The sequence below is a fragment of the Myotis nattereri genome (genome assembly GCF_964212035.1).
Source record: "Myotis nattereri genome assembly, chromosome: 9".
Lineage (NCBI taxonomy): Eukaryota > Metazoa > Chordata > Mammalia > Chiroptera > Vespertilionidae > Myotis > Myotis nattereri.
The window spans coordinates 72,824,516-72,896,604 of NC_138084.1; positions in this window are offsets into that span (position 1 = coordinate 72,824,516).

Sequence of the window (72,089 nt, forward strand, 5' to 3'; positions counted from 1 at the left end):
ACCTAGGATGGCTGCTGCCCAGGCACCTAGGGCAGGCCCAAGGCGCAGGCAAGCCTCAGATGGTGGCTTCCCAGCTGCCCTGGGCCAGCCCAAGGCTTAGGTAACCAGAGCTGGCTGAGGCTTGCACTGACGGTAATGAAAGCAGCAGAGGTGTAATGGGGCATCACCTTCCCTTGATCGCCGGGTCTCCTCCTGCCCCTGAAGGCTCCCGGGCTGTGAGAGGGGGCGGCTGAGCTGAGGGACCCCTGCTTCCAGTGCATGAATTTTCATGCACTGGGCCTCTAGTTATTAATAAATTACAGACCTTTCACTATATAATTCATACTCATAAATAAATATCAGAGAACCTTTTTAAAAAATATTTTTTATGTATTTCAGAGAGTAAGGAAAAGGGAGAGATAGAAACACCAATGATGAGATAAGTTGCTTCTAGCACACCCCCCACTGGGGATCAAACGCACAACCCAGGCATATGCCCTGACCAGGAATCAAAGCGTGACCTCCTCCTGCTTCATGGGTCAAGTCTCAACCACTGAGTCACATCCTGTGGGCCAGAAAACCCTTTTTTTTTTTTTTTTTTTTTTTTTTTTTGCTGGGCAATCTACTAGGCATTTGCTTCCATTATTTTCTTCAATAATTATAATAATCCTACAAGATAGGGTTACAACATCAATTTTACCCAAGAAGAAGTTGAAGCTCAGACACTGCCAACACTCACACCGTTGTCATGTCACAGAGCAAGGATCACATCAAAGTTGGCCTGAATCCAAATTCCATGGTCTTTCTTCTATACTGTAATAGAATTTGCTAGATTTATTGCTGCACTCTTTAAAGCTCTGTTTTCTCCTATTTTATTCACTCAAAAAATATTGATTGCCTCCAATGTTCCAAGCACTGTTCTGGATGCTAAAGATAAAAAACACAGGTGAATAAAACAGGTACAGTCCCTGATCTGATGGAGAGTTCAGATGAATGAGAACATGTGGTGCACAAATTATCACAGGAATCAATATCTATATAATAAAAGCCTAATATGCAAATCAACCAAATGGTGGAACGACCAGTGGTATGACTGGTCTCTGTAATGCACACTGACCACCAGAGGGAAAATACTCAACGCAGAAGCTGCTCCCAGCCCGCAGCCCCCAGGCTAGCAAAGGCGGTTGCCAGCGGGGGACCCCCATTCACCCAGCTGTTGCTCCACAGATCAGCTCTGATGGCCAGCCAGGCCTAGGGACCCTACCCGTACACAAATTTCATGCCCCGGGCCTCTAGTTTTATATAAAAACTAGTGGCCCGGTGCACAGAATTCGTGCTCGGGGGGGGGGGGTGTTCCTCAGCCCAGCCTGCACCCTCTCCACTCTGCCCCTAACCACTCTGCCTGCCAGCCTGCTCGTCGCCAACTGTCCCCCCCACCCCCCGCTGGCCTGCTCACCCACAGTTTCCCTCCCCACTGGCCTACTCACCCCTAACTGCCCCCCTGCTGGCCTGCTCACTCCAAATTGCCCCCCCCACTGTCCTGCTCACCCCAACTGGCCCCCCTGCTGGTTTGCTTACCCCCAACGGCCACGCCCCCCATCAGCCTCATCACCCACAACTGCTGTCCCCTCTTGGCCTCTAACTGCCTCTACCTCGGCCCGGCACCATGGCTTTGTCCAGAAGAATGTCTGGAAGGTCTCCTGGAAGGTCTCCCTGTCTAATTAGCGTATTACCCTTTTATTAGTATAGATCAGGGGTGGGCAAACTTTTTGACTCGAGGGCCACAATGGGTTCTTAAACTGGACCAGAGGGCCGGAACAAAAGCATGGATGGAGTGTTTGTGTGAACTAATATAAATTCAAAGTAAACATCATTACATAAAAGGGTACGGTCTTTTTTTTTTTTTTTTTTTTAGTTTTTTTCATTTCAACGGGCCAGATCCGGCCCACAGGCCGTAGTTTGCCCACGGCTGGTATAGATAGATGCCTGGTGACAGGTAGGGGCCGGTTGGTTTGCCCTGAAGGGTGTCCTGGATCTGGGTGGCGGTCCCACTGGGGTGCCTGGCCTGCCTGGGTGAGGGGCTGATGGTTGTTTGCAGGCTGGGAAAGCCCCCCAGGAGGGACCCTCACCCCATGGGGGTGTGGCCAGCCTGCGTGAGGGGCTGAGGGCTGTTTTCAGGCTGGCCAAACCTCCTATAGGTTGGAGGTCCCCACTAAGGTGCCTGGGCAGCCTGGGAGAGGGGTTGATGGCCATTTTCAGACTGGCCACAACCCCTGGCAACCCAAGCTCCCAGCCTTTCCTTTTTTTCTTCCTTTTCATTTCAGCATCTCCTTGAGCAGAGGCCGGGGGCGGGGCGGGCTGGAAGCAGATATCTGGTATTTATTTATCATCTGCAATTGAAACTTTGTAGCCTTGAGCAGAGTAGAGGGCTGGCCAGGGTAGGCGGGAAGTTTGGCTTCCTCCATCACTGGGGGCAACCCAAGCCTCCTGCTTGCTCCAGCTCTGTGGCCGCCACCATCTTAGTTGGGTTAATTTGCATACTCGCTCCTGATTGGCAGGTGGGTGTAGCGGAGTGGCATAGTGACGGAGTGATGGTTAATTTGCATGTTTCTCTTTTATTAGTGTAAAAAGCCTACATGGCATTGTGTGATGCCCTTGCATGATATTGTCAGAAGATGGCCACCACGACATCATCACAAGATGGCCAGCAGGGGAGGGCATTTGGAGGGAAACAGGCCAGCAGGGGAGGGCAGTTGTGGGTAATCAGGCCGGTACGGGAGCAGTTAGGTGTCAATCAGGCTGGTAGGGAAGTGGTTAGGGGGCAATCAGGCTGGCAGGCAGAAGCAGTTAGGGGCAACCAGGCAGGCACACAGGTGAGTGGTTAGGAGCCAGCAGTCCTGGATTGTGAGAGGGATGTCTGACTTCCCTCGGACATCCCCCAAGGGGTCCCAGATTGAGAGGGTGCAGGCCAGGCTGAGGGACATCCCCCCTCGCTTCCCATGCATGAATTTCATGCACTGGGCCTCTAGTATAATTAGAATATGCACTATGTGCAATTAAGGGAAAAAAGGCCTATAGTTACAATGTAACAAATGACCTTTGTTTAAATTTTGGAACTGATACTCTCAAGGAAATTCTTTATTGAGGAACTAACATTAAAGATATGCACCACCAGATGACTAGTGGGAAGAGCATTCCAGGGATTGGGATCAGCATGTTAGCAGGCTCTACTTGAGGTTGTAGCTGGACCTGAATCAGCAAGAGAATAACAGAAGCCATGCAATGTAGAATCATGTGGGTTTTAAGAACTATAACTTCTTTTTCTCTTCAGTTGTTCACCAAAATTCTACCTGTCCTTCTGGGCCCTGATAAAATGCACCCTACTTGATGAAACATTGATGCCCACCCATGCCTATGCTGATCTTGTTTTTTCCTTTGATTGCTTGCTCATATATCATAATGTTCTACCAGGCAAACTGTTCGCATCTGTGAAACTATAGGTCCCTGAAAGCAGAAACAAGGTCATGTAAGCCTCATCATATAGAATAAATGAGTGAACGCCCTCTGAATTTAAATATAAATTAATTTTGGGATAGACGCTCCCATGATGGGGAAATTGGAAACAATTAATAGTCTTACACCAAAGATGATTTATCTGAAATCAGTGGCTGCCTTCATTAGCATATCTGAATACCTGAAGTAGTAATAGGTAGAATAAATAACATTGAAATGCTATGTAAATGTGAAATATTACATTAAGAATGAAACTAAAGATATATTATTATGGGGTTTTGAGAATTATCAAACACCTGAGCATCATATTCTTTTGAAGTTAGTGTGTAAATATGACATAATTCAATGAAATCAAATTCATGCTGCAAAGTCCTAGAAATACATAGCATTTTACATCTTCCCTTATATTTGAATACTTCTCAAAAGAGCAAAGACACAAACATGTAACTTGTGCCAAAACTAAAAGGTTTGTCTTCACAAAAATGAGTTCCAATACTGACAGCAGATCAAGGTTATAGAAGCTTCTCACAAATGGGGAAACGGTAAAAGATACACTTGTTGGATCCTTCCGTTTTTATGCCAGAGTTTGTTAGATGGCAGGTAAGATGACAAAGAAAAAGCCTCCCAAATTGTATTTTATAATGAAAATATCCATGGAAATTTCAGTAGTGTTTTATTCTTACAAATTATTCTAGCTACTTCATATTTCTTAGTTCCCTTGACAACCAGCTCACGGGTGACAGTTTGAAAATAACTTATCTTTTGCTCATATCTAAGAATCACTGAGCAAGAACTTCCCTTTAGCTCTTTTTCTAAGGAAGCAGGCATCGGATGATGGCTACAGGTTTATAAAAGCTATTTAACAATTTTAAAATTACACTTACTGACAATTAAAGCAGTCACTATAATTCTGCGCTATGATATATTCTGTTTTACTTTATAAATATATAAGTGTATAATAAAAATATTAAGATGAAAGGTAAAATGTATGACCAATTAGAAGACTCTATCAAATTGGATGTACTAACTTGGCACCCCATTCTTTCTCTCCCTAAGTAATACTGCAGAATAATTCAACAGTGAACCACTAAGAATAGAGAAACTATAGGATTCTAACTAATATTAATGCAATTTCTACCCCAATGAAATTAGTTCTCATAGTTGCTCTGACTTACTGACTCTCTATGGCAGAACCTAATAAATGCTCCTTATTTTCAGTGTGCCAGTGGCTCGGGGTTCCCCTCGCCTCCTGCTCCCAACGAAGTGATTAACCTGCAGTTCCCCTCTTTTGCATTCGCTCCTCAGTTCCCTCCTCCCCATTACTGGGCAGGTGCCTTATTTTCTTAGTGAGAAAACAAACCTGATACATGATTGATAAACAATAATGACAGAGTGATAGGGCTGAGTGTGATAGCTCCAACTAGGAAGATACTTGGAAAAATATATCTTTCGAAGGTGTGAAACCCAAGTTCTACTATGTAGGTGATTCTCTTTATCACACATGTTATTGGTTCCCCTGAGAGATTAACCGTAAACATCATTGAAATAATTTGATCATCTTCCTCTGTCATATCTTCCAAATAAGACATTTTTGACAAATCTTTCTGTTTCAATGATTTTCACAATTCTCATTGAGAGGACATCACTGCCACCTGAAAAATAAACAAGTCTAAAGCCTATTAGAAGCTACTCTTTAATGCAGCAGAAACGTCCTCAAGGGGTGCATTCTAGGTTGTATTCAGTTGTTTTGAATATCTGTGAAGATCACTTGAGTCAGTGGATTCTAATATTGGCTCAGCTACTGACACTTTGCTCAGATCCTTTGTCAAAATATGCCAGATAATGTCTAAGGTGCTGGGATAGAGAGAGATGGATATGTACCAGTCCTGTCCTGGGGGAATTTCCAGTCTAGTGAAGGGAACTGATATATAAACAAATACTTTTATCATAATGTGAAAGATACACTGACTGAGACCAGTGCAGGGTGCAGTGGGAGTTTAGGATGGAAAAGTAACAATGTTTTTCTATTGTAAGTACTAGGAGACACTTAAATTAGATGGCAGCATACAAAATTACCCTGAACTCTATGGACAAGAAAAGTCCTATAGAAATCCAAGGCATTATTAAGCATCATCATCCATCGTGTATATCCTTTGGTTTATATGAAAGGTAAGGCACATGATATAGGTTATTCAAATTATGCAACAGTTAGCCTCATTTTCTTCACTTATTATAGAGGGTCTTCTGAATTAAAAGTCATCATTTAAATTTTTTTTCTTCTTTTTGATACTCAGTTTTGGACTACAGTAAATGCTATATTCCTAACTTCTGCAAAAACCTAAAAAATGGAGAAAGCCACTGCGGATTAAAAAGTACAAATTGGCAGTTACAGAATAGCCATGGGCATGTAAAGTGCAGCATAGGAAATATTGTCAATAATATTCTAATAGCTATGTATTGTGTCAGGTGGGTATGAGATTTCTTGGGATAATCACTTAGTAAGTTACCTAAAGTCTAATCACTGGGGTAGACACCTGAAACTAAAATAATGTTGTATGTCAACTTTAATTACAAATAAACAAGTATTAGAATAATAAAAATACATTAGATTTATTATTTGGCTATTAGAAGTGGTTTTTTTTTTAATGATAAACATCATTTCCAAAAAGCTGAAAAGTGGTCAAAATTCCTCTTCATCAGGTTCTACAATCAATCACCTCTCCACAAACCAGGCTCCATTAAACCCCAGCCTCTGCTAAAACCTTATTTCATACCTTGTTTTAATGGTAAAATATATTTCCAGTCTTCTGAGTTCTCATTTACAAGATGCATTCATTTCAGTGCTCATTCCCACCTGGCCTGGTACATTGTTCCTAGTAATATCAGATTTCTATCAAACTTGATTAAATGTGTTTGACCTTCACTCAAACGTTTATTGAGCACCTTCCATACATAAGGCAGTGCACTAATCATTGTAGATAGACCATGACTCCTGCCAGCATAAACCTTATGACTTATTGGGAGACAGAGACACGTATTCATGCCCACAGGACAGGGGCAGGTGCTATGGGAGAGAAAGCTGAATGGGGCAATGAGGGCAGAGAAAGGGACATTTAAATTAGACGGAGATAGCTGGGAACACTTCTTAGAAGAGACGCTTAAGCTTTATCTTGTCTAAACCAGGTAATTGGACTGGATGAGGGCATGATGGCGGTTTTCCACTTGAAATAATACAAGGTTTTCTCCCTTATTAGGATAGCCAATTAAGAGCTGATGATGGATTGAATGCATTTTGAATATACTTTAATGTATGTGTAAAAACATCTCTTTATAACTTATTCCACTGCGCATTTTAAATTCTTGAGCCTAAATGAATTTGTCATATGAGACCACGTGACCAGCATCTGGGACTGGAGTGGCACTGAAGCTGAGCCTTTCAATGTTGTATCAGAGTCTATTTTACTCTCAATTAGGGGATTGGCAAGCGAAGTGAATTTATATGGACCTAGGGAGATAAGGATGGAAGTGCAATAAATTGTTCTTATCTTTCCTGACCATATCCATTGTTCTTCTCTAGGTCTTGGTCTTTTTCTATAGGCTTTTCTTGGAGGTGAGCTTGAAAGATTAATTGACTGTTGGAAGTAGAGAGGCATCGGAGAGATAAAAGGCAAATGCCACTTAAAGACAGGATTAAACAGCTATAAAGAACTCACTTATCATCTTGCTCCACTGAATACCAACACCATGCACTTACTTACACAGTTACTATATTTACTTCTCTCACTCTTATGGGGCATCTACAATGTGGCCAAACCCTCCATTTGGATTCACATGTGAATCAGACATGGTCTGTGCCCCCCTGGGACTCACAGGATAGCCGGATACCTATATTCCAATAAACGGACACAATAGCATGTAATTGGCCCACTGGTTAATGTACGGATGGGGTTTGAGCAAGAGCAAGAAAAGAAGATCAGGAAAGGCTTCTGGCAGGAGGTGATGCCTGAACTGCTCTTGGACAGCTGGAAGGTGAGTAGATTTGCAACAGGCCGATGAGGGCATATCAGGTGGAGGCAAAGTGTGAGCAAAGGCCCAGAGGTGAGCAGCAGCCTTGGTCATGGGGTGTGTAGAAGAGTTGGGAGGGAGGTGGGGAGAGAAGTCTATAAAGGACAGCGGAGACTGAACACCACACTGAGAGGAGAGCTTTGGCTTACTATAGAGCAGTGGTTCTCAACCCTCCTAATGCCGCGACCCTTTAATACCGTTCCTCATGTTGTGGTGACCCCCAACCATAAAATTATTTTCGTTGCTACTTCATAACTGTAATTTCACTACTGTTATGAATCGTAATGTAAATATCTGATATGCAGGATGTATTTTCATTGTTACAAATTGAACATAATTAAAGCATAGTGATTAATCACAAAACCAATATGTAACTATATATGTGTTTTCCGATGGTCTCAGGCGACCCCTGTGAAAGGGCCGTTCGACCCCCAAAGGAGTCGCGACCCACAGGTTGAGAACCGCTGCTATAGAGGAAAAAAGTGGGCATTAAAATTGTAACAGTTTTTTTTATATAGAAACTTGTACACAAATGTTCACAAGAAACAGAAGGTGAAAACAAAGCAAATGCCCCCCCCCATTGATTAATGGATAAACAAAATGTGACCCATCCATCAGGGAATATTATGCAGCCACACAAACCTGGATGCAGAATGGAGGCACTAGGCTGGCTGAGAGAAGCCGGACACAAAGGCCAGGGACGGCATGACTTCATTTACCGGAACCATCCGGATCCACAAATGCAGAGAGACAGGAAACAGCTTGGGTAGAAGGATTGGGAATTGGGTAGGGGGTTGCTTTTTTGAGGATGATAATGATCTGGGACTAGGCAGCAGTGTGATTGCACAAAATTGTGAATGTACTAAATGTCACTGAAGTATTCATTTTCAAATGGGAAAAATAGTAAATTTTATTGACTGTATTGTAACACAATTAAAGAAAGTAAATTTAAAAATTTAGCTTAAAACTAAAGCTAAATAGTGATACCAAGAACAATCAATTTGCATGCCTCATACAGTTACCTGGGCAAGGATCCTGGGAAGAGGCCTACAGTACAAAGCAGATCAGCCACTCACTCCTAACGGGCCTTCTGCCTGGACACATAGGTCATCTGTGTGCCCTTTGCATTCATTGTCCTTTGCTAGGGCAGCCACTGAGATACCCCTTTGTGGGACGTATGCCTAATATACATAGTAGGCGTTCAAGAAACTGACCCCAGGGTTATGCCAAGACAGGGTTCTTGTGTTTAGTGTTTCTTTAAGTCAATACACTGTAAATCTAAACTTTTTATAGGCCTATTTATTTAATTCTCATTCTCTTGAGAGGGCATTTTTCATTTTGTAGTTAAAGAAGGTTTATTTTTCTTCTCACAGTATTAAGCCTTAGGTTGTTTCACAGTTTGCTTTTTCTTCAAGGACAATAATTTGATAGCAATTTCTCTATTGTCAGTGTTCTATTTCAACTATGGAAGAATTTATAAGTCCCCGTTGGGCCAATGATAACCTAACGTGATCAGTATACAGGATGCGGCAAAGTAGGTTTACAGGTGGTAGTATATGAAATACAGTTGTATTATTATTTATTAACTAGAGGCCCAGTGCACAAAAATTTGTGCACTGGGGGGGGGGGGGCATCCCTCAGCCCAGGCTGTGCCTTCTCACAGTCTGGGACCCCTTGGGGGATAACCATCTGCTGGCTGAGGAATGCTCCCCAGGGAATTCAGCCTAAGCTGGCAATCAGACATTCCTCTGGCAGCCTGCAGCCCTCAGAGGATGTCCACTTGCCAGTGGGGAGCAGACCTAAGCTGCAGTTGGACATCCTTAGCGCTGCTGAGGAGGCAGGAGAGGCTCCCACCACCACTGCTGTACTGGTAGCCATCAGCCTGGCTTGTGGCTGAGCAGAAGTCCTCCATGTGGGAGCTCACTGACCACCAGAGGGCAGCTCCTGCTTGAGCGTCTTCCCCTGGTGGTCAGTGTGTGTCATAGTGACCAGTCATTAGTCAGTCTTTCTGCTATTAGGCTCAGTTTGCATATTACCCTTTTACTATATAGGATAGAGGCCTGGTGCACGGGTAGGGGGGCGGCTGGTTTGCCCTGAAGGGTGTCCTGGATCAGGGTGGGGGTCCTGCTTGGGTGCCTGGCCAGCCTGGGTGAGGGGCTGATGGCTGTTTGCAGCTGGTCAAACCCCCTTCAGGGTGGGGGGTCCCCACTGAGGTGCCTGGCCAGCCTGGGTGAGGGGCTGATGGCTATTTTCCGGCTGCCCGCACCCTCTTTAGGCTGGAGTTCCCCATTGGGGTGCCTGGCCAGCCTGGATGAGGGGCTGATGGCTATTTTCAGGCTGCCTGCACCCCCTTCAGGGTGGGGGTCCCCACTGGGGTGCCTGGCCAGCCTGGATGAGGGGCTGAGGGCTGTTTTCAGGCAGGCCAAGCCTGCAACTGAAGCTCCTGGTCTCACCTTTTTTTCTTTTTCATTTTATTCTGGGGTTTATTTACCTTCTGTAATTGAAACTTTGTTGTAGCTCCAGCTCTGAGGCTGGCTGGCTGAAAGCAGGTATCTGGGGTTTGTTTAGCTTCTATAATGGCAACATTGTTGCATCTGGAGCTCAGAGCTGGGCTGCGGCAGGCGGGGAACCTTGGCTTCCTCCATCATCGGGGCAACCAAGCCTCATGTTCGCTTCAGCTGCAGGCCGCCATCTTGGTTGGCAGTTAATTTGCATATCACCCTGATTAGCCAATGGGAAGTGTAGCGGAGTTATGGTTAATTACCATGTTTGTCTATTATTAGATAGAATTATTGCATTATTTTCCATACAAATAACTGTAAACCTACTTTTCCCACACCCTGTATATCATATCATTCACTGAGTTGGCCAAACAAATATGATTCTTAGATTTCCAAATGAAAATAGGGAGGCTCAGAGTAAGTCAGTGACATGGCATAGAGAGTAGAAGGTAGAACCTGACTTCACACTTAGGTCTTCAGGTTTAAGGTGGTAATTAGCCCATCACTGAGGCTAATCCATGGGCCTTTCACCTGAGTAGGCTGAGCCTCCACCTATTTGAAGCCTGATCTTGTAGAGTAACTTTAAATTTCTGCCCGTTGCCATGCAATCTTTTGCACTTGATGCTAAGACTCTATACAAAAATTTGGCCCACCTTTTCCTATCCTATTTGAAGTGTCACTTTTAGTTCTCTCCAGTGGGTGCTCTCAAACTTTTCGGATCATAGGTATTAAGAGTGGAAAAAAAATTGGAATTCATCTCCTGACCTTATGGGTTTTAAAGGATACCTGTGATCCTGGATGTGGCACGAGAATGATAGCACTATGGGTGTGGGTGGGAACTTCTATATAAGATAAGAAGGTTCTGGGGATATAATGCTGAGTGTGGAGACTGCAGTTAATACTACTGTAGTGAATATTTGAAAATTGCCAAGAGTAAATCTTAAAGGTCCTCATTGCAAGAAAAACAAATGTAACTATATGAGGTGATAGGTGTTAACTAAATTTATTGTAGTGACCTTTTCACGGTATATATAAATATCAAATTATTATGTTCTACATCTTGGTCTAACACAATGTTTAAAAAAAGAATACAACACTACAGGGTTGGTCTTATGGATTGCAATGTATTTTTAACTCCTAAACTGTAGTTACCATACTTATCATAAAATACCTCTCTCACTTTGGGTTGATTGCTTTTTAAATGACCCTATTACATTCCAATATAAGTTGACCAAGGAAATATGATAACTCAAGCTACTTGCTGACTGATTGTCTGTGCTGATGTGGCAAATGCCTTCTTCCTGATACAATTCTAAAAAAAAAGTAACACATCTCTAGGTAAATAATCTACGCCACACTCTGGTAATGAATCAGACAGTTTTGGAGGTTGCATTCTGTAAATGTTTGGAGATTAATACAAATTAATATTTTTCATTAAAGTATGGTTGCCATACAATATTATATTGGTTTCAGGTGTAAAACAGTGATTCACATTTATCTACCTTACAGTGTGATCACCATGTGAAGTCTAGTAACCATCTATCACAGGGGTGGGCAAACTTTTTGACTCGAGGGCCACAATGGGTTCTTAAACTGGACCAGAGGGCCGGAACAAAAGCATGGATGGAGTGTTTGTGTGAACTAATATAAATTCAAAGTAAACATTATTACATAAAAGGGTACGGTCTTTTTTTTTTTTTTTTTTTTTTTTTTTTAGTTTTTTTCATTTCAAACGGGCCGGATCCGGCCTGCAGGCCGTAGTTTGCCCACGGCTGATCTATCACCATACATAGTTATTGCGATATTATTGACTGTCCCCTATGTTGTACATTACATCCTAGTGACTTATTTATGTTACTAGAGCCCGATGCACAAAATTCGTGCAAGAGTAGGTCTTTGCAGGCCCAGCTGCCTCAGCCCTTGCAGCCCCGGCTTCGTCCGGAAGGTCGTCCAGAAGGTCGTCTGAAAGGTGTCTGGATGGTTGTTCCACTGTTTGGCCATGTGGTCGGTTTGCATGTTAAGCTTTTATTATCGATAACTAGAAGTCTGTGCCTCGTAATCCCCTTTGTTTAGTTCTTTTCCTGGGATTTTGTCCTGGTATTTGTTTGTTTGTTTGAAACATATTCTTTTTTCTCCTCACTGTGCCTCTTTGTTTCTGTGTAGAAGGTCAGCTAGGCCTCCTGTTATTGAAAATGTGGCTTTCTTTAGAAGGTGTCCTGTGGAGTAATCCCCACAGCCAGGCGTTGCAGAGGTGTTCCCCGTGTGGACTAGTGTGGCCTCCTGTTGTGTTTAGGCCTCAGCTGCTGAGGATGCTCTGAGAGGCGAGGCTGGTTCCTGGCCTTCCGGCTGTGATGCCCGGCTACACCTGTTGCAGGTGTGCTGGTGGGCTGCCCACCTGGTGTGGCAGGGCAGGAGTCTCACTGGAGGGGTGCCAGCCTGGGTAGGTCCTCAGGAAACTGTCAGGGTGTGAGGAACAGTGTTAGCAAGGTTGGTGGACAGTGTCAGAAATGGTGCCCTCAGCATCAGACCAGGGAGGTGGAGGCAGAGTGAAGAAGAAAAGAGGTGGTGGCTACCAGCACCTTTGTTTCTGCAGAAAGTGTCGACAGCTCCCTCCCTTCCAGCACATGCCCTGAAATCAGTCCCTGTATCACCCAGGAGCTTTCTAACCAGCTGCTTCAGCACTGGGCCTTGGAAAGAGCACAAATGGTTTTCTGCAGCCCTTGGCTCTCCCAGATGTAAATCCTACTGGTTTTCAAAGCCAGAAGTTATGGGTACTTTTCTTCCATGTGCAGGTCCCCAATCTGGGGCTCGAACCCCTCGCTCTTTTTAAGGGGGGACCTTAAAAAGAGCAATACCCCCCACTTGTGGGTCACCACATGGGGAGGAGGGGCAGGGTAGGCCTCTAACTGAGTTGCTGCCCCTCCTGCCTGTCCCAGTGTGGCTTTTTCTTTCTGTCTATAGTTGTGGGAAATCTAGTCTGCTCATCTTCAGGCCGCTCTCAGAGATAGCTCTTCTCCACGTAATTTCAGTTTGGGTGTCAATGAGAAGAGGTGAGCTCAGGATCCTCCTAATCCATCATCTTAAACCTGAAGGCAGGAGCCTTGCTCCTGAATGCCAATGTAGCTTCCCTGTGACATGCCCTTCCTTGCAGTTGGTACACTCACAAATTAAATTTTAGGCTGTTTCTAATGGCAACATTGGTTGGTGGTAACTAGTACCAATCTATTTACTTTGCTTTTACATATGATTAAAACTATTTATTTAGTGTCTTAGTAATCATAGATGCTGACATTCATAAAGCAAAGTTTCAATTCAGCCATTCGCCCCACCCCTGAGACATTGCGCAAACGTTAACACATTATTCTAGTAAATCCTTGAAACAATCTTCAACTATGAGTTATTTTGCCATTCTCATAGGTAGTTAAACATTCTCAGAAAAGTTACTGATGGATGAAATGGGGTGTCCTCTTCCCTACTGGATGCTGCTGGGGGTGGACTTCTTACAACCCTGAGGAAAAGAATTTCCTGAGTTTGCACAAAAGAACGAGTGATTTTTCATACGTGTGGAATTAAACCCCTGTGTTTCTAAAGTCCCATTTTCTTAGTCCAGTCATAGAAGAAGTGTAGCTTGGGTTTCAGTAAAGCTAGAAGCAAAGGCATGTCCAGAGTTTCCTTTCCACGTTGGAGACAGGTCTAGTACAACATCGGGCTTGTTGCAGTCCATTGTGTGTGGGGTCCACATGGCTGTAGGTCAGGTGGGTGAATTCAGGGGAGCAGAATAAAAGAGCCCCACAAGCCCAGAGTCACATGAGTCCCAAGTGAGCCAGGAGCACAAAAACATAAGTGAGCCAACTCCTTTGTTTAGGCCACAGTGGTCGGCAAACTCATTAGTCAACAGAGCCAAATATCAACAGTACAACGATTGAAATTTCTTTTGAGAGCCAAATTTTTTAAACGTAAACTGTATAGGTAGGTACATTGTTATTAACTTAATTAGGGTACTCCTAAGGCTTAGGAAGAGCCACACTCAAGGGGCCAAAGAGCTGCATGTGGCTCTCGAGCCGCAGTTTGCTGACCACGGGTTTAGGGGGTTAAGTATCCCAAATCTCTAAGGACTTGCAGTGGCCACACCCATTCTGGCCCATGCCCTGTTCCCAGGTGTGACTGACAGCAAGCACCTTTGCTGGTCCCCCCAACTTTACTGGACATGCATCTATCTTCCTTTTGTCCAGGCCCTTCCGCCCTTGTTTTGCAGGAAACATGCCTAAAATGTCTGGCATTTCCTTTGCTCCTTTCCTGTTTTTAATAACTACTTAATTACAACAGTATCACTGAGGTAATAAGTAAAAAAAAAAAAAAAAAACAGAATTGGAATCTTGATCTGTCTGATTCCAAAGCCCATTTTTTTAAAAATCCTTATCCCATACAAGTATAATTACAGTCCATATTTCATAAGTATATTTTATATACGTGTAAGAATAGAATTGTACAAAACCACAGACTGCTGCTTCTGCTCTGATTGGGCATTTTTCTAGCTGCTCACTGAGTTCTATATTTTTAGTGATGTTTATTTTTGGCCATGCCCAGCCCAGGGGCGAGATAAAGCTCCTTTTCCATTCAGTTCCTGAGACTGGCGCTTTTATGTTTTCAGTACATCACTGGCATCTAGGTGCAGTCTAAGATCCCAGAGGGTGAATTACAGCATAGCCCTAAGGCCAGGCCTCCTGTGAAGGCTGAGTGAAAGGATGCCTCAGAGGCCCAGTGGTCCTCTCCAGCATCCCCCAGAGGCCTGTGAACTCCGCTGGACGGCAGGCTCAGAGTGATCTGCACTCCTGTGGGTCTTGTAGATAGCACTGTAGGCTGGCCTCGGACTCACCCCTGGGAGGAATCCCGGGCCTGAAATGTGGCAGCTAAGTGGACCTAATGGCTCTCACCCAGCTGCCATTGGCATGAGTGATTGCCTTATTCTTGTCTCCCCTCAGTGACAGCACCCTACCTGGGCAGGCAAACATGCCTCTCAACTTCTCCTTGCAGCTTCCCTCTAACCCTCAAGGGGAGGTGAGAATTGACTTCTGACATTTCTATTTGTGCCTGTGGCTCTCTGCAGCAAGGTGTGCTGAGTCATGCCTCGCAGCATTCCCTTCAAATGATAGCTACATAGCTAGGCCCATCTGCTTTATTTTTATTTTTCTTCCTCATATATTTCACTCAGCAGTAAATACTGAGTTGCCACCACACACTCTTTGCTTTTATTTATATTGTTTTGATTCAGTCTGACAAATAGAGCTCCATAATCTTGGCCCAAGAGCTGCTTTCTTTTGGTAAAAGAGGAAGTCCCCTAATGCAAGGACATATATATTTGAATCTTAATTTATGGAGAAGTCAGATTCATTGCCCCAACCTAATGGATTCATTAAAAGTGAAATGTTCTTATTAGCTGTATAATTGTTTAAAAATATTTCCTTCTTCATGCTTTTATGCACTTTTTATATCTAATTTTAAAAATATTACTTTTACAATTTTTCAAGCAATAATTATTTCTAAGATTTAACACACTGGTCTTATTATATTCTCATTAGTTTTGAATTTAAAAAGCTTACAGTGTATACTTATTACTTTTAAATAAGAAATTATATACAAACACAGGGACATTTTGTTATTTCATTCATGGATCTGGGTTTTATTTTATTTTTTTCAAATTGGGAGTCTCATCAGAGGATTAAAATTAAGCACACTGGAAAATCTGTCTTAGATGGCTGCCACACATTTCAGTCATAAAACAAAACTACTTTTAAGATCTCTTTATATCCTCCTGTATTGATACACTTGTAATTAGCTAATTATTCATAATAGGAAAGGAGCAAAGGGAAGGCCTGGCATCATGGGCATGCCCCACACTTCATCCTATATCATTCTGTATTTTTTTCAGAATTTTTCAATTGGGCTTTGAGTCGTGGCTCAGAAAAGTATTAAGAAACAATATTATCGGAGACAAAGTAATTTTTCAAACATGTAATTCAAAATAAAAGGTGGTTTTGACTAATTGTCTAGCATGAGTAATAATGAGAAAAGTTCATATGAATCATTTTATCTGAATCCCACTCCATAAGTCTCTTATTTAAATAATTTTTACACAATATAATATTAAAGGCCTAAGTGGAGACTCAGAAATTATCTAGGTTTCTACTTTTCAATCTTTTAAATTATGATTGATGTTAAAAGTATCTTTTATATTGCATTCCAGTATATAGATGAATTTATATTCAAAACAGAAATGAGAACTTCATGTTCCCTTAAATCAAGGTTTATTTATTTGCCTGTGAATATGCAATTGCTTCTTCACCATTTGTTAACAAGATTATATATTTTTTCTATTGGATAGCTTTGCATCTTTGACAAAAATCAATTGGCATATTGTGTAAGTCTATTTATGGAGTGTTCATTTAGTTCTATTGATCTTTGTGCGGAATATAGTTGTAATACCTATTTTGTTGTTGTTTTTAATTCTTACCCAAGGATATTTTTTCCCCATTGTTTTTTAGAGACAGTGGAAGGGTGGGAGAGAGACAAGGAGAGAGACATGTCGATGTGACAGGGTCACATTGATTGGTGCCTCCTGAGTTGGGCTCGGGATTGAGCCTCAACAAAGGTACATGCCCTGGATCAGAATTGAACCTGGACCTTTCAGTCCAAGGGCTGACATTCTAAACACTGAACAAACTGGTTAGGGCTATAATACCTATTTTAATATCTCTGTCTGCTAATTCTAATATCCAGAGGATAATGTGGGGCAAGCGATTTTTCTACTAATTGTGAGTCATGATTTCCATCGTTCTTTGGTATCACTAGAAATATCTCTTTGAATGCCAGATATTATAAATTTATTTTAGCTTGTTGGGTGCCAGATATTTTTATTCTCCTATAAATATTCAAGAGGTTTTGTTTTGTTTTGTTTCATTTTCTGGAATCAAGTTAGGTTACTTAAATATAGTTTGATATTTTAGGTCTTGCTTTTACGATTTGTTACGTGGGACCAGATCAGTATTTTGTTTGGGGCTCATCATTCCACAGGTTCTGAGGCAAACTCGTCTGAGTACTCTATTCAATGTCTTGTGAATGATAAGGTTGTTCACTGGCTGCTGGAAGCAGATGATGTTTATCCCTCTCTGTGATAAAGGGATGTGTTCCTCATAATTCTTAATTCTCCGGGGAGAAGTTCTGCAGGTCTTCATAGTTCTGTTTCTGTGCATATCTCTTCTCTTCAGTGTTCTGTCCTACCTAAGCCAACTGTCAGCTCCATCCTTCAACTCAGAGAGCTCCCCAGCCTCCCCCCCCCCCCCCGTGCCCCTCCCTGTAATATGGCCTGCAAACTCTCTCAATGCAAATTGGAAGCAACCTCAAGGCCCACCCCAGTGTTTCTAATCTTTCAAGATCACTGCCCAGCATTGCTGGTTTTCAGTGTCTTGAGTACCATAGTTTCACACTTTATTTTTTTTTATAGTTTTGATAGTTTTAGGAGTCCTCAATAATTTATTTTGGCTAGTGAAACGGAATTTTTGGACTGGAACCTGGATTCTTTGTCCAACAGAATCGAAGAATGAATCCACGGACAGAAGGTGGTATAGCAAAGGTGGAGATTTATTAAAGAGCAAGTACAGACTTCCATGTGGGGAGAGGGAAAGAGTCCCACTGAGTTCCTTTTCCCTATGGCTTATAAAGGCTGCAGATCTTGGTGCCTTGATATCCCCTCTGATTGGTCACTATCCCCTTAGACTGGTTACTATAGTAACTCTTGGGCTCAAAGATCAAACCTCGCATGTGAGGTTCTCCCCCTCTCCTTCCTTATTGTTTTCCTATTCCCTTTGGGCTTTCTTCTTCTCCTTCTGGATGTAGGGCTTTCTTCTCTTTATTTTGTAAATATAGACCTTTTGCTGTTCCCAGCTCCCTCATTCTATGGAAATATACCTGTTGCAGCTTTTCAGCTTCCCCATTCTATGAAAATAGACCTTCTGTTGCTCTGTGGCCCTGTGCTTCCTACATGGTCCACTTAATTTCCAAAATTTCTAAAATTTCCTAAAACTGTTCTATTTTACCCCTAAAAATTCCTGTTTCACTAAAGGCAGAAATCAGAATTTTCATATGCTTTTAATATGATGATAGAAATCTTACATTTGAAGGAAATTGTGTCTTGTTTTGAGAATGACTGAAAAGAAATTCACTGGAATTTAAATACATGGAAATGTGACTTTTAATTATAATTATATTTGTAATAAAAAGGGTTGCATTACTCTCTGAAAAGTGATTTGCAAATAACCTTTTAAATTAGATTTTAATCTTTGTCTAAGTGAGGTTATCTAATAAATTGAACACATTCATTACACTCTTCTCAATACTCAATATAATAATAAGTAATTAAGTCACCTTCATCAGATTAATGAAGGGAATAGTCAATAGTTTATTTCAGTTTTTGAGACCCTTTACTGAAAGTCTTATCGGGAAGTGTAAAGTAAAAACAAAAAGAAAAGGAATTAGATGAATAAGACCATCTGGAAAATGAAATGTTTTGAACAGTGTTTTATAATTTGGTGTGGTTCAGTCAGTTGGCACTTTTTCTTAACCTAGACTTATAATAGAATCACATCTCAAAAGTGTAAAAAGAAAATCTTCAAAATAAATTAAACAGCATTTAGTACTGCCACCTTAGCTTTTCAAAATTGCTCTTTATTTTTGCTTTGCTTATGTAACTTGAGTAAAGCATAGTGAGTTGGAGAGAAATGCCACAGAGGCCTGAAAACCGGAGGAGGCTGCACAGCTCTGTGGTCTAATGAGCCACACACTCAGGGAATCAGCAAAAGTGCCTTCTATTACCTGAGGAGTCTGATCATCCTGCCGACTTTTAGCACACAAAAGGTACAGGATATTTGAGTTAATCAGAGATAGTTCCCCATGTCTAAGCAAGCTGAGACCCCAGGTCTCCAAGGTCCCTGACCCCTGTGAATTCCATAATTCTCTCTGGTGCAAAGTGGGAAACCCAGGGGAAAAGATGAGCCAGCATGTCCACTTCCCCCAGGATCTGAGGTCCACCTGCCTGGGGCCAACCTCACTGTGAATCCAGCCTGGATCCTGGCCAGTTGCTCTGACTCCCATCCATGTTCATGTTCTGGAGGGGGCTACTCCTTCCCCCCAGACCAGAGTGCGGTCCAGCACAGGTTTTGGGTGAAACTGACAGGTGCCACTACCTGAACCCTCCCTCACCCCCAGGAGGTCATAGTCGTATAGTAATTCCTGGATGTTGCTGCTTGAATCTTTTTTTTTTTATTTTTAATAAACCTTTTAAAGTTAAGATAACAAAACAAAAAATAAGAAGAAAATATAATAATGAGAAGACAAAGAAAAAATAATATATACCTTTCTTAAAATAAGATTGTAGCTATTTCACCTATTAGAACTTCTTCAACTCAGGATTGATCTAAGGCTTGTGGAACACATGTTACATGTTTAGAGACAACAGCTGCGATCATTTTTTTCATAAGTCAGATGATTCTGTTTCTAATCGTAGAGACAATATTTGACCCACTTTACTAGATCTCCCTAAACCCAGCTGAACCCCTTCCAGGTTCTCCATGGTGCCATGCAGAAAATGCATTTTTTACATATCATACTGAATCAGCTTATTTAAAATAGATCTCACATGGGGGGGGAGGGGGAGGGCACCAGTCGGGGGATGGGGGGACAATGGGGGAATAAGGACACATTTGTAATACCTTAATCAATAAAGGAAAAAAAATAGATCTCAAAGATAATGACAGAATAAGCATCAAATGGTAATGAGAGTATTTTGTATACCTTTTGCTATGCTAATAAAATAGTCAATAATATATTTTTAAAAAGCAAACACTTTTATAAAAACTAAGAATTAATAATGACAACTATGTGTCTTCTCTTTTCTAATAGTCACAAATACTTTTTCTTGGTTGTTTAAAATTACAGGAATATCTTGAAACATCAAGCACATACTTATAAAATAGCTCAGTAAAAATTAGTGTATGGACTTGGAAAAATAACAATTGTTATATATTTATTAGCTTCTGGATAGATATTATTTTCAAATGGAAAAGATTCCAGAAAGTTGAATGCAAATTTATTAAAAACAATTTAATATGTTTCTGTCTGAAAAGCTTCTCTATAAAGCAGGATTCAAATCTCAGTTTTTTCTCTCAAAATTTATAAAACCACTCTCAGTATTTTCTAAGTGTTTTCATATTTTTAGTATGTCTATTTCCAACAAATCTGACAGAGTTTTGAGTAATGTAAAAATAAATGGAGATACATCTCAACAACTTGAAAAAGTTATTCAGGCCATATCTGCAAATGAACAAAGGAATCAAAGAAAAGACAAAAAAAACACACAAACAAGTCTTGTCTAAACTGAAATCTTTCATATTAAGCTAACCATTGAATTACATTCAGAATAGTATGCTACTTCACTTTTAAATGTCTTCAGGTATTCCTTATTGCTTAATAAATTAATTATCTCAGTTTGTTGACAAAAACTATACCTATTCTTGGAAGAAAAACAAGAGATTTCAGAAATTATGGCCCATCCTATGTGTGTTGTTTATGGTTCGACAGACGTCTCTATATTGCAATATGCTTTTTCTGGATTATGTTGGGTTTCTACTTGCTCAAAATTTCCTGAGATTCCTTGGAGATTTCCTTTGTTTGCTCCTCAATATGATAGATATTTCAATGTCTACACATGAAAGTTTATAACACTTATATTTTAAAATCATTACTTTAAAAAATGACATTATTAGTGCTTAGACTTGCATCATTAATTTTCATAAATAAAAATTTTAAAATGAAGAATTCTCTAAATGAAATAGTTTTAACAAAATTCTATAATTAAAAATATAAAGAAAGCAAAAAAAGAAATCTACACTAATAAAAGACAAAGATGCTAATTGACCATACCTTTGCTATGCCCAAAGCCACGCCCACCAGCCAATCAGAGCAACTATATGCAAATTAACCCAACCAAGATGGCAGCTGGGAGCCAGGGAGCTGGAGCAAAGAGGAGGCTTGGTTGCCCGGGTGATGGAGGAAGCCAAGCTTCCCACCTGCCCTGAGCCAGCTGTGGCCTCCGCTCATGGCAACAAAGTTTCAATTATAGAAGACAAATAAATCCCAGATAGTTGCTTCCAGGCAGCCTCCACTGGGAGCTTGGGTGGCTGGGGGCCGTGGCCAGCCTTCAAACAGCCATCAGCCCCTCACCCAGGCTGGCCACACCCTTCATGGGGTGAAGGTCCTGCTGTTGGGCTTAGCCAGCCTGAAAATGTCCCTCGGCCCCTCACCCAGACTGGCCAGGCACCCCAGCAGGCCCCCACCCTGAAGGGGCTGTGGCCAGCCTGCAAACAGCCATCAGCCCCTCACCCAGGCTGGCCAGGCACTCCTATATAAAAAAAGGTTAATATGCAAATTGACCCTAACAGCAGAAAGACTGGGAATGAATGGTTATTATGACACACACTGACCACCAGGGGGCAGACGCTCAATGCAGGAGCTTTCCCCTGGTGGTCAGTGCACTTCCACAGGGGGAGCTCTGCTCAGCCACAAGCCAGGCTGATGACTGCCAGTACAGCAGTGGTGGTGGGAGCCTCTCCCGCCTCCTCAGCAGCACTAAGGATGTCTGACTGCAGCTTAGGCCTGCTCCCCACTGGCAAGTGGACATCCCCTGATGGCTCCTGGGCTGCCAGAGGGATGTCTGACTGCCAGCTTAGGCCCAATCCCTTAGGAAGCGGTCCTAAGCTAGCAGGTTGTCATCCCCTGAGGGGTCCCAGACTACGAGGGGGCACAGGACAGGCTGAGGGACCCCCTCGAGTGCACAAAATTTGTGCACCGGGTCTCTAGTTTTGATATAAGAAGATTAAATTTAAAGCTTAATGCTTGGATTATCTTTTCTCCCATCATATAAAGCTTTGATGAATCAGAGGCTTATGAGTTATATTTGAAAATGTGTGTTTTAATACATTAATAACAATATATTTTAAAGGGTACAGCATACAGACTTTAAAATATAGTCATTTTTTAAATCTTATTGTTTAAAGTATTGCAAATAGTAGTACATATGTCTTCTTTTTCCTCCATTTTACCTTCCCCCAGCCTCCCTCACCCCTTGGCATGTGCCATCATCCCCCCCACCCCAATGTCTTGCATTCATTCGTTATGCTTATATGCATGCATATAAGTCCTTCAGTTGATCTCTTACCTCCCCTCCCCCAACACTCCCCAGCCTTCCCACTGTAATTTGACAGTCTGATCGATGTTTCTTTGCCTCTGCATCCATTTTTGTTCATCAGTTTATAATGTTTGTTATAGTCCACAAATGAGTGAGATCATGTAGTATATTTCTTTCACTGACTGGTTTATTTCACTTAGCATAATGCTCTCCAGTTCCATTCATGCTGTTGAAAATGGTAAGGATTCCTTCTTTTTTACAGCAGCATAGTATTCCATTGTGTAGATGTACCACAGTTTTCTAATCCACTCATCTGCTGATGGGCATTGCAACACTGGTGACATAATATATTCATATGCTGAGTATTCAGCATGTAAATTTTATTGGTATATTTGCTTTACATTTATGTTTTATAAAAGTAATTCTAATCCTGATTTTGCGATACTATTAAAAAAAAAAAAAAAGCTGGAAATCATGAACCACAGTGAGTTTCCAGCAAGTTCCTAGGCTGTATTCTCAATAGGCACTACTAAAAGATATCTGTTTAGGATTGATTACCCATTCATCATTGAGGACCTGTCATTGTTCATGTGGGCTGCTATAAAAAATACGATGAACTGGGTAGTTTATAAACAACATTTATTTCTCGCATTTTGTAGGCTGGGAAGTCCAAGATCATGGTGCTGGAAGACTCTGATCTCAGGAGGGCCTACTTCCTGGCTCCCAGACAGCTGTGTTTCCAGGGTCCTCACTTAGCAGAAGGGGTGAGAAAGCTTTCTGGGGCCACACATATAAGGGTACTCATTCCATTCACGAGGGCTCCACCATCAGGGCCTATGCATCTGCCAAAGCACTCACCTCTAAACACCATCACATTGGTTTGTTCTCCACATTTGAATTTTGGGGAGACACAAATATTCTGTCCATAGCAAAAATTAAGGCAATCACACTTAAATCTAATATCTTCCAATTCCACCTCACTATAAACATAACACTTGTTATCAGGTGAAATTATGTTAAATGAGCATTGATAAAGCTGTTGAAGAGAAATAGAATTATCCTATCTAATAAAAGAGAAACATGGTAATTGGCGTACGACCGCTACCCTTCCCAATGGCTAATCAGCGAGATATGCAAATTATCTGCCAGCCAAGATGGCGGTCGGCAGCTAGGCAGCTTGAAACTAACATGAGGCTTGCTTGCTTCAGTGACGGAGGAAACCAACGTTCCCTGCCTGCCTTGCTGTCCTCTAAGCCTGCAGTTTAAAAAACATTGTAACAAATACAGAAGCTAAACAAAACCCCAGAAACCTGCTTTCAGCGAGCCGGGACCTCAGCACTGGGATTGATACAGAGTTTCGATTATAGAACCTAAACAAACCAGATACCTTCTTTCAGCAGCAGATGCCTAAGAGCTGGAGCCTCAGAGCTAAAGCTGGCCCCGAATAAAAAAAAAGAAAAGAAAAAAAGGAGCAGTTGGGAGCTTCAGTCCCAGCCTGAAAACAGCCCTCAGCCCCTCACCCAGACTGGCCAGGCACCCATTGGGGACCCCCACCCTGATCCAGGACACCCTTCAGGGCAAACCAGCCGGCCCCCACACGTGCACCAGGCCTCTATCCTATATAGTAAAAGGGTAATATGCCTCCCAGCACCAGGATCAGCAGAGCTGCAAGGCCTCCCAGCACCGGGATCAGCATGACAGGGGGCAGCGCCCAAACCTCCTAATCACCCTGCAGCTCTGTGTGTGACAGGGGGCGGGGCCACAACCTCCCTATCTGCCCTACTCTGTTCCTGACAGGGGAAAGTGCCCCAACCCCCTGATCGGCCCTGCTCTGTGCCTGATAGGGGGGAGTTCCCCAACCCCCTGATTGCCCTGCAGCTCTGTGTGTGGTGCCCCAACGCCCCCACCCCATGGGCCCTGCTCTGTGTGTGACGGGGTAGAGCCATAACCTCCCCATCGTCCCTGCCCTGAGTGTGACAGTGGCGGCGCCCCAACCCTCTGATCGGCCCTGCTCTGTGGGTGATAGAGGGCGGTGCCCCAACCCCCTGATCCGCCCTGCTCTGTGTGTGACAGGGGGCAGTGCCCCAACTCCCCTATCGGCCCGACTCTGTGAGTGACATGGGGGAGCTCCTCAACCCCCTGATGGGCCCTGCTCTGTGCATGACAGGGGGGAGCTCCCCAACCCCCTGATGGGCCCTGCTCTGTGCATGACAGGGGGCAGCGCCCCAACCCCTTGATGGGCCCTGCTCTGTGCATGACAGGGGGCAGCGCCCCAACCCCCTGATTGGCCCTGCTCTGTGCGTGACAGGGGGTGGCGTCGCAACCTCCCCATCAACCCTGCCTTGAGTGTGACAGGGGGCGGTGCCCCAACCCCCTATCGGCCCTACCCTGAGCGTGACTGAGGGTGGCATCGCAACCTCCCAATCCGCCCTGCTCTTTGCATGACAGGGGGCAGCGCCCCAACTCCCCAATCGGCCCTGCTCTGAGCCTGACCAGGGGCTGCACCTAGGGATTAGGCCTGCCTTCTGCCACCCGGGAGCAGGCCTAAGCCAGCAGGTTGTTATCTCCCGATGGGTCCCAGACTGCCAGAGGGCACAGGCCGGGCTGAGGGACCCCTCTTCCCCCGAGTGCACAAATTTTTGTGCACCGGGCCTCTAGTCTATATAATAAAAGCCCAGCAACCGTTATGGTGGAATGACTGGAACGACTGGTTGCTATGACACGCTGGCTGCAGGGCAGCCACCAGCACAGCTGCTGAGCCCCAGGGGCCTGGGGCCAGTTGCACGGCTGCCACCAAGGCACCAGTAAAGAATACAAAGGTGGCAGTGTGCGCATGAAGTTTGAGATGAAAGCTCTGTGGGATGAATTCAGTCAGCTGGGCACTCAGATGATCATCTCCAAGGCTGGCAGGTCAGGGCGCCCCTCTCCCTGCTGTGACCTTCCCCACATAGCACCCGTCTCCGGCAGTAGGTTTTGGCCAGATCCACGCCAGGGAGACTGAGAAGCGGGGTTGGGGGCGAGGCCTGGCCACCTGCGGGTCCCTCTAGGCACAGGCCAGCTCCTTCGCTCTCCAGTCCTGGCTCTAGCGACAGCCGCCTGGTGTGCTGGGCCAGAGAATTCCGCTTGGGAGGCCAGAAAAGTGGTGGAGAGAAACCCTGTGGACCTACCTGCCCGTGGCCCAACCAGCAGCCCAGGACCTGGCACCGCCAGAAACAGACTGGCTCAGAGTACACTGAGCTTGGGAGGAAGGCAGCCGTCTGTGAGGGGCCTTGCCACCAGCCAGCTGCTGATGGAGCCCACCTCAAAGCAAACTCGGTCTTTGGTTCCTTCGTTCAGTCTATCCCAGCTAAAGAGGAGCAGCTGGGCATGTTTTAGGGAGAATTAAGACTCTAAAACAGTGTGTTCTGTTCCATGGAAATTGCTACCCAGTTGTCTTAGGCCTAAATTTTGGGTGATTTGGGGGCCTGGCTTTGCTACTGGGGCCCGCATCTTCCAATTGGCCTGTATTTGTTGTAAAGGCCCAAAGAGAAGGAGGAAAGGGGCCACATGCTGACCTGACAAGCTCAGGGAAGGCCGGCATGGCGGTCTTGCAAACTGAGAGGCTTAAAGTAACCACAAAGGATGGTCTGAAGTTAAACTTTAACTAAAAGCAGTGATGGTGGGCAATTATGTCCTAGGCCGGTATCCTCACTGACAAGGTCAAACCTTACCTTAACTGAGCCTATCTGTCTTTTTGCATCTATGATAGGATACCCTTGAAATGTCTGGGTAACTTGTAACTTCCCTCTTTCTGGAGCCCCTTGGGCACAACCAAATGTGCTGGGCTCCAGGACAGAGACCACAAATTCCTTCATTATCATGTTAATTTTTCCTGCAGACCACGTAAGTATGTGTCCATCATTTTACTTTTTATCCAATCCCAGGGGTTCCCCGCCCCCCCCCCCACTTTGCTTTATCCCTCCTCCTTAATCTATCACCAATGGATTTCATGTAACCCACCTATGTCCTGCCTTTGACCTTTGATTGCAATGTATAAATACAAATATAACCCGTCATTTCTCCGGAGCATTATCTCAATTCGTTGAGGTTCTGCTTCCCAGCATATGTCAACAGTTTGGCTCAAATAAACTCACAAAAATTATTTATAGGTTTCAATGTTGTTGTTTTTATGCTAACATAGACAACAGATAAATTTATCCCAAAGATATCCATCCATGCACTACAATATTTACTGCAATTCAAAAAAAAAAGTCACTGTGGCTTGAAATGGCTCATTTATTTTAAGAAAATAAAAAAAATAAAGATTAGCAGAGTATGAATATTATGAGTTAAGACTAGAAATTTGAGGATAATTATTTAGAAATTCCTGTATTTGATTTGTATTGTTTTTCCCCAGAAAGTTTCATTATTTATTATTTTCTCTGTGGAGCATCTTGATTTATACTCATTTTCATGGCAGATATATCAATTTCATATTCATGCTACTGTGCCACACATTGTGGATTGACTTTTTAAAGTTTTAGTGGTTTGATATTATTAAAAATATTAATTGGTAGACTTTCCTGTACTCATTCTATCAGTAAGTTAGGATTTTGTATGCTACACTGTCACTTTTTTATTTCTCATAAGAAAGTTCAGGGTTTTTTTTTTGGATTTTTGTGGTTGTTTTTCCAAAGCAAGTACCCTCCTGTAATTCCGTTGATATCTGTTACTGATTTCTGTGCTTCCCAGAATACAGCTTCCCTGGCTCAATAGAAAAAACACTGAATTCTTCACTATAATTATAGCTTCTTGTCCCCCAATATTTCCACTCTTTTTTTAATCCCCACCCAAGTCTATGGACTTTATTGATTTTTAGAAAGAGAGGGAGAAAGAGAGGGAGAGAGATCAATGTGAGAGAGAAAAATTGATGGTTGCCTCCTTGTAGGAGTCCAACTGGGTATTAAACCTGCAACCTTTTGCTTTACAGGATGGCACTCTACCCAACTGAGTAACCTGCCCAGGGCTCCACTCTATTTTCACCAGCACTCCAGACATTAAGACTAGGACAGGTGTAGAAAATAAATGCTGAAGAATTGTTCACTAATTGTTACTTTTTAGATAGCATTGATTTTTGGTCACTCAAGAAATTTCCAAGGCATTACCTCTTTAATTTTTACAACATCCCAAGGGCATGCTGGAAGATATTGTTATCTTCAGGTTTATACTTGCTAAACAATTTGCTCAAGGTCAAGAGAAGGAGCATTTGCCTCCAAACTGGGAATGTGTTATTCTCTGTATTGATACTTAGGATGAGGGCAACAGGAAACCATTGTGATAATGAAGGCACAGACAGAATTAAAATTTACATATTTTTTAAAGAGTTGAAAATGAAACAGATTTTTTTTGCAAATAATTCTCAAAACTAATGAGCCTGAAATCTTCCAACTGCTTGCAAAGTTATATTAATTCTTAACATTGTGTGTGTGTGCTTGTGTGTGTGTGTGTGTGTGTGTGTGTGTGTGTGTGTGTGTTCAAGTAGCACCTGGTAACACTTCTTACCATCTTTAATTTCTTTCCTTTTCCACTGGAGGTACAATCATCAGCATATGCCTCTTGGAAAAAAAATATAATAACCTTGACTAATGGTTAATGAAATGCTTCTTGAATACTGGAGAGGTAAGGAAATGAAAAGCAGTCAGGAAATTTACTGATATAATGAACCCACACAGATTTCCAGAAGTTTAATATTATTTGGACTTTTAAAATCCTATATATAAAAGAAAAATACTTTATAAACATAGTGATAATAAACTTTTAGTTATTGAAAGTTTACTATGTGTCAAGCATGAACCGAGCATATAAGCATAATATACTTCTTAGGAATGTCCGAAGTTTACCTTGGATCTTTATTTCATAGGATACAAATCTGAGGCAGAGAGAACTTACCTTCTCAAGGTCAACCTGCAAGCATTACTTGGGCTATCAAAGTGTATTTTAATATGTTAGAAATAAATGGTATTTTTAATATTATTTTACACAGGCTATCTTTCTTCTTGAACTTGAGCATAGAGCAGTGGTTCTCAACCTTCCTAATGCCGCAACCTTTTAATACAGTTCCTCATGTTGTGGTGACCCCCAACCATAAAATTATTTTTGTTGCTACTTCATAACTGAAATTTTTCTACTATTATGACTTGTACTGTAAATATCTGATATGCAGGATGTATTTTCATTGTTACAAATTGAACATAATTAAAGCATAGTGATTAATCACAAAAACAATATGTAATTATATATGTGTTTTCCGATGGTCTTAGGCGACCCTTGTGAAAGGGTCATTCAACCCCCAGAGGGGTTGCGACCCACAGGTTGAGAACCGCTGGCATAGAGACTCCATATAAAATTCTTGTTCTATTCTAGATAATGTCATCTTTTACATGAAGGTAAATTGCAAACAATTTATATTGCAAACAATGAGGTTGCATTTAGGGATGAATCAACGTGCCTTTACAATGCTTCAGAACTCAATTTGCAGTTCAGAATAAAATAAATATTTCTCACCCTGGCTGCTGTGGCTCAATGATTAGAGTATTGCCCTCTGCACCAAAGGGTCACAGGTTCGATTTCTGGTTGCTCCAGTTGGAGTGAGTGTAGGAGGCAGCCAATCGATGTGTCTCTCTCACATCGATGTTTCTCTCTCTCCCTGTCTTGCTCACTCTTTCCCCCTCTCTTCCTCCCTCTCTCTCTAAACATCAATGGAAAAAATATCCTCTGGTGATAATTAATCAAAAAAAATATATAAATATACTTCTTGGAGGAGCAAGATGGCGGGGGTATAGGCAGACGCGTCCCAGGTCGTGTCCCGGAGCAAATGGAGTGAGCAGCTGAAACTAGTAACATCCACCCCGAATTGGCGAAATTGCTCAGCTGGTGAGACGGTTTGCAGCCGGGAAGAGCAGAACTCCCCTGGAAAGCAGATCCAAGCAACAGCAACCTCCTGAGCACCAACACCCTCTGCTGAGGAACAGCAGCTGTACGTGAAACCTCGCCCCACCAGCCAGAAGAGCCACCACAGCTGTGAACAGCACCCACCAGAGGAGCTGCTGCCAACTGAAGAGCAGGTGCTACCGCAACCGCCCGAAGAGCAACCACAGACCAAGGAGTCACTGCCACCAAGGGAGCAACCACTGAACGACTCAACGTCTAGATATGTCAGTGAGATCAAACATGGGTAGACAAAGAAACCCCCAAAGGAAAGAGAAGGAGGACTCTCCAGAAAAGCAGCTAAGTAATACAGAGGCATGCAACATGACAGAAAAAGAATTCAGAATAAGGATCCTAGAGTGCATAAACCGGATGGAGGAAAAAATTGACAACCTCTGCAAGAAGCTAGAAGAAACAGATGAAAAAATCAACAACTTAAGTAAGACCCAAGAAGAAATGAAGAGTGATATAGCTGCAATGAAAAACTCCATTGAAAGTATCAACAGTAGACTAGGAGAAGCGGAGGACCGAATTAGTGAATTAGAAGACAAGGAAGCAAAACACACCCAAACTGAACTGCAATTGAAGAAAAAAATTAAAAGACAGGAGGAGAGCCTAAGGGAGCTTTGGGACAACATGAAACGAAACAACATACGAATAATAGGGGTACCAGAACAACAGAAGGATGAACAAGGATTAGAAAACCTATTAGAAGAAATAATATCAGAAAACTTCCCTGAGGTGGGGAAGAAAAAAGTCACACAAGCCCAGAGAGTCCCAAACAAGGTGAACCCGAAAAGACCCACACCAAGACACATCATAATTACCATGGCAAACGTTCAGGACAAAGAGAGAATCTTACAGGCTGCAAGAGAGAGACGGAAAGTTACATACAAGGGATCTCCCATTAGATTGTCAAATGATTTCTCAACAGAAACACATCAGGCCAGAAAAGAATGGACAGAAATTTACAAAGTGATGCAAAGCAAAGGACTGAATCCAAGAATACTCTATCCAGCAAGGTTATCATTCAAACTTGAAGGGGAAATAAGAAGCTTCACAGACAAAAAAAGGCTAAGGGAGTTTATCACCACCAAGCCAGCAATGCAAGGAATGTTAAAGGGACTGGTATAAAAATAAGAAATAAAAAGCTCAGAAAGAAAACAGCCACACAAAAACAGAAATGGCTACAAACAAGTACCTTTCAATAATAACTTTAAACGTAAACGGACTAAATGCTCCAAACAAAAGACATCGAGTGGCTGAATGGATAAAAAAACATGACCCATACATCTGCTGTCTACAAGAAACCCACCTCATTAGAAGGGACTCACACAGACTGAAAGTGAAAGGATGGAAAAATATCTTTCAGGCAAATGGAAAGGAAAAGAAAGCTGGGGTAGCAATACTTATATCGGACAAAATAGACCTCAAAGTGAAGGCCATAACAAGAGATAAGGAAGGCCACTTCATAATACTAAAGGGATCAATACAACAAGAAGATATAACTCTGGTAAACATATATGCACCCAATGCAGGAGCACCCAAATTCATAAAAAAAACTCCTGGAAGATATCAAAGGAGATATCGACAACAATACAATCATAGTAGGGGACTTTAATACACCACTGACAACACTGGATAAGCCCCCTAGACAAACAATCAGCAAAGATACAGCAATCCTAAATGACTCACTAGATCAGATGGACTTAATAGACATCTTCAGAACACTTCACCCCAAAGCCAGGGAATATACATTCTACTCAAATGCTCATAAGACATATTCAAAAATAGACCATATATTGGGTCACAAGCAAAGTATCCACAAATTCAAGAAGATTGAAATCATAAAAAGCGTCTTCGCAGACCATGATGGCATAATATTAGAAATAAACTACAATAAAAACAACCCAAAATACTCAAACACTTGGAAGCTGAATAGCATGCTATTAAATATTGATTGGGTTACCAATGAAATCAAAGAAGAAATTCTAAACATCCTGGAAACGAATGACAATGAAAACACAACAATCCAAAACCTATGGGACACAATGAAAGCAGTCCTGAGAGGGAAGTTTATAGCTCTACAGGCCTATCTCAAAAAACAAGAAAAAATGGTAGTAAATCAGCTAACTCTACAACTCAAAGAATTAGAAAGAGAGCAACAAGAAAACCCCAGAGTGAGCAGAAGGAAGGAGATAATAAAGATTAGAGCAGAAATAAATGACATAGAGACCAAAAAAAAAAAAATACAGAAAATCAATGAAACCAAGAGCTGGTTCTTTGAAAGGATAAACAAGATTGACAAACCTCTAGCCAGACTCACCAAGAAGCAAAGAGAGAGGACCCAAATAAACAAAATCAGAAACGATAGAGGCGAAATAACAACAGACCCCACAGAAATACAAATGATTGTTAAAAAATACTATGGACAGCTCTACTCCAACAAACTAGACAACCTGGAGGAAATGGACAAATTCCTAGAAAAATACAACATTCCAAAACTCAATCAGGAAGAATCTAAAAATCTCAACAGGCCAATAACTATGGAAGAAATTGAAGCAGTCATCAAAAAGCTTCCATCAAACAAAAGCCCAGGACCAGACGGCTTCACAGGGGAGTTTTACCAAACATTCAAGGAAGAACTAAAACCTATCCTCCTCAGACTACTACAAAAAATTCAAGAGGAAGGAACACTTCCAAGCTCATTCTATGAAGCCAGCATCACCCTAATACCAAAACCAGGTAAAGACAACACAATGAAAGAGAATTACAGGCCAATATCCCTCATGAACATAGATGCCAAAATCCTCAACAAAATCTTAGCAAATCGGATCCAGCAGTACATCAGAAAGATCATACACCATGACCAAGTAGGATTTATCCCAGGGATGCAAGGATGGTACAATATCCGCAAATCAATAAACGTGATACATCACATAAACAAATTGAAAGCAAAAAACCACATGGTCATATCAATTGATGCAGAAAAAGCATTTGACAAAATTCAACACCCATTTTTGATAAAAGCTCTCAGCAAGGTGGGAGTAGAAGGATCATACCTCAACATAATAAAAGCCATATATGACAGGCCCACAGCCAACATCATACTCAATGGACAAAAACTAACACCATTTCCCCTAAGAACAGGAACAAGACAGGGATGCCCCCTCTCACCACTCCTGTTCAACATAGTACTGGAAGTGTTAGCCATTGCAATTCGGCAAGAAGAAGAAATAAAAGGCATCCAAATTGGAAAAGAGGAAGTAAAACTGTCCTTATTTGCAGACGACATGATATTATACATACAAAACCCTAGAGACTCCATCAAAAAGCTACTAGACTTAATACATGAATTTGGCAATGTAGCAGGATACAAAATTAACCCCAAGAAATCTGAGGCATTTCTATACACCAATAGTGAACTTTCAGAAAGAGAGATTATAAAAACAATCCCGTTTACCATCGCACCAAAAAAATTAAGCTACCTAGGAATAAACTTAACTAAAGAGGTAAAAGACCTCTACTCAGAAAACTACAGGACGTTGAAAAAAGATATAGAGGAAGACATAAACAGATGGAAGAACATACCGTGTTCATGGATTGGTAGAATCAACATCATTAAAATGTCCATACTACCCAAAGCAATCTATAAATTCAACGCACTTCCCATTAAAATACCGACGGCATACTTCAGAGATCTAGAACGAACTCTCCAAAAATTCATCTGGAATAAAAAAAGACCCCGGATAGCTACAGCAATCCTGAAAAAGACCAAAGTAGGTGGGATCTCAATACCAGATATCAAGTTGTATTACAAAGCCACTGTTCTCAAAACTGCCTGGTACTGGCACAAGAATAGGCATATAGATCAATGGAATAGAATAGAGAGCCCAGAAATCGGCCCGAACCAATATGCTCAATTAATATTTGACAAAGGAGGCAAGAACATACAATGGAGCCAAGATAGTCTCTTCAATAAATGGTGTTGGGAAAATTGGACAGATATATGCAAGAAAATGAAACTAGACCACCAACTTACACCATACACAAAAATAAACTCAAAATGGATAAAGGACTTAAATGTACGACAGGAAACCATAAAAATTCTAGAAGAATTCAAAGGCAACAAAATCTCAGACATATGCCGAAGCAATTTCTTCACTGATACAGCTCCTAGGGCACTTGAAACTAAAGAGAAAATGAACAAATGGGACTACATCAAAATAAAAAGCTTCTGCACAGCAAAAGAAACCATCAACAAAACAACGAGAAAACCCACTGTGTGGGAAAACATATTTGCCAATGTCATATCTGATAAGGGCCTAATCTCCAAAATTTATAGGGAACTCATACAACTTAACAAAAGGAAGATAAACAATCCAATCAAAAAATGGGCAAAGGACCTAAATAGACACCTTTCAAAAGAGGACATTCAGAAAGCCAAGAGACATATGAAAACATGCTCAAAGTCACTAATCATCCGAGAGATGCAAATCAAAACAACAATGAGGTACCATCTCACACCTGTCAGACTGGCTATCATCAACAAATCAACAAACGACAAGTGCTGGAGAGGATGTGGAGAAAAAGGAACACTTGTGCACTGCTGGTGGGAATGCAGACTGGTGCAGCCACTATGGAAGACAGTATGGAGTTTCCTCAAAAAACTTCAAATGGAACTCCCATTTGACCCTGTGATCCCACTTCTAGGACTATATCCCAAGAAACCAGAAACACCAATCAGAAAGGATATATGCACCCCTATGTTCATAGCAGCACAATTCACCATAGCTAAGATCTGGAAACAGCCTAAGTGCCCATCAGTAGATGAATGGATTAGAAAACTGTGGTACATCTACACAATGGAATACTATGCTGCTCTAAAAAGGAAGGAACTCTTACCATTTGCAACGTCATGGATGGAACTGGAGAGCATTATTCTAAGTGAAATAAGCCAGTCAATGAAGGAAAAATACCACATGATCTCACTCATTCATCGATAATAGAGACCATTATAAACTTTTGAACAATAATAGATACAGAGGCAGAGCTGCCTCAAACAGATTGCCAAACTGCAGCGGGAAGGCCAGGGAGGGTTGGGGGGCAGGAGGTAGGGGGGTAAGAGATCAACTAAAGGACTTGTATGCATGCATATAAGCATAACCAGTGGACATAAGACATTGGGGGATAGGGGAGGCTAGGGGACTGTCTAGGGAGGGGGGATAAAATGGACACATATGTAATACCCTTTGTAATACTTTAAGCAATAAATTAAAAAAATAAAATAAAATAAAATAAAATAAAAAAAAATACTTCTTTTTTTGGTACTGAATATACAGCTATTTATTTGGCAAACATATATCTGTTGTAGGTAAACTATGTGCTAGGATCTGGCTTAGGCATTCTTGTTACAATGGATACTATAATTTGGTCTCTTCCCTTAAAATTTATCTTTCAACATATATTTTTTAAATGAGCCCATATCATTTGTGTAGTTCGTAGATTGTCCATGAAGTGTTACTGTCATTTAAGAAATGGTCTAAAATGCATGAAAAATACTGGCCTGCGTGCTTCCCTTGAAAATTGCTGGGAAAGTGACACCTATACACTATTTCAATGTATAGAAGTGATTTTTCTGGAGAATCCAGTCTTAGACAGGAGTTTCAGTCCACCTGCCTAGAAGACCACCATTTCTCTAACTTCTTGTAGATAAACTAACGGGGGGAGGAACAAAAACCTCTGGTGAGAATGTATGTGGATTCCCCCAGAACAGATTGTGTATCTGTTACATCCCTCAATGCAAACCCTAGCATTTTACTTTTCCCTCTCTGTAGCCCAATGAGCAGTTAGCTAAGCTGGTGTTTAATTCTTCTGACATCACCCTTCAGCCACCAAAGGCCACTCTCCATGGAAGGGCTGGGAGAGCCTAGGCCAGGAGAAAGCCACATGTTTAAGGGACCCAACATAGCTAAGCATAGTGTTTGGCTTCCACCCCAACACCATTCGTGGATAAGTTAAGTACAATTAAGATTTTTTTTTGATACAAAAATAAAATAAGACCAGTATAAGTCATGGCGTTGTGGAACCCTAAAGATATAACATAGATTGACTTTAGGTCTGTAATTAGCAGATGCAAGAACCATTCCTGGAGCAGCTGGTACCTGTGGGTGCCTCTAATTGGGTCTGAAAGAGTTGAGCACTGAGTTCTCAACCCATTATTCTACACAAGAGGCTGCTTGAGTCTGCCTAGCTCTTAGACAGTAGATTCATCTTGTTCAAAGGCTTGAGGAGTTCTGGTCTGGGACTTGGGCCAGCAACATTAGACCATTAGAGTGAATGAGTAGCATCTATTTCTCTGCAGAGAGCATGATACCAAGTCAGCAAGGACTGATGGCAGTAGCAGCAACCTTGGACTAAAGAGACATTTGGTGATTTCTAGTGCTGGCTACAGGATATATGCACAGTCTTCAAGTTCTCATGTATGAGTCCATTATCTAACAATGGCTCATTTCTGTTGATACCAGTTTCATTGAGAATAAAAGTTGGAGTCACTCAGTTCTTCATTCAAATCTGTATCCAAATAGGTCTTTCATTCACTAGGTCTAGATTGGAGCAAGCCCCTTAATTTCTCTGAACTTCAAGCACAAAGTGATAGTAATTATAGTACTTACATCCAATGTTTGTAGTGAGATGGCATCATTAGGAGTACCGTGCGATTTTTAGGGGTAGACACTCTGCTTGGTGTGGGAGATATATAGCAAAGAGAAAAATACCAGCTACGTTGTTGAATGGTTTTGCAAACATGAGCAGTCTCCCTGAAACAGTGAGTAACTGATTTTGGCTTTAGTGAAGGGTACTTAAAAGCTGCAGAACCACAATATCATAGAGGGGCCCCCAAGATCTTACTCAACCATTTGCTCAAAGATGAAATTACCTCTGCGTTTTCCTTGATTGAGATTAACATCTCTAAACCCTGAAATACAAAAGTAATCAGAAAAGTCTATAAGCTTTAGAGGCAAAATATTTAGATTTAGTTTCAGTCTGGCCCATTAATAATTTTAAGATCTTTATCCCATGGCCCAGTCACTGCCTCAGGGTTCTCACCTATGAAATGGTGGATGTTAACGAAAATACCTTTCCTACTTAACTCATAGGGTTGTTATAAGCCTCAAACAACATGAGATGTGTAAAATTCCTCTGTAAATGTCGAAACTCTATGCAAATGAGAATGAATGCTTTTATTTTACTGTTATCATCAGAAATAGACCACAGTCTCAGAGAGGGCAATTTATTCACTATTCCCTATAAAACAGCATATGCATGATTATCTCTATAATTCTTTGCTCATCCCTTTTCACTGGCGAGAATTATCCTCATTACTGCTGTCTACTAGTTCAAAGCCTTGCCTTCTTATTTTTCAAGCTCCAATTTCTTCATGAAGTCTAAAAAATCTAGTGTAATAAAAAGAATCAGCCGCCTGGAATTCAACTACAGCTCTGACTTGAAGAAGTTACTTAATCTTTCTGAGCCTTAGTTTCCTCTTTTGTAAAGTGTGGAAGTTTATATCCATTATTATCATGAGGAATTAAGCACTGATATATGTAAATCGCTGGTGTGTAAATATAACATATTAGAGGCCCGGTGCACAAAATTTGTGCATAGGTACCGTCCCTAGGCCTGGCCAGGGAATCAGGTTCCCTGCCTCCCAGCCTCCCCACTTCCTCCTTCCCTCACTCCCTCAGCGCCCTGTTGCTGCTGCTGATGGTCACCTGCCATGTTCTGCGCTGCCCCCTGGTGGTCAGCACACATCATAGTGAGTGATCAAACTCCTGGTCTCCTGGTCTAACTCCCAAGGGGACAATTTACATATTAGCCTTTTATTATATAGGATAATGTACTGTTTCTCTCTTCTTGTTCCTTATCCACATCAAGATTTTCTCTGTCTTGTGGTTTCCTAGAACACTAATTTTAAATAACAGTGGGCCTTTGCAGTTGAGATGTTTTATGTGCCTAAAATGCATTCTAAGCTTCTTGAGCACAGGGACTGTGTCTGATACATTCTTTTAACCTATAGCAGCTTTGAGAATAGAGTTACATCAGTAGAAAAATGACCAGTGAGTCACTAATGCAGTAGGATTTCCAGCTTTTTCTTGTTGCAGACTTACAGCTTGATTAAAGTTAATTGCATGGTGCCACCTTTATTCCCACAGTAAACTCCCTGCACCTGATAAGACAATGGCTCAAATGTGATATCAGGGACCATTCGACTTTCATAGAGGTAAGCCCCAAGTAAGGGGAGAGGCCTGACCGTCCTGGTAAGAACATGCATTTGTTGTCCTTGAGGGTACTGATGCTTCAGGATGAAAGAAGAAAAGCTACAGATGCAGGTGGTGAGAACTCCCACCTTAAGAGAACAAATCTGGCAGGAGTATGCAGAGCAACCTCAGCTTCCATCATTGTGCCATAGCAATCACTGTGGTGATATAAATGTAACAATGGCTCGCTCTTCTTAAGCGAAATTCAATCAGCGAGTTCACCCCATCCTTACATGGCATTTTAAACTGTTTGAGGTGAGAAATTTTCTCATCCATGAATCATTTACTGTCTCAACAACTGTGTTTTTCTGATCCTATTTATTCACAGTAGTGAATATAAATATAAATATATTTATATCTTAAATATAAAAGCCTAAAGTACAGAGACCAGCTCTGAGATTTTATTTGACTATTTATAGCTTGTAAACAGGTTGAATAGTTAGATGCTGCTTAAGTGCTGAGGATGGAGTGTCCAGGGCATACTGATTTTATACAAAGGACTTTATTTAAAAAGAAGACTCTTTTTTTAGTACCATGATAACACTAGTGAAAAAACGTTCTGGTAGAACATTTGTGCAGATAATTTCCAGTGACAAGAAACAGATCAAAGACAGAAGGATTGTCTTTCTGCAATCTCTGGAGGGATGCTGAAAGCGATGTGAGGCACTTTACAGCTACTGAGAGCAGATGAGAAAGTTAAAGGCCTTGGTACCAAACTCAATTCCATTAAAAAGCCTGCACTTTATTAATCATGTTGTCTGTCATTGTTTAAGTCAGGAGCCCATGGTGGAAGGGTGAGAAAGCATGCTCTTTTTCACTGTTGTGAAAAAGAAGGGCTTTTAAATGCTCTCTGAAGTCACCATGGAAACCTCTGTCTTGACGAACTAGGTGAGGGTTAGTGTCCACGCACAGGAGTCTATTCCTATTGCACATTTCCCCATGTCCATCTGAAATGTCCCTGAAATATACGACACATTCCCACTGATATGATGTATGTATATGATGTAAACATGATATAATATTTTCCTTGAGATAAAAGAATCAACACAATACAAGAAGATACATAGCATGGTATAACTTTTCCCATCAGGTAAAGTCTTGCATGCATCAACTTTATTGAGTGCACTGGCAGATACTTGGGTTCCATATGATCAATAAGAAAAATGGGGAGCCCCTTCTGCGGGCTATCTAGCCTACTGCCTATGAATGCTTCTCCGAGGACTTTGAATGGAAAGAGACAGTAGAAAATAGCACTGGCCTATGGTTTGGAATATGCACAGATGATGTAATAGCTTCTAACCAGAATATATAACAGAGGGTCTAGGAAACTTTTAAAATACACCTCAGCCTGGATTCTTCTTTGATTCGGTTAGATGGGCTAGGTTGAGAAAATTGCACATTTTGAACACTCTCCCAAGTGATTTTAATGTGTACAATAATTTAAGAAACATGAAAATACTATAATGTTTATGCAGTGCATTATAGGCAAACATTTAACCTCTCTGAGTATTAGTGTCATCATCTGTAGATAATATCTTGTAGGCCATTACTTGACTTCATGTCTCAGGTTCTCCAGTACACTAAAATCTTGGTGAACTGGAGGTGTTTTCTGGAAATGGTTCAGTTTTATTTCATGTAGGTATTGTATCTGCTGAATCTTGAAGATACCAAGAATGATACAATCAGTTGTTTCAATTATCAAGTTATCCTATATAATAAAAGCCTAATTTTCTAAGTGTCCAGTCATCCAGTCAGCCTTTCAACCAATCAAAGCTTTATATGCTAATGATATGCTAAGGCCACTCAATCGGTTGCTATCATGTGCACTGGCCACTAGGGGGAAGACAATCCAACTGGTAGGTTAGCTTGCTGCTGGGGTGCAACTGATCAGGACTGAATGAGACGGGCCAGACACGGCCTGGAGCTCTCCTGCGGTCCCTCTTTGGCTGGCCAACCTCCCGCATCTCTCCTCAGCCCTGATCCTGCACTGGTGGGGTCCCTTGGCCTGGCCTGCACCCTCTCGCAACCAGGACCTCTCAGGGTTTTGGCCAATGGCAGAACAACCTGTCGCTATGATGAGCGCTGACCACAAGGGGGAAGACACTCAACTCAGGAGCTGCCCCCTGGTGGTCAGTGTGCTCCCACAGGGGGAGCGCCGCTCAGCTAGAAGCTGGGCTCATGGCTGGCAAGCACAGCAATGGTGGCAGGAGCCTCTCTCACCTCTGCGGCAGCACTAAGGATGTCTGACTGCTGGCTTAGGCCTGTGGGGAGTGGGCCTAAGCCTTCAATTGGACATCCCCCAAGGGCTCCCAGACTGCGAGAGGGTGCAGGCCAGGCTGAGGGACACCACATGAGTACATGCATTTCATGTACCGGGCCTCTAGTACTATATATTGATCACAAGAGAGCTGCATTATATAAAAATTAGAAGTGCTCTAATGGTTTAACGTATTAAATTGGCTTTCCCATAATTTAAATTTATAATTTAACAATACCAGGCTAAACTTTGACATGTCTTTGGCAAGTAATTTAAGGAGCTGAGCTTTACCATGTGCCTGTCTAAAAATTGATCATTGACCTCAATTTCCTACCATTAAAGATTCATTCTTTAAGTATATACATAGGTGTATGTATGTATGTATGTCACTTCATTTCAAGGAATTGGTTCACCCAATTGTGAAGACTGCCACCTCAGAGATATGCAGGGCAGCCTGGCAGGCTGAAAACTGTCTCTAGCTAGAGTTGATGTTGCAGTCTTGAGGCACAATTTCTTCTTCCTTGGGAAACTTATTTTCACTCTTAAGTCCTTTCAACTGATTAGATTAAGCCTACGCATATTGTTAAAGTCAACTGATTGCTGGTGTTCACTATATTTACCAAGTGCCTTCATAGCAATGCCTAGGTAAGTGTTAAATTGAATCCTGGGTACTACAGCCTAGCAACCTTGACACATAAAATTAACCATCATACCAGTCAATAAAATGTAAATGAGGAAGTAAGAATGGGGGCGGGGGCGGATACCCTGTTCACCAAGGTATTTTATTAGATTTCTATAATTGGAAATTTCAAACATATACACAAATATAATAGTATAATAAGATACCATGTATCTTTCACCCAGTTTTAACAGTTATCAACCTATATATAATCTTATTTATTTTATAATCAATCATACTTTTCCCTACCCAATGATTTATTTTGAAGCAAGTCCTAAACACCATATTATTTTTTTCATAACATGGTGTTTACTATTTATTTTTAAAAGGTAAGGACTCTTCTAAATAACATAACTAAAACATAATTTTTTAAAACTAAAAATAAAACTGTTAGTAAATCTTCTATGCCATAAAGTAGTCAAGAACTAGAGGTGGGGACAGTGCTCCAAAAAAGACACGCTGAGATATCATGACTCATTAGAAGCACCTTCAAATGAAGGGGTGGGTGACTCATGTGGAAGAAATGGAAGACAAAGCAAAAGGGGTTGGCAAGAGAATGTTCTAGACTGTGTATACTCTTTATTTCTATATAGGCCAGCTTGGTTAGATATATACAGGGTGTCCTTGAAAATGTATATACAATTTAACAGCTGATAGCTTAATTTTGAAAATGAAATGCACTTTAAGAAACACTGTCTATATAATTATTCAAAGTGTGTGTACACATTTTTGGGGATACCTTATATGTTCTAAACTACTCAGGAAAATATGTAACAAATTTAATTTTTATTATCAATTTTGCCAAGAAATAGTAAACAAGGTGATCCTTATTTTCTCTGGAAAGGTCTATCAGGAATAAATGTTAGATAGAAAAGTTGTTTGTTAAGAGCCCACTAGTTTTAAAACTCTGTGAAGGAAATATTGAGGATTCATTTACTTCTGAAAATACGTGCTTAACATTTTCTAACACATAACAAGAGATCACTATAAATGCTTTCTTTTAAAATATTTTTAAAAATCAGACTGTGAACAAATGTCATTATTGGGAGTTACTTAGCTCTGTGTCAAAATAGAAAGAGCGTGTTGTTATTATTCCAGGACAGTGATGTGAAGGCCAGGTTTGGGGAGAGGAGTAAGAGGGAGGGTGGGTTATCAGGCTCACCTGGGGGACCTTATCAACATGCAGGTGCTCTTATCCCCAAATCCATTAATGGATCACTCCCAAGTCCATTAACGAAGGGGGACACTTGCATTTTGAAAATAAAGCCACGCTCTTAGGAAGGAAAAAATAGACTCTGAACTATGTTAAATTTTAATGTTCTTTTTCCCCTTCTCTAAGACTTCAGTATGACATCAGGCCCTGATCACAATGATCTGAAGTCAGGCGAGAAGAACATTACATCCACTTGCTCTTCTCTGTTTTAATGTGTTTAGCGGCCAGTTCTAAAATTGCAGTGGAAAAATCACCTGTATTTTACTAGTTATTGAAAAGGATGGGTCCTATTTTGCTTGTTTTTTATTTGGCTATTGCAAATATTTGGAGCTGCTCCAAAATTACCAAGTAAAAGGATTTGCAGTTTGCTAGGTGCAACATTACAGAGCACGCTAATTGAGTGGGTAGTGAGCAAAGGTACACTTACGTAACTGTATCTGTATTGTGATGTATCTCTACACACCAGAAAAATAACAAAAACTATTATGCCCCTTGCAAATGAGTTTTCTATTTCTGTAGCACGGTCCCATCTGCACTTTTTTTTAGAAAATGGAGTTATATGGACAGAAGGGGTTACATTTTTAATGTTTTAAAGAGGATTTTTCTGTCTTGATAATAGAGATCTAAATATAAGGTTTTGCATAATAAGTACAATTATATCATTTCTTTACCTAGAAATACAGGAGAAAGATGATCATTTTAGAAGGGTGAAGGGGATCATACAATAGCAAAAAGAAATAATATTTATTTCATAGTTGGGAAATAATTACTGGCTGGCTTTGATATAAAATTCTTCTTCCCTAAATCGCAGAGGTGGAATGCAGGGCTCTGATGCCATGCTAAGCAGAAACAGCTGGAGCAGCTGGGACCTGAAGTCACCAAAGTTACCACTGAAACTCATGAAAGAGGACCCCTCTTAGAGGTTGTTGGGATAGCGGAAGGGGGTTAAAAATGAAAGAATAACTATTATTCCAGTAATTATAAGTATCACGTAAATTCCATTAACCTTTGTAGGATGGAGCACTCACTAGGGGTGACCCTAAATGGGGAGACACCAATAAAATGCTGCTCCTGCAAGACAGAATGGAAGATCAGCATGTGAGGAGAAAAAGGCTCAAGTTCACATACACACCAAACACCTCAGGGAAAAGGGGGTCTTACCTTCTGGCTTCAAAACATAGCGGCATGAGGAAATTGATAAAAATGAAAAATGGATAAAAAGCAAAGAAGCAAATAAGAAACAAATTTAAGGAGATACACATGTGTAAATCTTTGTAATTCAGACAATAGCCTTGAATACTAGTGATATTTGGGGGGACCCTGTAGCCAGCAATACAAATATTGTGACCGAGAGAAACAATAGAACATCTCAGTACGTGTACAAAGTAAAAGCATTAGGGAGCTTTAAACACTGAAAAGGCACTAAGTGCTTTATATACGCTATCTTTTTCTCACACACAAAAAAATTTATAAGAATTTTTTTCCATTTTAAAAATACAAAGATTATCCTATCTAACAATAGACAAACATGGTAATTAACCATACCTCCGCTATGCTTCCCATTGGCTAATCAGGGTGATATGCAAATTAACTGCCAAACAAGATGGCGGCCAGCAGCCATGCAGCTGAAGCAAACATGAGGCTTGGTTGCCCCGGCGATGGAGGAAGCCAAGGTTCCCCGCCTGCTGTGGCATGGCTCTAAACTGCACTCTAAGCAACAAAGTTTCAATTACAGAAGGTAAATAAATCCCAGAATAAAAAAAAAGAAGAAAAGAAAAAAAGGAGAGACTGGGAGCTTCAGTTGCAGGCTTGGCCTGCCTGACAACAGCCCTCGGCCCCTCATCCAGACTGGCCAGGCACCCCAGTGGGGGCGCCCACCCTAAAGGGGGTGTGGCAAGCCTGAAAATAGCCATCATCCCCTCATCCAGGCTGGCCAGACACCCCAGTGGGGACCTCCACCCTGAAGGGGGTGCGGACAGCCTGAAAACAGCCATTAGCCCCTCACCCAGGCTGGCCAGGCACCCAAGCGTGACCCCCACCCTGACCCGGGACACAATTCAGGGCAAACCAGCTGGCCCCCACCCATGCACCAGGCCTCTATCCTATATAGTAAAAGAGTAATATGCAAACTGACCCTAACAGTAGAAAGATTGGGAATGACTGGTCATTATGACACACACGGACCACCAGGGGGCAGACGCTCAATGTAGAGCTGCCCTCTGGTGGTCAGTGAACTCCCACATTGAGGAGCTCTGCTCAGCCACAAGTCAGGCTGATGGCTGCCAGTACAGCGGTGGTGGTCGGAGCCTCTCCTGCCTGACGGCAGCTTAGGTCTGCTCCCCGCTGGCAAGTGGACACCCCCCGAGGGCTGCTGGGCTGCCAGAGAGATGTCTGATTGCTATCTTAGACCCAATCCCCTGGGGAGCAGGCCTCAGCCAGCAGATGGTCATCCCCCGAGGGGTCCCAGACTGTGAGAAGGCACAGGCCGGGCTGAGGGACCCCTCACCTGAGTATGCACCAGGCCTCTAGTAATCTATAATAATAAAAGCTTAATATGCAAATTGACTGGTTTGCCATCCAGAAGTCCTTCTGTCAACCTTCCGGATGAAGCTTGGGCTGCAGGCTTGGGATCAAGGCAGCTGCTGTGGCTGTGAGGGATTGAGGTGGCCGCCGCGGCTGCGAAGGTCTATTCTTGCATGAATTTCATGCATCAGGCCTCTAGTTATAAAGACCAGATCTAGAAAGAGTTTTGAGTTCTATCAGACCATGGCTGGATTATTTAACATAAATAACACAAATTCATTAGAAATTTGCACTTGCATGAAAATCACTACTGAAAGGATGGAATGAGCTTCCCTTTAGTGTGAGAGTCAGGACAGCTTTAATCCTTTCTGCTGGTGTTTTGATAAATATTAGCTGTCCAATAATAATGACTTTTGAGGGAATGCATTCTATGTGCTTGTCTAACCCTTTAGGAAGCATGCATAATATTTTATATTGTTTCATTTAGCTTTTATCAAACCTTTTGCATTTCTAAGTCCTAATCATTTCACTTAAATATTATTTTAAAGGAACACTCAATGTCTGGAACAATTTGAAACACCTTTTGTCTAAATTTGGGAGTCTGATAATTAAGTGGACATTAGTAAAAAAGAACACTAGAATGAGAGTCAGAAAACGAGCTAGAGATTTTACTATTTGGCTTTTAATTTATGAGCAAAGCACTAACTTTCCTTTAATATAAAAGGGGTTCCATGTTTCCCAGAGAATGCTTAATGGATGTAATCAAAATGGTATTTACATAAGAGAACCTGCATACTTCCGATATGGTATAAATGCACTGTGACACTATGACTTTCTAGTGGCCTCTTTGTCCCTGTGCCTGGTGGCCCCCGTGTAGACTTCCTCACACCACTGCCAGGAGCGGGACTCACTGAGGGCCCTCCTTTCCCTGCAGCTGTTGCAGTCACCCAGAGCTGAGAGTGGATCAGCTCCTCCTCTAGTCAAGGTGTCCTGCTCTACATTCTAATAAAGGGCCAACAAGTGCTTTATAACAAAAGCTTTCAGTTACACACTCTCCCTTTTGGAGTTTGAAAGGTGAATACCTACTTTGTCTTTAGGGCATGGTTAAAGTAAACATAGATCATTTGATTTTGCTTCTATTAGGTTATATCAAGATGTTACTTTATTCATTTCTGTTATTGATAAAACATCCTGATGTGCATAAAATAGATATAATATTCATGAAAATGTTTGAAAGAGCATTTGTTCAATTAATGAATATTGGTTGAATATTTTCTAAATGCCCATGGAACTCTAAAAAGGGACATTGCTCCTACCTGGTGGAATCCTCAGAATTCCGCATGCAGGAAAATTAAAAAAAGGATTGGAGGTTTAAAAATGTGTGCTAGTAAAACTAATATCAAAATAACTGAGAAGCATTTTGTTAATATAACATAAAAATTTCCTTAAAATAACTTGAGAAAGTGATGAGAAATATAAGGCTTACATTATTTGTTATATTTTCCCAGTAGCCAAAGTGTATTTGGATAGCTATGACTACAACAATCCTATATAATAAAAGGGTAATATGCAAATCAACCAAACAGTGGAATGACCGTTCACTATGATGCTCACTGACCACCAGGGGGCAGACGCTTAACACAGGAGCTGCCCCAATCACCAGATCGGGGTCTGCTTTAAAAAAACAAACACACACGATTTGGGAAAATACTTCAAAAATCTGAAGCGACTTCAATAAGTCCATTGGTAATAGATAAGAATACAGACATAAATTAGAGATTTTGTAGGTTTGGTTCCAAGCAACCACAATAAAGTGAGTATCTCAATAAAGCAAGTCATACTCTTTTTGCTGGTGAGGGGGTCTTACCTTTAATTTGTAAAAACAAACAAACAAGAAAACTACAAACTTCAATAAAGAAAAGCACAATAAAACCAGGTGTGCTTTTATGTTTCCAAATATGTTCATATAAACAAACTATGCTTGTAATCCATACAAAAATTATTTAACAGCCGAAACCGGTTTGGCTCAGTGGATAGAGCGTCGGCCTGCGGACTGAAAGGTTCCAGGTTCGATTCCGGTCAAGGGCAAGTACCTGAGTTGTGGGCATGTCCCCAGTGGGGGATGTGCAGGAGGCAGCTGATCGATGTTTCTCTCTCATCGATGTTTCTAACTCTCTATCTCTTTCCCTTCCTCTCTGTGGAAAATCAATAAAATATATTAAAAAAAATTATTTAACAATCTGGAATCTAATAAAGTTTGATATTTGATTGTACTTCACTTGATAATCATCAAAGAAGTTTCATATTGACCCTTTCTATCTAATTCTACTGAAAACAACCTTAGTCATTATGGGCAATGTAATGGTTAACTTTATGTGTCAACTTTACTAGAACATGGTGCCCAGATATTTGGCCAAACTCTCTGTATGCTTCTGTAAGATGTTTTTGGATGAGATTACCATTTAATCAGTAGATTTTAAATGAAGCAGATCACCTCCAATGTGTGATGATGCTCACTCAAACAGCTGAGAGCCTGAATAAACCAAAGACTGACCTCTAAAGTAAGAGGGGATTCTACCAGTGGACTACCTGTGGACTCAAACTGAAACTCTTCCCTGAGTCTTCAGTCTGCCTGCCCATCTCATTAGATCTTGGCCTCACCCAGACTTTAAAGTCACAAGAGCCAATTCCTTAAAGTAAATTTCTATATACACGTGCATCCTATTGGTCACTTTTATTTAGGGGATCCTAATACAGACCACATTTTCCCAGACCTCTGATTTCATGATTTCTTCCAGACCTCATCAGATGGATAAATGGAAGAGACATCATGGATATCTGAGTACATGACTTATCATCTACATTAATTTGTCTAGAGTAGGAAGACAGAAAAAATAGGTCAGCAGGTACCAAAAGCTTTTTGTACCTAAATGGCATTTGTCCACGTTATAATTTCTTTTTCTGATACACAATTCCTCCCACACACTTTTTTAGACCATCCTCCAAAGTTAAGCCAGCTGAACCACATACATGGTCCCACACTGTACTGTTATTGCTATTCACCTCACTTACATATGTTTAGAGTTTCCTTAATTTAAAAAAAAACCTGTTTTTATTTTTCATTTCCCTCCCCCATTATAATATATTACTGATAAGGCAAGTGTTTCATGTTAGAGCAGGAGGATGTAATGAATATTCTACTTTGGTTAATTCCCAACCATATTCTTGGCTGGCTCATTCCGGTGGTTTAAATCTTTCACAATTCTGCATGTGTTCTCTACTTGTTTTCTTTCTTACTCGATTTGGTGGAACTGTTTAGCTACTCATACCTAGCTTAATATCTTTTATTTCTACCAGCTCACTTTGAAACTTTTTCTATCATCTGTACAGCATAACAGTCTGCCTTCTAGTCAACATTTTCCAAACAATATATTATTACCCCAGCTTTCCTGAAAGGTTTTACTGGGAATTATAATAATTAATTCATCATTGCCTTCCTTTCTGACTCTCCCTTGCTAGCAAGAATATTTGAGTAGGATACCTTTTTTCCACCCTGTAAAGGTCTAAGAATTAAAATTAAAAAAGACAGTACCTATGTCTTTCTTAAAATTTTACATTAGAAACTTTTTAAGGGATATTTACATTTATCTTTAATATTTAGGTGAAATATCTGCCTACTTTTGTGCCTATAACCAGGCTAGTCTCCTGGAGATGACAAGGTAGACAGTCTATAAAAGTGAGCTTTGGGTACAGAGTCTGTTTTATGGAAAATAGTTGCCTGCTTCCTTCTCTCTCCCTCTCTCTCCCTGATTCATAGGCCAATGCTCAACCACTGAGCCATACCAGCTGTGCAGGAAAAATATTATAAAGTTTTCTTAAGAGAGAGACAAAGGGGGAAAAAAAGGTTAAGAAACACTGGTTTAAGCTCTTTTCAGTATGTGAGTCATGACCAGTATGTTATTGATTTATTGGAATTACAAGAAACCTATCACAAATAACAGGGGATATATTTGAGATTTGATTATAAAGAAATGCACTTTACTATGTAATAAATAGACAAATCAGAGAAGCCACAAGTGTTTTCTAAGTGGACAAGACTCAATTTTTGGACTTCTTCTTTTAGAGCTGATAATGATTTTATTTTGTTCTCTGTACACAAAAATGAAAGCAAACGATATAGCTATAAAACTGTTTCCTTTACATTTCCCCCAGATTTAATACACTCAACATAGTATAGAGCACATTGTATATCTTTGGCACTTAAAGGAGTTATCAGATTCACCAAATTCAATAGAAGTCTTTATTTTTCCTACATTTCCTATCCTCATGTTGTCAATCATCTGCTAATACAGTAAGAAATCTAGTTTTAACCCTAAGTCTCTATTGCTGTTTTCCTATTGTTTCTTTAGAAGTTATACGTCTTCTCTGCCAGATCTGATATATAGCTCTGTCCATTGGAGTAGTTTATCTTTAGGCTCTTGTTTTATTAATTTTGTTAACTTTTTTATAGTTACCCCTTTACCTGATATTTTTAATCCATTGTTAACAATGTTTATGGTCTATAAAACAGTAGGCATTCCAGACTTAAAATAACTTATTATAGTAAAACAATGTTAAAACTGATATTATAAATTATCTTTAATACTTTGAACAAGTTGATAAATCAAGGATTAACTGAAAAATCATCAAATTCCTTTCTATTTAAAGTGTCTAAGTTAAGCTACATGCATCCTAAATTTTTTTATGTAGTCTCTTTATTATAATCTTACCAGGATTTAACAGAGTGTCTGGAAAATTGTAAGACATAAATGTGTTGATTGAAATACTGAATGATTTAAGAATTTAGATTTCCTTTATTTCTGGCCAGAAGTTCTTAGAAACTATGCAATTTTTTTTTTCAATTCACCGAAAGCATTATTCTACATTTATTTAACTGGCTCTAAATGGGAGATTGAAGAAGGATCATAATTTAAAACAGAAAATATAATTTTAAGAATATGTAGTTTACAAAGATTTTCATTTACAATACTGTCATCAGAGGGAGAAGCTTAATTTTAGTGCTCTTCACTTGCATAATTTTTCATTTAATTTCTGTATTGTGTTTTTTAAAGAAAACCCCTAACTTGCATGTGCTTCAGTCCCCACAGAACCTTATCACAGTAGCGACGGCCTCTTAGGTTGTTTTATGGCTCAGTCCTGAAGAAATGCTAGCCTACTTGGCATGCTTCCAAACTGACCTTTCTTCTTGCCCTTTCCCTCACAAACTCACCAACTCACCCTACGGATTCCTCAAAGTTCTTTATGCCATTTCTCAGAAATACTCAATTCTTTTCTGAGCCCATAAAATTAAGTGCTCAAACCTGTACTTTGATGCACCTAAAAAATGGCCATAACCTTCCCCTTCATCTTTCTGTTAATCTTTCATAACCCACTTAACTGGGCCACTCTCCCCGCCAATGTGGTTTATATATGCACACAAAGTTTCTTTTCTCATTCTCTTTCCTTTCTCTGAAATGTCTTCTAGATGTTGTATTCCGAGCTCCCTGGTAAGGAATGAGAGGTGACAGGGTAGAAACCGAAGAGGAGAAGGATGCGAAGTCCTTGTGCTCCAGGATTTAGCACCATTCGCATTCTCCAGAGTGATCCTGTGGCAGCTTGCATGGCATTTGCCTGAGAAATCTTCACTTTTCGTGTGGTTGGCATGTTCACCTCAGATTTATTGATGCTGGTCATGGGACAAGGAGTTAAGCATCAGGACCGCTAATTAAGGCTGCATCCATGTTTATGGACAGATGGTCATAAGATGCAAATAACCCAAGAGAAAGACACAGATATTTATTACTCAACAATGTAAGTGTTAATGTCAAAGAGATATACTTGTTTTTCTTTGATTCACTCCATGATCTACTGTTGTGTTGTGAAGAAAGGGGAACACAGTTGGAAAGAAATTATAAAATATTGACTGGGAAAAAAGGTATTTCCTGTAGTTACATATTATGTTTTAGATAAATGTGAGGTTTAAGGAATTACATTGTATGTTTCTCATATAGTGTTTTAGATTCCAAATGATCACAATATATTAATTTCCATCAGAGTTTATTCATCTTCCTTTAGGTTATTCTAGATTCAAAATATATAACAAGCATTGGAAAATAAGTTATTGTACAAGTAATAATGCCATCCACCTTCCCAAATCAGCCTATAGAAATCCTTCCATTAACAGTATGCTATCTCAACACCTTTGTCTTGTAGAATTTCCTGAGTCCCCACTTAAATGCTATCTGTTGTTCTCTTGGCCTTCCATTTTACCATCTCACTTTCTTTTAAATTTCAATATTTCTACATTATTTCCATCAAATTGGCTTATAAGTTCTGTGAAGACAGTACTCCAAAGAAAGCATGTTTTATACAATGTATATTCTGAAGATCTATCAGGTATAGATTCAGTATACAGGGTGATATTTAACCTTTCTTTTAGAATATGCTTCTGTTGAGAGTATTTTCCCCCTAAATGTCTGATGATCATTCATGTTATTGTATTGATTTTAGAGCAGTTTAGAGTCATTGACTTCCAAAGTCTTCTGGGAAGTAGATGTTGTATTTCTTATCCTCTTTTTCATTGGCAGTTAATTCCTGTAATCACCTTCCATTTATCAGTACCCATAATTCCATAACTTTATGCACTTCTCCAGGCTAAAGCATAAATGTATATACATTTGTAAATAATATAATATATAGATATACAATTTAATATAAATATTTATTACAAATGCAATATGTTATATTCAATGTTTGGATGTGTTGAATATTGAGAGGAACTCTAGAGATTTTTAATGGCTTTTGTTTTTGCATATTCCTAAAACTTGGCATTGTCACTTCTTGTGTTTCTTCCAATATTATTCCTTACTCTCCAAATTGTTCAATTGCTCCTGTTCTGATATGAAGCTCATATCAGAGCTTCCACTTTATTTGTCTACAAATATTTCTAAACTAGTCTCACTCCTTGTTACTTCACAGTAACAATGGTGTCAGTGAGACAGTTTCCAATCTGTGATTGTCTGTGAATATCATTAACCTGGTATTATTTACACCCTCCTTTAGCTCACTAATGAAGATCCTGGGTAGGTTGGTCTGTAGATCACCTATCTGGAGATAATATGATGAAAGTTGCCATTTTTCCATAGCTTTCATTTTTGGTCCTTGGATAATATTACAGCTTGTATCTAAACTTGAGAAGCAAATGTCTTTGAGGCAACATCATACCTTTAGTTTATAGCATATCTGGTTCTTTTGATTCCACAGCAAATTGTCAGTTGCACTCAACAGCATTTGTTTTCTTCATGTTCCAATGGTCATTATTTTTGGGGATGGTATTAGTCAATTCCAGGAATATGTCACCTTATTGCATTAGGTTTGTTTGCACAGGATATGAGTGTCTTGGGCATGGCAAACACAAGGCCAAATTTCATTGTTTGTGTTTCTATCCATAGGATAAATGGTGTTCTCACAAGCCATTGCTCTTTATACTTCTGTGCTTTTACCATTTTACGCCCTTTACTTCATCTGGACCTCTTCTCTTTTGAGTTTATCAAATTCTTTCTTACATAGTTCTCAGATCATTTTTCCATTTCCCCCAGAAAATTATTTGTTTTCTTTGTATTCCCAATGTCTCTGTATTCCAATGATAACTCTATTACCACACTTATCATGTAATAGGGTACCTCTCTTATTTACATATCTATTATTGCTCTGGGCTGTGAACATCTGGAGGGCAGAAATCTTGTCATAGTCATCATTATTCCTTGGTGTTTAGCATAAATATGGCACACAATAAATGTTTGCTGACAGAATGAGTAAATTAATAGCCTTAATTTGAATAAATCAACCTTTTGTGTATATTTACATCAGAAAGGCCCTTCACCAAATTTGTTTTATTTATTAACACTTTATTAGAAAATGACAAGTTGCCTTTTCTTCTCTACATAGTTTCAGTGCTTTTAATTGTTCATAAAATGAGCACAAAGCAAATAATGCACAGCCAATTACTGTTATTATTTTAAACACTGAGACCATTACGTAATAATAACTAGTTTTGAAGAATGGGAAACAAATGTCAAGAAAATGAGCTTTTTTAACCCTTCCTTAATATATTCTGATTTAAAAAATATTTAATATTAAAACCATAATTTAATTGATATTAAACCCCCTCTTAATGCCCTAAATATCTAACTGTTTTATTTGTATTTGATTTATTGAATTACACTATTTAATAATATAGGTTTCAGGTATACTTTTCCTTTTTCTATCTACCTCAGCTCTCTCCTTCCCTCTGGTAATCACCATACTGTTATCTGTGTTTATGGGTTGTTTTTACTTAATCCCTTCACCTTATATACCCAGCCCTTCAAACCCTCTTCCCTTTGACAGCTCTCAGTCTGCAGTCTGTTCTCTGTATCCATGCGTCTATTTCTATTTTGTTTGATAGTTTATTTTGTTCATTAGATTCCACACATAAGTGAAATCTTATGGCACTTGTCTTCCTCTGACTGGCTTACTTCACTTAGCATAATAATCTGCAGGCCCATCTATGTACTCACAAACGTAAGATTTCCTTCTTTTTTATGGCCAAGTATTACTCTATGTGTAAATCTACCACAGCTTGTTTTCTCCACTCATCTACTGATGGGCACTTGGGCTGCTTCCAAATATTGGCTATTGTAAATAACACTGCAGTGAACTTAGAACTGCATATGTTTTGTTGAATTAGAATTTTGAGTTTCTTAGGATACATTCTCAGAAGTGGAACCTCTGGGTCATAAGGCAGTTCCGTTTTTAATTTTTTGAGAAAATTCCATATTGTTTTTCCGCAATGTTTGTACCAATCTGCATTCCCACTAGTGTTCCCTTTTTTCCACAATCTCACCAACACTTGTTGTTTGTTGATTTATTAATGATAGCCATTCTGACAGGTGTGAGGTGATATCACATTGCATTGTTAACTTGCATTTCTCTGATGATTAATGACACTGAGCATCTTCTCATATGTCTATTGGCCATCCTTAAGTTTTCTTTGGAGAAGTGTAGATGTAGGTCCTTTTTTTCAAGTGGAGTTTTTGAGGTTTTTTGGGTGTTTTTTTTTAGTGTGTGTTGAGTTGTGTAAGTTCTTTATAAATTTTGGATATTAACCTCTTGTCAGATGTATCGTTGGCAAGTATGCTATCCCATTCAGTGGGTTGTCTTCATTTTGTTAATGGTTTCATTTGCTGGGTAAAATTATTTATTTATTTATTTATTTATTTATTTATTTATTTATTTATTTTTATTTTTAATGGAAATTATAGCATTTTTATTCTTTTTTAATTTTTTCAATTAGAGTTTAAATTAAACATTATTTAGTATTAGTTTCAGATGTATGGCCTAGAGGCCATAAAATGTTTATTCTGAAGTATTTTGCTTCAAGAAAGGCAGAACATTCTAAGTAAAATTAATAAATTATTAACTTTTACAACAGTAATGAGCACACCTGAATTAGTTTTTCTAATTGTGTACTTATTACAAATGTGCATATATATCTAATTCTATCTGTCTATCTAATTATATAGGTAGTTATTCTATTTTTTTTAATATATTTTATTGATTTTTTACAGAGAGGAAGGGAGAAAGATAGAGAGTTAGAAACATCGATGGGAGAGAAACAACAATCAGCTGCCTCCTGCACATCTCCCACTGGGGATGTGCCCGCAACCCAGGTACATGCCCTTGACCGGAATCGAACCTGGGACCCCTCAGTCCGCAGGCTGACGCTCTATCCACTGAGCCAAACCGGTTTCGGCTAGGTAGTTATTCTTAAAAAATGGAGCATTGAAAGTGTTTAATGTAATGTTTAATTTTTCACCATTATACCTTAATAGGGAAAAAAATAAAATAAAATATATTTTTAATTGTATAATTCCATGACCAGGTAGTCTTGTTTATTTATGTAAGGTTAATCTGCTTAAGACTTTTAAGTTTCAGGAAATATAAGTCTAAACTAAATCATTAATTCAAGAAAGATAAAGACACTGAACCCCACTGAGTTTCAGATTCTAAAACTGCCCCTTAAAACCTAATACTGTCTCCCTTTCTATAGTCAAAACCTATCTAGATCCCTCTTTAGTTCAATCTTCAGAAAAAAGGTGGGGCCCATCTACTTATCAATATTCAGCTTCTCTCTTTCTCTCACAAGAGCAAGTCTTCTTATCATTATTTTTCTCTAATGGCTTAGACAAAATAATAATAATAATAATAATAATAATAAGAAGAAGAAGAAGAAGAAGAAGAAGAAAACTTTAGACTTTGCAGCCAACACACAAGTTACTCCCTTATGCAGAAATTTCAAAGAGAATTCCTGAGAACAAGATGTTAAACAAATGAGAGGAAGGAAGAAATCAAAAGATATTTTGAAACAATTTATGAAAATGAGAATACAACAAACCAAAATCTATGAAACACAACAAAAAAATATCCCTAAGAGAGACATTCACAGCATTACAGGCCTAATTCAAAAAACAAAGAAATCTCAAATATACATCTATCTTTACACTTAAAGGAATTGGAAAAAGAACAACAAACAGAACCCAAAGTGACTAGAAGAAATGAAATAATACAGATAAGACCAGAAGTAAACAATATGATCTAAAACACACTCTTCCATTCTCTTGATAGGGACAAAGGACTGAAGATGAAGTTAATTATCAATCATGCTTATAAGATGAGGCCTCCATAAAAGCCCCAAATATACAGGGTTCTGAGAGCTTTCAGGTCAGTGAATTCATCCACATTCTGGGAGCATAGCACATCCTACTTCCAGGGAATCTCTGATTTGTAGCCAAGTCAGACTACAGTAACCCAGGGATCTATGATTTGCAATTGGCATCTGAATTGTGGGCAGTCTCATGAGAGTGAGCCCCTAACCTGTGGCATGTGAAGCTATTTTCATGTAGGTAGTGCCAGAATTGAGTTAAATTGTAGGTGTCAGAGAATTGATTGAAGGGGGAAAACCCCACCCATACCAGGTGTCATAAGTGTTGTGAGTGTGGTAAAGGGGAAGCACAGGAGGGGGGGCTGGTTTTTTTCCAACTCATAAACATATAATATATGCATATTATATAAGCATGTAAACAATTATTAGCTAGTAGGCAAAAAGACAGTTATGAGACATGTCTTGTATTTTTAATGAAGCCAGGTTTTCTGTTCTTTTATTACTCCAATAATATCTTTTGTGGAAAACTCACCAGAGGAAAATAAACAATACCCTAAACAAGTTTCATTAATAATATAATAAATATCAGACAAAGAATCAGGGAAATTAACTGTGAGTCACAGAACTGTTTTTGAAACAACCTGCAGGAGCCAGTCTGAAGGTAAAGAGTATTGTGGTGTCTGGCTCCTTATATTCTCTTTTAAAAATTACAGAGTACCTAACAACTTCCCAGAAGAAATTCTAATATCAATTGCTAATTAATTTAACATATTGGTATATTCTCTATGGCAGTGGTTCTCAACCTTCTGGCCCTTTAAATAAAGTTCTTCACGTTGTGACCCAACAATAAAATTGTTTTCGTTGCTACTTCACAACTGTAATGTTGCTACTATTATGAGTCGTAATGAAAATATTTGATATGCAGGATGGTCTTATGCGACCCCTGTGAAAGGATTGTTTGACCGCCAAAGGGGTCGCGACCCACAGGTTGAGAACCGCTGTTCTATGGGATCACAATTTATGTGCCTACTATTGATGGATCTTTGATAAAACAAAGACAAGCTTTTCTTGTATAGCATTGATACGTAGAAGAGTGTTTGTGGATAAAAGGGAATGGGATATATAAAATAATGGTAATGTTTACTTTATAAATAGAAATATCCTGAGATTTCACTGAATCTAAAGGGAAGAGAAAATAGTGTTATTAAACCAAAGTATGTTTTATAATCAAATGAAAAAAAATAATTGTCTCTTGTTTGGCTGTAATACTCTTAACTCCTATGTCATAGCACATAAGTGGGGCCTGTCTGGGCCTCACTTGTTAATTCTACCTTGAATTAATACATATTCTGTTTGACAGTGTAGAACCCTTCCTCTTATGAATAGAATACACAAAAGTTCAAAAATATTATTTTAAATTTACTTTAATTGCACAATAACAAAATAGCAAATTTTGGTGTAAAAGACCAGATTGATTGTAATTTAATTTCACTTAAGTTCATTTCAATGATACCATGTTTTTCAATAAAAATGAATACTACAGATTTTTTTTCCCTAAAGGATTCTAAACCTGTACATATGAAGACTTCTCAAACACTTGCCTAATTTTTTCTTTGTTCATCCCTATGTGCATATTGAATAGTTAGAAATTTAACAATCTGATGGTATTTACAGCAATGTAAAAACATCTATGGTATTTGGAAGCTTGGATTCACAAAAGCATACCTGCATAAGGCAAATATTCTCTTCTACAAACATTTGCTGAGTACTTACAATGTGCTAGTGTCCTAGGTTCCAGGAATGGAATAATGGTCTAAAGAGAAAGAAGCCCACCCACTTGGAATTTGCCTTAAATCTCTTTCTTTGCTTATAGTACTTGCAGTGCCAAAAAAAAGGATAGCATCTAGGTTTCTCACTTGCAGCTTTATATTGTTGTCTGTTCTAACTTTACTAATAAAAGTTTTATGTAGATTTCCATGATCTACATAAATTTACTTGAGGCATGTTTCTTTGTCTTGCCATTTTGACTGCCTCTTTGTGTTTGTGTCAATGTATTAGTAGATCTATGACTTGCAGGCTTGGTAGGATGGACTAATGTAGCAGGTGTCCTGTGGGACCCAGTGACACAGTCTTCTTGATCACCTAAGCTGTGTGCACCAGAAACATTTATTGTGTAGGTTGCATGAGCCTTCCTATTGCAATTGAGTCTTTATTGTTGTTGGCTCATTTATGCATAGGTTTGACCCTCACTGGCTGACAGTGAGGATTGATTTAGACTACCGTGTATGAGCTGCTGTTTGGATGCTGACCACACAAAATGGAATTCGCCTCAGAAGGGTCTGTTGCCTGCTGAGATCTCCCTTTGTATATGTTGTTTATGGATCTAATAGGATCCAGCTCTGGTGTTGTCTGAGCTTGCCACTCAGTGTGTTGGTCCTGAATTCTCTTGGGAGGATCTCTGGTGCAGGCCAACGTCAGACTCTGCCTGTGAATGGCCCTGAGCAACCTACTTGGAGCTACAAAGCACTCCACACTTTGTAGCTGTCTCTGCTGGTCCTGGTTGTGTGTGGGAAGGACACAGCCACATGCCAAGTCTGGTTTACACCAGTACTGATCCCGGGGTAGGTCAGCAAAAGGCCCGAAGCTCTCTGAGATCTGACACTTCCTGGCTCTGCTTGCCAGCTGCCAGCTAGGCTGAGTCACTGAAAGAGCCTCTGCTGGGACAGGAGTTGTCGAATGAGGTAGGATCTCAGTGTGTCGCCAAATAGGAGTGGGTGGTGTTCACTACATTGACACAGATTCAAACTCAGGGCCAGTGCTGGGTCTGAGGTCACTTAACAACAGCCCCAGGGTACACCGAGGCTAGCTGACACCAGCTGGGACCCTGCAGAACTTTGTGATGAGGCAACATCTGAGAGAATTGTCAGAGTGAGTCCAGCAGAGTTACCAGGTCTAAAGAGACCAAGTTTGGGGCATGTACAAGGAGGGCTCTGCACAGGTCCAGCATGTGAGGTAAAAATGACCTTGTCCTAGAGCCACACAGCTCAGTCCATATCCCCAGACCTGCCAGAGAGCCCGAGCTCAGCCAGGCGGTGTCACAGCAGTCCAGAAGGTGGTGCTAGTGGATCTCCTGTGAGGGGATGACCCCGGTCAGGCTCGCAGGAGGTGGAGGGAATGGCTCCCTCCCCAGAACTACACAATTCAGTCACTGACACCTTCTGAGTTTTCTCAGACCTCTGCACTCTGGATCCAGGTAGCTGACGCATTCACAGGGTGTGAGCATCACAGGACATGTGACAGGGAGTTCAGAGTGTCAGGCTATTGCATTTCCCTAGGCTGATGCTATATGGAAGGGAGTACTTGACCCAAGAAAAATGGTGTCTAGTGAGAAAGAGAGACTCATACAGGAACCTGGTTGCTATCCTTTCTGTTGTCTTCCCAGGGCCAAAAAACTCAGTCTCTCTTCACATGACTCTCAACTGCCTTGGAATCCCTCTGCCAGAACCCAAGGTGTGGGCTGTGAATAAGATTTTTGCTTTGGCCCTTTAAGAGGGCACCTGTATCTCTAGCCATCTCTCACCTCTACCTGGCAGACAGAATCCCCACTGATTTTCACAACTAGATATCTTGTAGGCACCTCTCTCTGACTCTGGTGCTCTGGGAGGGGAGCCTGGTGTGAGGTTGAAACCTCTCACTACTCAGGGGGCGTCTTTGCAGCTGAGATAACCTCTGGATTCTCAGATGCTGCAGATGAGTGCAGGTTCAGCCTTTTCACATGTCGGCCCTTCCTACCAATCTCAATGTGGCTTCTTCCGTAAATCCTTGGTTACAAGGTTTCTGTACAGCTAGTCTTCAGGTGGTTATTCAGGTTGTTTGTTCTGTATTTTAGTTGTAATTCCAGTGTGGTCCTGGGAAAGGTGAGTATAACTTTCATCTACTCCACCACCTTCTTGGATCCTCTGGAGTAGGCATGCTGAACTGTCCTAGACAGCCAACATAGCTCTACTATTCCAGAAGACTGTTCAGGGGATGCAGTGATATATAACAATGATTGCTAAAAATTACTAATGTCTGGTTTCCATCCCTGGACACTTTGATTTCATTGTTAAGAGGTGCAACCTGGGCTTTCAGAATTTTCGAAGCTTCCCAGCTGGTTCTACTGTATCACAACCAAGCAAAGACTTTAACATACAGTGTGACATGAATGGCAAGAAAATTAATATTACCTCTGGCAATACTTTATTATTATTAATGTTATCAGTAGACACTGATTAGAAAGCAAAACACAGGTATTAAAAAAAACAAAAGTAAAACAAAAATAAATGAAATTGATTGGTGTATATACAAAGTCTTTTTGTGGTAAAACAGTTTTTAATTTTTTTTTATGAAAGTAAGCTAAAAGAAAAGTAAAAGCTTAAAAAATGATGAATCAAACAATATAAACCTGAAACTTTGCTTTCAGTTGAATTTTACTAGATTCTGTTATCCTATTTGAGTCACAGACAATTCTCTTTGGTGCTTCCATTTAGGTGGTTACACAAAAGCTTTCAGGAATATGGCTGTTTCTACTTATGATTCATATTTTCATGAGCCTTTGAAGTTTTCTATAGTGATTACTGACTCATCTGTGGTTTTACAGAGAAGAAAAGGTATTTAGGGAAGACAGGCAATGCTCAGCAGTTAGTTCTATAATATTTCCAAACTGTTTTACCTGAAGGCAGAGATAAAGATTTCTTAAGCGCTCAGGAATTTTTTGAGCCACATGGTTCTGTTGTTAAGCCTATGTAGTAGTAAAAACTGCTTATAATGAATATACAGCTGATGAAGTATTAGGCACAATTTCAAGTTAGAGTGGACTCCCTTTATTTCTACTCTTCCATCTTTCATTTGTGACTTGCTTTAGGCAAAGGGCATGAGGTTGCTAATTTTAGTTTGTCATTAGTTGAGTTTCCTGAGGTCAGATAGCTTTGGTGACTGGAAGGCTGTGCATTTGTTAGGCAAAACAGAGGGGTTATTTTTCACAATGATTGTTAGTCTTTATGGAGTTATCCTGGGGAGAAGCTTTATAAATATTTTCACATAATTGATTACAGTAAGTAGATAAGGCAAATCGGAATTTTCAGAGCATGAATGTAACTAATTTGAGCCTAGCTATTCTGGTTTGAAAAAGTCAGCTCAATTATTTCCAGTCATTTAGATTTTATTTTATTTTTTAACAAGAGAGCATTTGGTTGTTTAAACATCACAATAATGTGTATATTATAGTGCATAAAAATATTTTTCATATTTAATTTTATACACAAATGTATAGAGTCATACATAAAACCCAAGCAAATTTAATTTTCCATACACAAAATAAGTACCTCAGTAGAAAGGCTAAAGATTATTTTACTCTTGTGTGCTATGTTCATATGTGGAAAAGAACCTTTTGATTCACTGATAAGATTTTCAACAGTTTTACCAATTAGTATCAAATAATAAAGGGAATATTTTTCTAGTAGGAGTTTAATTGTAATTTAGCTTATATAATTCAGAATTACCAATAAGTCTTAATTTTTGGTGTTTCCACCAAACTGAAGTTATTTTAAACCATTGATTGACTTTCTAGTCAACAAGGGTGCGGTTGTGTGCATGTGTGTGTGTGTGTGTGTGTGTGTGTGTGTGTGTCTTACAAGATTAAAAATAAATATCTGAATAAAAATATGATAAATAAGTTAGCAGAGCATCATTATTTTTTCTTATAAAACTTATGTGATAACTATAAAGCCTGTTCTTTAATTTGCGAAGTTTGATGTGCACATAAATGAAAATGGTTTAATCTTTCAACCAAGTAAAATCTAACAGAATGATCTCTAACAAACCACAAGAATCATGAATAATGTTTAGTCATTATTCTACTACTGATTTACTAGTTGATCTAGTAAGAGCATTAATAATTCTTAGAATCTAGTTCTGACAATCTTGAAGAGGAAAGTCCTTGTTCCTTTGTTTTCATACTATTTCCTGGCTCAAAGCACCTGGAGAGTCCATTCCTGAGGACTTTTAGCCAGTCTCTCTCTCTCTCTCTCTCTCTCTCTCTCTCTCTCTCTCTCTCTCTCACACACACACAGATAATGCACTTAACCTTTAGCCCATGCTATGCAAGGATGGTCACTGCCAATTTTGTGACCCATAAGTGGTAAATTAATATCTCTTTCAATTCTAAAAACATATTTTTGTTTTCTAAGTTACTCTGGTATCATCTTGTATCAATGGATTAACTCCTTCAGCAGCATGGATATAGGAAGCACCAACTAAGGAGAGGCATTTCACCAGGTGTCTGAAGAGGGGATGCTGAAGATGAAGCAGCAATACTGGACCCAGCACCCGAGCCTGTTACTGTGGAAGTCCTGTAATTAGAATCTTTTGGTGGAATTGGAATTGTCTTGAGATGGGCAAGAAAAAAAACTAAGGGTCAAAGAGAAAAGCAGGGCCAAAATCTATTTTGTAGGAGAGCTAGTTTTATCCAAGTATAACAAAGACTGGAAGCCATTTTGGCCCCGAAATACTTTAGCATAAAGGTTAAACTTTGGGAATAGCTGTTAAGCATGTAAATGTGATCCAATAAAAGATGTGAACTGAGATGCCTAGCGTAGGGTGTGTTGTGCTGACATCTGGGTCACCAAACAATGTCTGTATCAGTGCACAAGCACAGGAAGTGTGGGATCAATTTTCACCAGAGACAGCAAATGGCAGTGATTAAAACAACTGGCTCATTGAGACCTCCCATCAACTCTCACACAATACATTTGTCCCCAATTCCTTGTTCTTCCATTCTTACCTGCAGACTAGATTCCACAGCCCCTCAATACAATCATTTCCTTGTAAAAACCTCTCTCTCCTTTCTACCTTCATTGTAATCACAGGGACTGGTTATCTATCGGTACAAATATCACAGCTTTGCTTAGAGTGTCTGCTTGAATTCTTTATTGCACACTCAATGGGGCAGGCAACACTTCAAGACACTATTATCATTACTTTAGTGAGTTAATGTTCTCCACTTTGGAAACAAATATGTTATACCTACTTTTCTTTTGTCAAACTACTAGCACTGCCTCTTATTTCACTTTTGTCTGATGACCACACTCATATTTTATAGATATAATGGAAACCAACAGAAAACGCTCTGTTACGTTCCATCACCATGGCCTTCACATTGAGAATGAATGAAGCCTTTGTGCCCCAAAGTCCTCTCTTCTTCAGATCTTACCTAATCATTACCTCCTCTTATCTCCTGGAAAGAACAGCAGGCATTCTTTCCTTCTGTATTTCAAAAACTCCACACCTACTCAATATGTTATAATAATGGTTAGAGACATAAAAAAATCATCCATCTTTTAAAAAACTTCTCATAACCCATATTTCCATTCTGCTACTACCCAATTCATCTATCTTCCTTTAAAATATAACGTATACTCTGTACTCACTGTCTCTCTTTCCATATATCCCCATCTCACCACTTCATGGAAATTTATTTTTTGAAGTAGCTAATGGCCACAGATGTTGTTTATCTGTTGAACACATCTTTGTTCTCATCTTTATGAAGCTTCTGATGAACTTTAAAACAATTTGTTACTGGCTCCTTATTAAAATACTAGAGGCCTGGTGCACAGAATTCATGCATAGGGGGCGGAGAGAGGGTGTCCCCTCAGCCCAGCTTGCACCCTCTCACAATCCAGGACTGCTGGCTCCCAACTGCTTGCCTTCCTGCCTGCCTAATCACCCTTAACCACTCGCCAGTCTGCCTGATCGCCCCTAACCACCTCTGCCTGCCTGATTGCCCCTAACCACCTGCTTGCCTGCCTAATCACCCCTAACCACTCTGCCTGACTTCCTGATAACCCCTAAGCATCTCTGCCTTGGCCCCCGCCATAGTGGCTTTGTCTGGAATGACGACTGGAAGGTCGTTCGGCTTTCCGGTCTAATTAGCATATTACAATTTTATTATTATAGACTATCACCTATTGGTTATTGTGAAACCATGCCATTTCATGGGTTCCTGCCTTCCTTCACTGCTTCAGTCTGTTTGTTGGCCCTGTGTAATAAAAATTAACCTTACTCAAAGAGCAATTAGGCCTTTGTCCTACACTATTGCCCTTGGAATATCCTGTTATGGCCCTTGGAATGTCTAGTCTGATAAAAGTGTTTTAATTTACCAGGGGTTTGGCCACTGGGCAATCCAACAATGTGATTTATGATAGAAGCTTTGTGGCTTGTAGTATCCACTCTGCCTTTAAAAATACTATAGACTAAAGGTCACACAGGTGTGCAATCAAATGTAATAACCCAATTAAAATTTTGGACACCAAGTTTCAGGTGAACTTATCACTGTCAGGTGAGCATTGATTCTAGGAAATAACAGTTTTTAGTGAGTTATGTGAATCATTCTAGAGAATTATCAAATCTGAGTGTGGTTTTTGGAACACCCAAGGCATGCAGTTAATGTTAGAAGTGAGGGAGATCTGTGGGCTCCTTCCTCAAACCCTGGTGGCTCCTTTTCCTCTCCCTTTGGAATATTAGAGTGCCCCAGGGCTTGGTCCTAGTTCCTCTTTTTCTAGCTATACATTCTATCTTAATGATTTTATAGTGCCCTATAGTTTCAAATATCATCCAAAATATGCATCTCTAGCCCAAAATTTTTCTTAGAATTTCAAGATAAATGATAAGCCTCATGTAACATGTCTGCTTTGGTGACTGTTAGTTGTTAAAATTCACAACCCATTGCTATGAGCGAGAAGACCACCTTTAAGTCTTCCCCCATCTGACCCAGTTTCCCTGAACACTACCTAATTACCTTTCTAACAGAACAATCTAGGACCTGACCTGTTCTAGCTCTATAGGCAGCTTCAATTATGATTAATATATCTGTGCCAGCTATATTTCTAAATGCTTTTCTTGGCACCTCTTGGGGCTACTCTGGGGTTATTATGTCACTCTGGCACCTGCCAGTCTGCTGGGTCTCCAACCAAGTCATTGTTGCTTTCCCAGGAAGGCTCTCTTTCCAATATATCATTGACCAAAGTGGCCTTGAACTCCAGGGCAGGAGAAAGAGTGCCTGGGAGCTACGATGATACTTAAACATCTAAAGGCCAAATGGCCATCTGCACCCTGAGATTATAACCACATACTTCTGGCCATTGCTCTCTTGGAATCATTCTTGCTTGTGAAATTTATTATGTTAATTAAAGCCTTCTTGGGACTTTTTTCTGGAAGGTTCCTGGGAGAAACCTGTAGAGAAGGTAGGTTGGTCCTAATTAGGGTTTCCAAAGGCAGTCACAGGACACAATAAGCTCTGCAAGAGCAGTGGGTGCTCCCTAGGGAGTTGGGAGGCTCAGATGATGGATGGAGTTTATAAGTCTGTTTGAAACTGGAGGTGTCTGAAGCACAGATGCTCCTTACACCCTTCCCATTCTCTCTCCCTTCTTTTTTGCTGAGATAAAATTCAAATATCAAACATTTACCCTTTTAACGTGTACAATTCATGGATTATTAATACATCCACAAGGTTGTGAAGCTACCATCACTATTTAATTCCAAAACATTTCATCATCCCCAAAAGAAACCCCATTAGCAGTCACTCCTCATTTTCCCCTCTCTCCAGCCTCTTTACGTCTCTATGTATTTGCCTTTCTTTTCTTTTAAAAAATATTTTATTGATTTTTCACAAAGAGGAAGGGAGAGAGACAGAGTTAGAAACATCGATGAGAGAGAAACATCGATCAGCTGCCTCCTGCACACTCCCTACTGGGGATGTGCCTGCAACCAAGGTACATGCCCTTACTGGAATCGAACCTGGGACCCTTGAGTCCTCAGGCCGGCGCTCTATCCACTGAGCCAAACCAGTTAGGGCTGCCTTTTATATATACTGGACATTTTATATAACTGAATATATGCCTTTTTATGTCTGGCTCCTTTCATTTATATTTTCATGGTTTGTCATGTTATAGTATGTATCAGTACTTCACTCTTCTTTATGGCTAAATCATATTCCATTGTAAGAATATACTCATTTGTTTATCCATTGAGCAGTTGATAGAAATTTGGGTTGTTTTTATTTTGGGGCTAATATAAATAAATCTGCCTATGACATTTGTGTACAATTTTTTGAGGAAAATTTGCTTAGTCTACCAATGGCATTATTTGATTATATGGTGACTCTATGTTTATCTTTTTGTGGAATTGCCAAAATGTTTCCAAATTAATTGCATGATTTTACTGTCCTCTGAGCAAAGTATTAGGTTCCAATTTTTTCACATTTTTAACATTTGTTATTATGTCTTTTTTTTTTTTATTAGAGATATCCTAATTTGTGTGAAGTAGTATCCCATTAATGTTTAGATATACATTTCTCTAATGATTGGGACTCTCTGTGCCTACTGAATTTGTGTGGCCTTTTTCTTCACCAGTTTGGGGAAGTTTTCTGCCATTACTTCTTTAAACAAGTGCTCTGTTCCTTACTCAACTTCTGCCCCTTCTGGTATTCCTGTAATGCAGATGTTGTTATGTTTCATGTTGTTCCAGAGCTCCCTTAAGCTATCTTCCTGCTTTCTTCTTATAACAATTTCGTTAATTTGATTTGTATCTTTCTAAAAATTCGTTTTCTTTCTTTTTTAATTTAGGTTTTCTAATTGGTTAGCATACAGGTATGTAATGCAGTTTTCCCCCTCTTTAATTTATGATTTAATAATTTCAGACTTCTTTCTTATCCCTAGTTGTCTTTTTAAAGTTGGTCAGATTTGACAATGTTTTGATAGAACACACTTTTGGTTTTGCTGCTATTATTTATTTTCTTGTTTCTATCTCATTTATTTCCAATCTACTCTTCATTATTTCTTCCTTCTGCTTAATATGGATTTAATTTACTGTTTTACTGTTGTTTTTCTAGTTTCTTAAGGCAAAATACTATTTTATTGATTTGAGATGTTTTTTCTTTTTTAATATAGGAATTCACAACTGTACATTTTCCCTTAAGTACTGTTTTCATTGCATTCCATCAGTATTCTTATGTTATGATTTTGTTCTTCTCAAAGTTATTTTTTCTAATTTACCTTTTTATTCCTTCTTTGACTCATTGGCTATATAGGACTGTAGCATTAATTTCCACAATTTTGAATTACCCAAATTTCATTCTGATATTGATTTCTGATTTCATTTTATTGTGGGCAAAGAACACACTTTGTATTATTCCAATACTTTAGATTTATTGAGACTCATTTTATAGCTTAATATGTGATCAGTCTTAAAGAAGATCCAACTGTACTTGAGAAGAATGTGTATTCTGCTATTGGGGCATCATTCAATGTTTGGAACAAAAATCTTTAGAATGAAAACCTACATACTACTCCGTAGTCTATGAGCTTCTACTTGCTCTGGATACTGCTTATGTCTTTGATTCTTTCGTGTAGCATTCTCCCCCTTTTCCACTATTGTCCACTGAAGTTAACGTATTTCCATCGCTTTTTTATACCCAAAATTCCCACATTGATGTCTTTACACAAGCTGTTCCCTCTGGTTAGGACATTAAAACATACATAATGAATAACATAAATAACTAATGAATAATAATGTCATGTGCTATAGATTTTGATAATAGATTCACATATTTTACCTAAGCGATGATGCTTTATAATCCTCGATTATATGTGAGGAAACTGAGGCCTAAAATAGGTTAATGTGCTTTTCCAATGCACAAAAATAATAAAATTATGAAAAACACTGTTTTTGTTGTAGATTGCCTAATGTCTCTCATCTACGGTATTATGGAGCCAGGATTCAAACCATATATGTCTGACTCCAGAGTCTAAATATTTAACCACTGTCCTATTTTACATTAGTAAGAGTGTCAAATGGAATGATACATGCAACCCTTATTTGCATGATTTAAACTTTCTTTAGATTCTTTAAAGTTTGAAACCATCTGTTGTTATAGGCAGAACAATGGATATGTAGGTTGTGAAAGAGCAAGGAGTATTCTCGTTCTTCTCAACACCTGTTTTAAACATAATTTCACCCTTAGATTTTATGCTGAAGGTAAATTTTAGCCATATATATTCATATATATAATCCATTTATATGAATTCATGTGCTCCTCTGCTACACTGAACACACTATTCTCATTGCCTCAAATTCCATTGTCAAAATGGAGCAAGCCCATACTAATGTTTTTTCTAATTATATTTTCTTGTGATAAGAATACAACATTAAATCACATTAGTAACACATTTTAAGTGTTCAGTACAGTACTGTTAAAAAATGGGGACAATCTGTTAATCTCTAGAAATTAGTTATCTTGAATAACTGACACTTTATGCCCATTAATTAGTAACTCCATATTTTACCCTTTTCATTGTCCCTGGCAACCACCATTCTACTCTGATTTTATGAGATTAGCTCTTAGATACTCATATCAATGGAATCATGAAGTATTTGTCCTTCTGTTATTGGCTTATTTCACTTAGCATAATGCACTCAGGGTTCATTCATGCTGTTACATAATGCAGGATTTCCATCTTTTCTCTCTCTCCCTCTCTCTCTTTCTCTCTTTCTCTCTCTCTCTCTCTCTCTCTCTCTCTCTCTCTCTCTCTCTCTCTCTCAATTCATGTAGAGTTCAGGCTGTTTATATTATTTAATTTATTTTTTCTTTCAGTTTTGTTAACATATAACTGACATATAGCATTGTATACGTTTAAAGTATACAGAATAACTTCTTGACTTACATATATTGTTAAATTACTACCATAATAAGTTTAGATAACATCCATTACCTCATATAATTTTCTTAAATATGTTCCTTGTGATAAACTTTTAGGATCTACTCACTTAGCAACTTTTAAATATTCCACAGAGCAGTGTAAACTATCATTGTCATGTTATACATTACATTATCCACAGTACTTATTTATCTTATACTTGGAATTTGTATCTATTGACTATCTTCATCCAATTCCCCACCTATCACTCCCACCCCAAGGCAACCACAAAGCTGATCTCTTTCTCCATTTTCTTTTTGTTTTGTTTTTACATTAGATTCCACATATAAAGGAGCACATATAGTATTTGTCTTTGTCTATCTGACTTATTTCATTCAATTTAATGTCCTCAAAGTCCATCCATGTTCTTACAGTACCTGACAATTGTGAAACACCAAATAGTAGTTCTCTTTGATATATTTTTATTATACACACATATTCATATAAATACATCAATTTTTGTTTGTATAAAATTTACATGTTAGTGTTCCTTCTGGTCTAGTTTACTTATTTCTTAAAAGCAACAAAATAGCTTTATTTTAACTTTAAATTCCTGGTCCTTCTTTCATTGCATGCACACAATAAAAAGAAAATGTTAGATAAAAAAATGAATGACTGCTTCTGTTCCTAATTCATTATGCAAGATTAGGAAAATGATGGGTTTTGTATTTTTTGTTTTAGAAAAAAAAATGGCTTTAAATCTTTTTGTACCTCAAGTAACTTGTATGACCTGATGAAAGCTCTGGAACATCTCCCAGGGAAAAAATGCACATCCATTCACTGATAGTTTAAATACCCGTTAATGTTATTTTATTTTAAAGACATATTAATCAATACATATTAATATAAGTTTAACTTTATGGTTTCATAAATAATCTTAAACTAAGTTATGAACATCCCCGAGTTTGAGCATATGGTAGGACATCTAACCTAACCACAATCTCTTACATTTTTGTGAAGAACAGTGTCCTCTCAACTTGATTAAGGATGGGAACTACATTCCCAGAATCCCATTCACTGTAGGCTTGAGAACAGCAATCCAGTGAGTAAATGAGCAGCCATTGATCTTAAAAGGTCACTGTGGTTGGATACAATGATGGACAGCTACGGAGCGGCCTGACAGACCTCATCCCAGCTTCACCTCACCCTCCTTTGCTCTGTCTCCAGCTTGTCTTTTCTATTTCTGACCCTGTTGACCAACAGAGGCCTCAGGGCCACCACACAAGACCCTCCCCCTGGAGCTGTGGTACTTATGCTGAGACTTGTCTTCCATCCAGCCTCATCTTCCCTTTCACAGTCTTTCTTTGAAGGCTCAGCGTGAACGGTTCCTCACACTTACCCGCCAGCTGTAATTTAACTACCTGCACCAGTTCTTCTGGCAGGCTGGTTAGTGCCTCTTCCTCTGGTCCTCCAACTCCCTTTCAGTGTTTTGTTTCCTGTAATAAATCACTGATTCCCCTAACACTCATGCTGTTCTGCTTCTCCAAGCAAATCCTGACTGATACTTTCCCACAATGTTTAGTATTTTACAATTGTACAGCCTCAGGAGTTTCCTTATTTATTTCTAATGGACTTTACGTAGTGAAGCCTTGAAAAGATTTGATTCAAAAAGATGCTTATGTTCCTCTCAAAGTGATTCTATGAAGCTGAAAATGGCATGTAATAGGTATAGTGGGAAGAAAGAAAATTGACATTTTACTCCAAATAATATAATTTTATGGCAACCTATAATTGAGAAAAACTCTTTGTAATATATTTTTCTTTTCTTCATGCTGAATTTTACATGTATTTTAAAGGCTGCTTCAAATATCACTACCTTTATTTTTTGGAATCCTGATTTCAATTTGCAAATATAAACACATTACAGACATTAGGGAATAATGGGATCATTTTTATCTTAGCTAAAATGTGTATGTAGTCACCATATTATTTAATCACATATGATAGACAAAGAACCTATAGCCAAATTTAACTATATTTAGTGGAAAAATGCAATGCACATGACTGTCCTATGTAAACAGACTGCATAAAGGGAGGGAATGGAGACTTCTGTAACAGTGCAACAATAAAAATAAAATAAAAGATTGACATTGACTTCATTATCACATCTCATGTTCAATAGACTCATGGTGATATCATGAGTCTATTGCTTTGAATAACAGTTTCCTAAATGAACATTAGATAGCTTGGGTAAATATTGCTATTTTTTACATGAAAGTAGGTCTACTTTTATTCTTTTCAATTTACCTGTTAATGAAATTTGAAAGCATTTTTTTCAGCAATATGCTTCTAAAATCCTGTTCTCTGTTGATTTTTGTTCTCTGTTGACTCACCTTTGATATCAGGTTTCCTTATATTTATCACTACTTGTTCCAAAGACCTTGAATATAAACAATCTCTAATAATGTCTTAAAAAGCTGATTGAGTAAAGGACTCATAGTTTTACTTGTAATATGAAAATGTTACTAATGTTAACAATGCAGTTATAATATTTAATATAATTAAAAGTAAAGTTTTAATTGAAGATAGTAGTACACTATATTCAATAAACGCTAGAATATTATGATACTAACATTGAATTGTAGACATGAAGTTTTCCAAATTGTCTTCTTTAAAAAATTTCTTAAAAATTAAAAATGAAGTTCTCATCTTATAGACATGATTTTCCTTTAGCTGTCTGAACTTTTTCCAAATTATGTGTGTAATATTCTATATTTTTGACATTAATTGATTGCTTTAGAAAAAAAATAATTGTGATTATTTATAGATTTTCTACTGTCTCTATTTTAATTATTTTACATAAGACCTGACTAGAGTAATGACTCCAAGGAATTTATTATATTTCCTCTAGTTAATGCATAAAATATTGTCTTTCTTTGCTTGTCAGTCCGGAAAATGTTACAATTAAATTCTGCTCCTTAATTTAAAAAATACTATATATAATATATATATATATATATATATATATATATATATATATATATAGTTAACTTGAGAATTTATTTAACAACTTAAGTTCTATGAAATATTAAATTATTCGAAAGGTTTATATAAATTTATTTTCTGTGTATGTTTGGAGGGTGTAGTGCACATGGTATTTTGATTCTGCATAACTTATAATCAATGCTTTATCACTAAGAAACTTGGATCATGACAGAGAAGGTGGAGATAATGTTTGGATTTCATAAGCAAAGCAAACCAAGTGTGAATCCAGGCTTCAATACTAATACCTAAATATGAAACTTAGGAAATTATTGAAACATTTCTGATCTTCCACTACCTCCACTATAAAATGAGGACAAAATATAATAGTAAAATTTAATAAATTGTAACTTTATTGATTTGCTAAGGCTCCTATAACAAAATACAAGAGACCAGCAGCTCAAACAATATACATTTATTTTCTCCCAGTTTTAGAGGCTAACAGTCCAAGATTGAGGTTTTTACAAGCTTTGTTTCTTCTGAGGCCCCTCTTCTCGGCTTGCCTTCTTTCCCTGTGCCACATCAGCTTTTCATTGTGGGTGTGCATCCTGGTATCTTTGTGACACCATTGTAATTAACCTAGTTATTAGTAACAGGAAAGGAACAAAGGGAAGACCAAATATTGTAGGCATGTCAATAGGGTAGCTTTGCCAGGAAGCTACAACTTTACACTTCTCAGGGGTCCAACAAAGGGAAGACAGACACATGCCCAGTCAAGTTGGTAACTAGAAAAGGTACTTCCCTGTCAGTCATACCTGGGAACAGGTCATTGGCCTGAATAAGCAGGGCCAATGCAAGGGTGTGACATTTAGGATATTTAATCCCCTAAACAAAGGAGTTCTCTCTTTTGGTTGGTTGACTTCTGGCTTGTGGAGCCCTCGGCTCCTGCTTCCTGGCATTCTCCTGTGTAGCCCTCGGCATGGACTAATGGACTAATGGACTAATGGACTAATTGACTCATGGATTGCAATTGATCTGATGCTGAACTGGACCCAGCTGCATATGGAATGGAAACTCTGGACACTGGCTTTGCTTCCACCCCAACTATACTTCTATAAATGGACTAAGGGACATGGGCCTTTGGAAACCCAGGGACATAATTCCTTGCAAATAAAAATCATGATGTAGAGACAGAGAAGCATCGATCAGATGCTCAAAACTCAGAGGGAAGGCAGGGGAGGGTGGGGGTGAGAGGGAAAGATCAACCAAAGGACTTGTATGCATGCATATAAGCATAAGTGATGGATGTGGATAACAGGGGATGAGGGTGAGGGCAGGATTGGGGGGATGAGGGGATATTGGGGGGATAAGGACACATTTGTAATA